At 38.3% G+C, this 72,089-nt stretch overlaps 1 protein-coding gene, 1 long non-coding RNA gene and 1 other non-coding gene across 3 annotated transcripts; 2 read left to right on the top strand and 1 right to left on the bottom strand.

Annotated features, from left to right (window-relative positions):
* Positions 1–13,118: 13,118 nt before the first annotated feature.
* LOC140815201 (small nucleolar RNA R71) lies at positions 13,119–13,225 on the top strand. Its single transcript, XR_012114295.1, has one exon. It is a non-coding gene; the product is annotated as a small nucleolar RNA R71 (small nucleolar RNA).
* A 14,796-nt stretch (positions 13,226–28,021) lies between these two features.
* LOC140829475 (uncharacterized) lies at positions 28,022–35,905 on the top strand. Its single transcript, XR_012117470.1, has 2 exons — positions 28,022–32,593; positions 32,655–35,905. It is a non-coding gene; the product is annotated as an uncharacterized lncRNA (long non-coding RNA).
* On the bottom strand, positions 35,529–37,779 carry LOC140829466 (non-specific lipid transfer protein GPI-anchored 11-like). The gene is made up of 3 exons (XM_073192731.1): positions 37,411–37,779; positions 37,231–37,257; positions 35,529–35,908 (listed from the first exon to the last, which is right to left on the bottom strand). Exons 1-3 carry the CDS (start codon positions 37,748–37,750, stop codon positions 35,715–35,717), a joined length of 561 nt encoding a protein of 186 aa, XP_073048832.1. The 5' UTR covers positions 37,751–37,779; the 3' UTR covers positions 35,529–35,714.
* Positions 37,780–72,089: the final 34,310 nt, after the last annotated feature.

Below are 72,089 nucleotides of genomic sequence, written 5' to 3'. Positions count from 1 at the left end.
ACTACTGGCAAATCTGCTAATGCCGGGCTCGATTTCTGTACATCTACAGCATACACAAGGAACCCATCTGCTCCTCTCTGCAACAATCTATTCATAGTCAAAGCCGAAATCAAGGGAATCCGAGATCTGGAACCCTTACCGTAGAACTTCCACTCTTGCGCCATTTCGGGTCTGAATCTGACAATCTTGTGGAAACAATCCACGGTGGCTCTGTACTTAATTAACATGTCAATCCCAACAATACAATCAAAATCATCTAACCCAAGTACTATGCAATCCAGATCAATTTCATGACCCTCGAACTGTAAGATGCAATGTCTAACCGTAGTCACAGCTATCAAACCACTTCCCAACGGAGAAGTAATAGACACCACATCCAACAAAGATTCAACAGGTAGAGAATGCAACAATGCAAATCGTTCTGAGATGAATGTATGCGATGCACCCGTATCTATCAGTATATAAGCAGGATAACCGCAAAGGGAACAGTTACCTGCTATGACATCATCTGGGGCATCCTGTGCTTGCTCCTCTGTCAATGCAAACACCTGAGCCTGCTGTCGAGGAGGTTGGCTCACGGTCTGGCTACCTCTGGCTCTGGGCTGCATCTGTGTCTGTGGTGGGTGGAAGGAATGGACCGATGATGCTTGTCTTTCCAGCTGAAGTACTGGACCAGATGCTCTTCCACTTTGCATTTGCTGTAGACCTTTCTGTGGACAGACTTTGGCAAAGTGACCTGGTTGCCTACAAAACCACTCTGTCTGGATCCACTGGAGCTCGACGAACTGCTCCCAGGTCTTTTGAACTGCTTCCCCTTCGCTTTCAAATGATCTTTTCGCCCGCTGCTGCTACTACCGCCGCCATCAAATCTAGAGGAAGGTTGTACTGGAGGTAGTGGCGGTCTCGGACTCAGGGCAATATACGGAACACTCCGTTGCCTAAGCAATCCTGCTTCTGCTCCTTTGGCACGATTCAATGCCTCAGCGAAATTGTTGGGTCTTCCAATATTTAACAACGTAAAGATATCGGGATTTAAGCCGTTTATAAACTGATCCGCTACGGCCTCATCACTACCTGAAACATGAGGTGCAAAACGAAGCAAGGAAGAAAATTTAGCGACGTACTCTTCAATATTCAATTGCCCTTGCCTCAAGTTTGCAAACTCAGCGCCTTTATCTTTACGGTAGGATATAGGAAAGAACCGCTGATAAAACTCTGTCTTGAACAATTTCCAGGTAACCTCCGTGCCACGCTTTTCCAATGCTTTTTTGATGTTCAACCATCAATTCTTAGCCACGTCTTGCAATTGATGGCCAATGAGTTTCACTCTTTTCTCATCACTGTATTCTAGAGACTCGAATAACATCTCGATATCCTCCAACCAGCTTTCACATTCTATGGCGTTTTCTGTACCCCTTAAGGTAGGTGGTCTGAAGGACTGGAATCGTTTTAACAGAGTCTCCATAGGTGTAGCCGTAACGTCCATTGGATCCCCGGATGTGCTACCCTGCTCTGGTGCGGTGGGTCGCAATGGCACTGCTGCTCTTCGAGGAGGCATGTATCTGATAGTCAACAAGTTAGTGTACAAGCTATACAAACTGTCTCAGTCCTCCTCTGATCATTTACCTCTGATCCAGAATCGGCTCTGATTCAGTCTTTACTAATACATGCTGTAATACAAGTCAGATAACCATACAACATGTAATAATGAAAGCAATAAGTCATGCTAACACCTCATAAAGCAAGGAAGAAGACTCGATCTACCCCGCTCATTCTATCTTATCTCACTCTAAAGTATCTATGGCTCTGATACCACCTGTTGTGGGGACCCGGGCTCTATTCTTTTCTTTCGGATTAAATGGATCTTATAAAAAAAAATGTGGGTCAAATTTTCGCTTTTCAACATTAATTCTAATGTATGTGAACAAGAATAAGTTTTTTATTTATTTTACAAACAGACAAACATGTCTTATTCTAATACATCAATCCAACTAGTGTTTAATACAATACCAAATACAAATAGTCCAAGTCTACTAAAAATCACTAGTCCTCTGTTGCGCCCGAAGTCACCACGCTATCACGATCTCATCTCTGTCTCGACCGAGATCCTTGCCCCATCTGTTGTTATGCACATATACAGACATAACAACAGCCGGAAACTCCGGTGAGAACAAATCCCAGTATAAACATGTATACATGCATATAATCAATCTAAAATATGAAACATGTCATTATGAATGACAATCATATAAACATGCAATGCGAATCAAACCATGTCTGGACTCGACTCGACTAGAACTCTAGGGATCCTGGTGTGAATAAGACGATCTATCACCTACCCTCCCAATCGGGGTGACGGTACGTCTTATTCCTAGACTTCGGCCTAATCTGTATACGCATCTACAATAGGAGATTGATCTTCCCCTACGCTGTGATACACCGAACATCTAGAAGTTTGACTGTTCTGTCAAGACTCCCTATCTTAAATGCAATGATTAACAGTCTGTAAACAATGCATAATCAATTCAAAGATTTGAATACAAATTCTATAAACAAATCACAATCATAATTCAAAATAAACAATAAATCTAGTATGTGATTTTGGTTGGGAAACTCAAATGTGATCTCATTTGAGTTGTATCTCCCCAAACAAAACATGCATTATACCTTTCTTGTTAAACCTTTCTCGATGTTGAAGTCTCGAAGACGAATCTTACCGGTGTCAATCTGAAATGGCAATGTAGAGGAGTACCATGTCACAATACTACTCAATTCAAGTCCTATACCATTCATATTCAATCTCGGTGTACATTAATGGCCTAACGACGTAGTTTCTCGATACTAATCAATCTAAATCGCATCATATATCAATAATCAATAACCTCAATTCATATTCATCATAATCTATACATCCTAAGCTCATATCCCTTCTGAATTCTCTATCTTTCTCATTCAAGACATGATGAAAATCATAACAAATGCAAACGATACCATTTCTTCAATTCGTTTGCAAATATACAATGCTTACTATGTCAAGAACACAATATAACCATCATATTACAATTTCCCCAATCCATAAAATCTGAATCATGGTGGAATTGAAGGAAACTTACATTGCTTTGAAGCTCTTACTGCAAGGATCAATAATCTAAGCTCGGATTTGAAATCAAGTAGCTAAATCTTGCACAATCTAGTTTTTAAGCCATGAAAACTTGAAGCTTTTCCACGGATTCTCGGTTCTCTCTTGCTGAAATGAAGAAATGGCCGAATCATGCACCAATTATATATATATATAAGCCATGTGTCACAACAAGAAGAGATGGTGGATTTCTCGCATGCAGCTCCGCGGGTGCGCTCATGTTTCGGCAACCCTAGCATTTTCACAAAATGTCGACCGCGGGTGCGGTCTCTGCAAGACCGCGGGTGCGGTCTTCCTACACCGCGGGTGCGGTGATGCTACGAATAAAATGTGCCAACTTTCTGTCCATGCACCGCGGGTGCGGTATGGCTTCGGCTTTTCTTGCTAAAACCCATAATTGCATGACCGCGGGTGCACTCCTGTTTTGAGCGCGTTTGCAGTCTTGCAAAACCCTAATTCTCATGTCTTTTCTCCTTTCTGTGCCCGTCATGCATCCCCATATCTTCCGAGTATCATTTTAATGAAAACTAGTAATCTCGAGCCTTACAAGAGGTGTGCCAATCCATCAGAAGGTAAATAAAATAAGTTTCCAAAGGAGTCTCAAGTGATGGTCAGCAACTGACCATTGACAGTAGAAACTATGTTTCCATCAGAGTTGACCATACCGGTGGAGTAGAATTCTTAAAACTCTTTGGAGTAGATTTCTTGGGATGATTTTCCCAAGAATGTCCTTAATCCAGCAGTTTACAGTTTTTGAAAAACTTTCTTGACATCAGTGATCGAGCAAAACTTGCACAGTGAATAGTCCCAAAATTTATTTAATAAATGAAAGCTTGATTTAAATATCACAAGTGCACGATAGTCAAGTTATAATAAACGTAAGTTAATACGAGTATCGTTCTACAAGGACTGCGTTACACTATTTTTATTTTCAAGTAAAATTTCTTTAGCAACGATAAAATGATTTGATGATTAAACTAATGTAAATTAAACAACTAAAATAATTAAACTGCAAAGAAAACGTATTCAAGAAAGCAATGATTAATTTGGATTAAATCAATTGAGAAATGAATTTGTTGGGAATTAGCAGTTCACCTACCACTCGTGTTTAAATAATTACACTCGACTTTTACTCGTGCATTCGACGGAATTCCCTAGACTAATTAATATACTCTGTCGAGCTATATTAATACTAATCATAAACATGCAGTACTCAAGTGTCCTCAATTATTTAACAGTTCAAGATTGCATTACATTCTATGGAATCCACTAGCTTTCATCCGGGTGAACTATCACTATCGAAACGTACCCAATTCCGTATATCTACTAAAATTGTAAATCCGTGGTTTATACTATTTGATCCTATTGTTAATTGTTCTATCGAAATCATCAACAACATGAAATAATCAAAGGAAGTTAGCTAGGCTTTGATTGAAACAAGAAAGAACACTAGCAAAACAAATCACTAATAAAAACGTCGAGAAATAATGTTAAACACCGAGTACGGGGTAGGATCCCCTCAAATCCCAACAAATCTAGAGTTTAGCTACTGAAATTAATGATAAAAACCAACAATCAATGTAAGAAATAAAATACTGAATAATGAAAATACTAAAGATGACGATGGATGACGGCCACGACGCGTGGAAATCTCGAGGTCTTCAAAATCTCCTTTTTCTAGCCTCTCCTCCAAGAAAAGTGATGAAAAATATGATAAAGTCCCAAAAATAATAGCTGATCTCGTGTATTAGGTTTAGGTGTAGGATAGAGTCCACAAAAAGTTGGAAACAAATCTTCCTGAATCTCGCTTCTCGCTAGGGCAGTATATTTTGGCCGCCCTTGCGAGAGGTCCTCGCATAAACTTCCTCGAGCATGTCCCTGGTTTCGCTGGGGCGGTCAAAGCGAGACACTGGCGCATAAAATCCTCGGCCAGACCAAAATGCTCACTGGGGCGGTCACTTTTGACCGCCCTAGCGAATCCTCTTCGATATTTTGACAAATTTTCTCCCACTTTTTGGTTCAATTCCTAAAAAATAACCACAAAATACACGAGATCAATCACATGCTAAATAATGCTAAAAAATGCAAAATTAAACTAAAACAAACTAATATGATGCATGAATGCGACTCAAAACCAACACTAAAAACACGTAAAAACGAGTCCTATCAACCCCCTCATACTTAACCTTTTGCTCGTCCTTGAGCAAAATAGGTTAAAGCACGAGATTCTAAACAAACACAACAAATACAAAATACTCAAACAAGAAATAACCAACACAAGTAAATGTCAATGGTGAGTTAACAACTTTTATGCTCATGCCTCAGTGAACTTTCCCACATACAAATCATAATCAAGTCAAATCACAAACGAATACTCATTCTCATCTACACATAAATCTTGACACTAATTTGAACGTGTGTGTGTCATGATGGGTATAGTCATTCGTACTTCAAATAGATCAATCATCAAATCATGCGAGTCACTCAATTAACACTTCAATACAAGTCTCACTAGCATGCACCCCCGTGTCCATTTATCACTAACCATAAATTGAACTTTATTCAATTCTTAAGTGCAGATAAGGGTGTCGAAAAGAAGGAAAATAAGCTCAAGTGACTAAAAGTTGGGAGTACACCGATCATTTTCATTGTGAAATCGTCAAGACTTTTCGTCTGACTTTCCTCGTCTCCTTAGATCTCCAACTTTTAGCCTAGGAATAGAATTTCATTCCTTTTATTTCGGCTCCCCCTCACCTTACATCTCCCCTTTTTTTTTTCTTTTTTTGAAGATGCACATTTTTCACACATGTACTCCCTATGCTAAGAATATATAACTTTGGATTACAGCTGGTTAGGGGTATGATATTTTAATTCAGAGCATTGAAAAGGGGGTATATGTAAAGTTCAAGGCAAATCAAATGTTCTCATTCAAGGTCCCAATTAGTGACTTATTTTCACGGGTTTACATGCTAAATCAACTCATAAATGATGGCTTTCAAGTTAACCACACAAAACCTTCAAATTTCACCATTATTCCTACAAAATTCTAGTCCCCACACATATGTGCTCAAAAAGTTCAAACTTTGTACCAAAATTCATGCTTTAACAATCAAGAGTACCATTCATGAAGTGACCCAATCAATACTTTTGTATACTATCAATTCAACATCATCATTGGCTCATAAACTATGTCTTCTCACCATAAACGACACCAAACATGCAATACTATAACGGACTAAAAACAACCAACTCAAAACAAGCAATACTAACAACAACAAATAAACTCCCATAACTGAAACTTGACACCACCAAAGTAATATAAACTCCACCAAACAAAAGAAATGCAAAGAACTTAAAACCAATTAACTAAGCAAACATAACAATCTACCCCCTCATACTAGAGTTGTGCAATGCCCTCATTGCACAAAACGAAACAAACACTAAAAACATAAAAACTAATGAATGTAAATGCAAAGACAGAATATGCAAAATAAAAAGAAAGGGGAAACGGTAAACTCCCCTAATCAGAAATCATCCTCCTCCTCATTCTCTGGCGGTGGAACTCCCTCTTCAGCTGCTGGGGGCATAGGATAATTGTACTGAAAATGGAAGGGTGGCGGGTATGCGGGTGTAGGTGGCCGTCCGGAAGTGTCGATGCCCAAATGAGTTGAGATCCCCTGCACCATGTATTCGATGTTCTGAATGTGAGCCTGATTAACGGCATGGTACTGAGTCTGATAATTGGCCCAAGCGCCCAATTCGTCGACGCGATCTCGCATGGCACGGCGGCTTGGCTGCGGAGGTGGTGGTGCATGTCCTAAGGCCGGAGGTGGTTGAGCTGCTCTCCCATAATCGAAAAATACCTCCTCGGGCAGCTCAGCCTTTCTTTTCTCCCTCTTGGATTTATAAAGAGCCTCATCAATAGCTCTCATCAGCGGTAACCACTCATCATCTGCGAGTATCACCCCTGCTCGGGCACACAGCTCAGTCACTATCGTCGGGAAGTAAAAAGCCAAATTGCTGCTATTAATACACATGTTAAGCTGTCCGAAAATGAGCTTGCCCACATCAATCACCAGGCCAGTACAGATGGCATAAAGAACAACCGCCCGCTCACACTGCACATCACTCGTATGACCGACCGACATCAATCTCTTAGACAAGAATGCATACCACAATGCCTCCTCCACTTTCAAAAATTTTTAAAGAAAGATCGTATAAGTCCCCGGTTGTTTCCACGTGGTGCCCGGATAACAGAGTGTGCGAATGATCAAATCATAATCCGTTTTAAGCACCCACGCCTGAAACACCGAATCGTCCACCGACGGTAAACCCAACATTTCATTGATCGTCTTGGAATCATACAGGACTAGATGTCCCCTCACAAATGCCTTATACTCATTCCCCTCCGGAGCATTGGCATAAAATTCACGCACAACCGGAACCACAGTTGCATTCGGTTGTGCTACAAAGACATTCCACCCTCTTCTTTCTACTTGGGACTCCGAAAAATGATCGATAATAGACGAGCTAAATCCACGCTCAGAGATTGGTTTCCTATGTAGTCTAGCATGTTCAAATCTCTCCCTAGCTTTTTCATTCACAAACATAGATGGAGTGGACCGAGAACTAGAAGCACCATGAGTTACCTTAGATCTTTTGGGTGCCATGTCGAGACTGGAGTGCACAAAGTATCAAAACGCCGGAAAATTCTTGAGGGACGCCGGAGATGCTCACCGGAATCTGTGGAAGATGACCGGAGTTTCTTGAAAGACCACCGGAGAAGAAAATATTGTAGCCTAAATGCTTCCTGGTGGAGTGTATAGACCAAGATTGAGTCTTTGCCCTGAAAAATCACCAAATAATAAGTCTTGAGCACAAAAGATGGAAGAAGGCGCCGAAAATTGGAGGTGGAGGGGTAGGGTTCGAAGTGGAGAAGAAAAGAGAAGAGGAAAAATTTTTTAATCTACGTGACTCGCTAGGGCGGTATATTTTGACCTCCCTAGCGAGAGGTCCTCGACTTAAAACCTTTTAAAAAAACGTATCGCTCGCGGGGGCGGTCAATTATGACCGCCCTAGCGAGAAGTTTTCGGCGACTATGTTATTGAACAATGCGAGTGCCCGCTGGGGCGGTCAGTTTTGACCGCCCTAGCGAGACATTCTCGTCTAAAAATGAATGCAATGCCATGCAACTACCTAAATGCAAATGATGCGATTAATAAATAAAGAAAATATAATTAAGATCAATATAAGGAGTAGAAGTAGTTCTCAATTTATAGTCTAGAGCTCGACTTTTCACCCATGTCCTCAATGACGGTCATGGAGCCGAGTGACTCCAATTTGTGGCTCAATTGTGCCACCGATATAGTGCTTCAATCTTTGAGCGTTCACAGTAAATGTCCCTTCCTTGCCATCATGCAACACCACTGCACCCGATGGGAACACCTTGGCTATAGTGAATGGTCCTGACCACCTTGACTTTAGCTTGCCCGGAAAGAGTCATAAGCGAGAATTGTATAACAACGCCGCTTCACCTACTTTGAATTCCCTTCTTACAATGTGTTTATCATGAGCTCGTTTGGTGCGTTCCTTGTAAGATAGTGCAAGATCATAAGCTTTTCCTCGAAACTCATCTAACTGATTCAACTGCAGCAATCGTTTTTCACCTGCAAGAGCAAAATCAAAGTTTAGTGCTTTGGTCGCCCAATATGCTCTATGCTCTAATTCTACTGGTAGATGACATGCTTTACCAAAAAGCAACCTATATGGTGTAGTGCCTATAGGTGTTTTAAAAGCAGTACGATAAGCCCACAAAGCATCATCTAACCGAATGGACCAGTCTTTCTATTCACATTAACCGTCTTCTCTAGAATCCTCTTAATTTCTCAATTGGATACTTCAACTTGTACACTACTTTGGGGATGGTATGGAGTGGAAACCTTGTGGGTGACACCATATTTGCCCAACAGTTTATCAAAAATTTTGTTGCAAAAATGGGTGCCACCATCACTTATGATTGCACGTGGTGCACCAAATCGATTAAAAATATGTTTCTTCAAAAATTTTAACACCACTTGTGCATCATTAGTGGCACAAGCCTCTGCCTCCACCCATTTAGATACATACTCCACTGCCACCAAAATAAATTTCTTTGCAAAAGACGCAGGAAAAGGACCCATAAAATCAATCCCCCACACATCAAATATTTCACACTCAACAATGTTATTTAAAGGCATCTCATGACGGTTGGAAATATTACCTATGCGTTGGCATCTATCACAATTGAGAACATACAAACGAGCATCCTTAAAAAGAGTTGGCCAATAGAAGCCACATTCAAGTACCTTAGATGCCGTCCGTATGGGTCCAAAGTGACCACCTACCTCACAGTCATGACAATGGTTCAAAATTTGATTGGTTTCCTCCTCCGCCACACATCTTCTTATCATGGAATCTGCACAAATCTTAAACAAAAACGGTTCCTCCCAAAAATAATATTTCACGTCTGAAAAGAATTTCTTTTTTTGGTGAAACAATAAATTAGGTGGAGGTGTGCCAGTGACAAGAAAATTTGCAAAATCGGCATACCAAGGGTACGCATTTACCTCAAGCAATAGTTCATCAGGAAACCAGTCATCTATATCATCGTCAATGCCCTTAATTCTAACATGCTCAAGCCTAGACAGATGATCAGCAACTACATTTTCCACACCCTTTTTATCTCGAATCTCGAGATCAAATTCTTTCAATAATAAAATCCACCTAATTAACCTAGGTTTCGCATCTTTCTTAGCAAGCAATTATTTTAGGGCAGAATGATCTGTATACACAGTTACTTTAGACAGAACAAGGTATGAATAAAATTTGTCGAAAGCAAATACTATAGCAAGTAATTCCTTTTCAGTAGTAGCGTAATTCAATTGAGCATCATTTAAAGTCTTACTTGCATAATAGATGGTATGAAATACCTTGTTCTTCCTTTGACCTAGCACCGCACCAACAACTGTATCACTAGCATCGCACATCACCTCAAACGGTAACTCCCAATCAGGGACAGTCAGAATAGGTGCTGTCACCAAGCTTTCCTTGAGTATCTCGAATGCATGCAGACAAGTAGAATCAAAATTAAATTCAACATCTTTCATCAACAAAGAGGATAAAGGTTTAGAAATTTTAGAAAAATCTTTAATAAAACGCCTATAAAAACCAGCATGCCCTAGGAAACTTCTAACTCCTTTTATTGATGAAGGTGGTGGTAGTTTTTTGATTACTTCCACCTTGGCCTTGTCGACCTCAATTCCATTCTCTGATACCTTGTGTCCTAACACAATCCCCTCTTGAACCATAAAATGACACTTCTCCCAATTTAACACCAAATTGCTCTCTTCACATCTAATTAACACCAAGTTCAAATTCTCTAAACATTCATTAAATGAGGAGCCAAAAATAGAGAAATCATCCATAAAAATTTCAAGGAAATTTTCAATCATGTCATGAAAGATAGCGGTCATGCATCTTTGAAATGTTGCAGGTGCATTGCATAAACCAAAGGGCATACGCCTAAACGCAAAAGTACCATAAGGGCAAGTGAAAGTAGTTTTCTCTTGGTCCTCAGGTGCAATTGTGATTTGATTGTATCCCGAATATCCATCTAAAAAGCAATAAAATTCATGACCTGCTAATCGTTCAATCATTTGATCGATAAATGGCAAGGGAAAGTGATCTTTACGGGTTGCATCATTCAATTTCCTATAATCTATGCACACACGCCAACCCGTAACAGTTCTAGTGGGAATCAACTCATTTTTTTCATTAGTAATAACAGTAATCCCACCCTTTTTAGGCACACATTGTACAGGACTTACCCACGCACTATCAGAGATAGGATAGATAATACCTGCATCCAGAAGTTTAATTGTTTCAGCTTTTACTACCTCTTGCATCTTTGGATTGAGTCTCCTTTGTGGTTGTGCTAGAGGTGAGTATTTATCTTCCATCAGAATTTTGTGCATGCAGATCGAAGGACTTATCCCTTTTATGTCTGAAACCTTCCAAGCGAATGCTCCTTTATGCTCCTTAAGGACTCCCAAGAGCTTACTCTCCATATCATCTGTCAAAGAAGAGGAAATAATAACAGGCAATTTATTATTTTCTCCTAAATATACGTACTTGAGATGTGGAGGTAGTGGTTTGAGCTCCAAAGTAGGTGGCTCCTCTAGGCTTGACTTTTGAGGCATTAAATCTTTTCTGTCTCCCAATTCCTCTAGTCTAATCCTCACTTTCTTTCTCCAAGGTGGAATGGCATTCAAGTGAGCTACCATCTCCATCTTTTCCTCGTCTAGCTCGTCCTCTTGCTTTTCAGTAATGAGAGTGGCCTCCAATGGTTCTTTCAATCCATCCTGCATAAAATCACAAACGAGAGAATCCAAGACATCAATACGAAAACAACTATCATTGTGCATTGTGTGCTTGAGAGTATTGAAGACATCAAAAATAATTTCTTCTTCTCCAACTCTCAGTCTCAATTTCCCCTCTTCAACATCAATCAGTGCTTTCCCTGTAGCCAGAAACGGTCTCCCTAGGATTAAAGGCATCTCTAAATCTTCCTCCATGTCAAGTACCACAAAATCTGCAGGAAAAATAAACTTATCCAATTTCACCAAAACATCTTCGATAATCCCACGTGGATACTTGACAGATCTGTCAGCCAGCTGCAACGATATCCTAGTTGGCTTGGGTTCACCTAATCCCAGTCTCCTAAACACAGAAAAAGGCATCAGATTAATACTCGCACCAAGATCACATAGAGCTTTATGAAAATTAATGTCACCAATAATGCAAGGTATAGAGAAACTCATTGGATCTTTTTGCTTAGGAGGCATCTTGTTTTGAACTAAAGCGGAGCAATTTTCAGTCAAATTCACCGTCATATGATCTTCTAGCTTCCGCTTATTTGCTAATATATCTTTCAAGAATTTTGCATAACTTGGCATATTCAATAAAGCATCAGCAAAATGAATGTCAATATGCAATTTTTTAAATAACTCAAGAAATTTACCAAATTGTGCATCTAATTTAGCTTTCTTCATTGCTGCAGGAAAAGGTGGAGGGATAAAAATTTTATTCTATGCAATAGGTGTAGATGTAGAGTTAGAAGACTTACCTCCTCGATTTTCCACCTCATCCTCACCGTGCTTGGTCTTTTACTCATTAGACTCGAGTGCTTTTCCACTACGCAATTCCACAGCCTTCACATGTTCTCTTGGGTTAGATTCCGTGTTGCTTGGCAAAGCTCCTTGCTCCCTATTAGCAATCAACTTAGCTAATTGTCCAATTTGATTCTCTAACCCCTTTATGAACGCATCTTGGTTCTGAAATCTCGTCTCTGTTGCAGAAATAAATTTAGTCATCATTTGCTCTAAATTGGACTTCTCCTCCCGAGGCGGTTCTGGCTTGAATCCTTGGTGCATCCCATATGGTGGACCTCTTTGTTGGCGATTTTGGTCAAAATCCCCATGAAACGTTTGGGTGATTCCTCCATCCCGGATTATTTGTGTTCGAATAAGGGTCATTTCTAGGACGGTTCTGGAATCCCACTTGTTTTACCGGTGCTCCCTCAGGCAAATAGAATGGATTGCCATCTTGGCAATCCTGCACGTCATGCTCACCCCCACACTTATCACAGAAAATTTCTTGCAGACGCATAGCCGACCCACTCATGCTCATCCCATCAATCTTTCTATTCAAAGCCTCTAACTGTGCTGAAACCGCCGACAAATCATTAACTTGATTAACTCCAGCACCTCGTCTCTGCCTATCAGACTGAGGATGATAGCTACTAGCAGCCATCTCCTCCAATAACTCATATCCTTCCTCAGCCGTTTTTCTCAGTAAGTTACCACAGGTAGCAGTATCTATCATAGTACAGTTAGGAGTAAGCAGACCGTAGTAGAAAGTTTGAACAACTAACCCAAGAGGCAGCTCATGGTGTGGACATCTCCTCAACAAGTCCTTGTAGCGCTCCCATGCCTCGTAAAGTGACTCTTGCTCATATTGAGCAAAAGTAGTAATGTCGGGTCTAAGCTTCATAGTTTTCGACGGAGGAAAGTACTTGATCAGGAATGCATTTGCCATATCCTCCCCTGTAGTAATAGACCCTACAGGCAAACAGTTTAACCACGACTTAGCTTTATCTCTCAGTGAAAATGGAAATAAACGCAAATGAACAGCATCATCAGACACGCCATTAAACTTAAAAATATCACAAATTTCAAGAAATTCAGCTATATGAGAATTAGGGTCGTCAAGTGCACTTCCCCCAAATTGGACAGTGTTCTGAATCATCTGAATGATAGCTGGCTTGATCTCAAACTGATTAGCTCGGTTGACTGGTCTTACGATGCTTGGACGTGCTCCATCAAGAGACGGCTGTGCATAATCCATCATCGGTATACGCCTTGGCTCCTCTCTGTGTTGATCGTCTTCCATTCTTTCCTTCGCTCTTTGCTGCTGTAGTCGACGTCTAGCTGTGCGTTCAATCTCGGGGTCAAAAGGCTCAAGCTTAAACTCGAGTGATCTTCGCATGCACCACAAGAAAAATCTGCAACACAATGAGAGTATCAAATAACAGTAAAATAAATAATAATAAAGAATTTAAATGAAAAATAAAAAATTGTGAATCAACAGTTCCCGGCAACGGCGCCAAAAACTTGATCGAGCAAAATTTGCACAGTGAATAGTCCCAAAATTTATTATATAAATGAAAGCTCGATTTAAATATCGCAAGTGCACGATAGTCAAGTTATAATAAACGTAAGTGAATACGAGTATCGTTCCACAAGGACTGCGTTACACTATTTTTATTTTCAAGTAAAATTTCTTTAGCAACGATAAAATGAGTTGATGATTAAACTAATGTAAATTAAACAACTAAAATAATTAAACTGCAAAGAAAACGTATTCAAGAAAGCAATGATTAATTTGGATTAAATCAATTGAGAAATGAATTTGTTGGGAATTAGCAGTTCACCTACCACTCGTGTTTAAATAATTACACTCGACTTTTACTCGTGCATTCGACGGAATTCCCTAGACTAATTAATATACTCTGTCGAGCTCTATTAATACTAATCATAAACATGCAGTACTCAAGTGTCCTCAATTATTTAACAGTTCAAGATTGCATTACATTCTATGGAATCCACTAGCTTTCATCCGGGTGAACTATCACTATCGACACGTACCCATTTCCTTATATCTACTAAAATTTTATATCTGTGGTTTATACTATTTGATCCTATTGTTAATTGTTCTATCGAAATCATCAACAACATGAAATAATAAAAGGAAGTTAGCTAGGCTTCGATTGAAACAAGAAAGAACACTAGCATAAACAAATCACTAATAAAAACGTCGAGAAATAATGTTAAACACCGAGTACGGGGTAGGATCCCCTCAAATCCCAACAAATCTAGAGTTTAGCTACTGAAATTAATGATAAAAACCAACAATCAATGTAAGAAATAAAATACTGAATAATGAAAATACTAAAGATGACGATGGATGACGGCCACGACGCGTGGAAATCTCGAGGTCTTCGAAATCTCCTTTTTCTAGCCTCTCCTCCAAGAAAAGTGATGAAAAATATGATAAAGTCCCAAAAAATATCGTTGATCTCGTGTATTAGGTTTAGGTGTAGGATAGAGTCCATAAAAAGTTGGAAACAAATCTTCCTGAATCTCGCTTCTCGCTAGGGCGGTATATTTTGGCCGCCCTAGCGAGAGGTCCTCGCATAAACTTTCTCGAGCATGTCCCTGGTTTCGCTGGGGCGGTCACTTTTGACCGCCCTAGCGAGACACTGGCGCATAAAATCCTCGGCCAGACCAAAATGCTCACTGGGGCGGTCACTTTTGACCGCCCTAGCGAATCCTCTTCGATATTTTGACAAATTTTCTCCCACTTTTTGATTCAATTTCTAAAAAATACCCACAAAATACACGAGATCAATCACATGCTAAATAATGCTAAAAAATGCAAAATTAAACTAAAACAAACTAATATGATGCATAAATGCGACTCAAAACCAACACTAAAAACACGTAAAAACGAGTCCTATCAATCAGCATCACCGAAGGATAGAATTGATCCGAAATTGATAGCCATTGCATTTAGCATATAAGCGGGAGTTTGAGTTGCCATTTAGAACAGAGTGAATTCATGAAAAGAAATTGAAGGATGAAATTTGTCCTTGCTCTCAAAAGTTTGTGGATAAACGTAAGGTAAAACTGAAATGGAGCAGGGAATGGTACATCTGTACGTGACTATTCAAATTCTGGACACGTGTCAGTCCATAGAAATTTTGAATTACAACGTGTGTACGTGTGCTGTAAGCGTGTGTAATTTAACGGTTCAAAAAGTGTCCACGTTTCTACTAATCATTTGCTGAAGGATAGCATTTAATGCTTGAAGAACAGTCACGTCGCTTGATATGGAATATAATATGATTAATTAGTTAACTTATATGAGAAGATTAGTGAAATATTCAACTAAACGATCAGTTGTAACACTGTGTCCTTTCAGTTGAGAATTTACTAACAATTGTCTTCTCAGTTAACCTCTTAAAACCATTATTCCCCCTTAATTGGTGCATAAAAATAATTAAAGCGAATAAATAAATATCAGAGATATTATTTTTTGCTGAAACTTTGACGACCCTTCAGCTTCCTTGATAGTCTGCTATAAATAGAAATAACATTGTTAGTTTCAGTCATATTGGTGAAAGAAAGAGAAAATATTCAAGACAAAAAAAATGACAGATGCGAGTTGCTCGAGTGTTTCGCCATTTTTTTCTGGAAGCTAGGAAGGCTGCTATCGAAGATAAAGTCTTCTACACTAGTCTTCCTTACTGGGAAAAGTTACAGGAGCTTGTGTTCCTATATAATTCTGGAGAGGCTACCACTCCCAGACTGGTGGCACAGTTGACAGAAGTGCGGAAGCTCTTGAATATAGCTGTGTGGGTGGACGTCTTTAAAGAGGGTCACATCTATCAGCTGATGCTTCAAAAGGAACTGGAGATTCTTAATCGCATAGCTTCTTCTCACAGCTTTTGTAAGACGTCTTCCTCAGCTCTATCAGTTTGGTTGAGAATGTGGATAGACGATGTAGAGGAAAAATATGAAAATGTGATCGAAGCGAATATTTATTGTTGAATGAAATATTTATTTTGATGTAAATTTATTTTTATTTCATCAGTTGAGAGTCATATGAATAAAAACCTAACTGAAGAATCAGTAAATGACAGTAAAGCTGAAAGATGAATTAAGAATCAAGACAACAATAACAACTGATTAGGATAAATCAATTAATCCAAGTATATTGCGAAAATGAGAAAACTTAGTATCAGCCAGTGGTTTGGTGAAGATATCAGCTGCTTGCTGCTCGGTTGAGGCATATTCCAGACTGATGTCCTTCTTCAGGGCATGATCTCTGATGAAGTGATGTCTGACATCTATGTTCTTGGTTCTGGAGTGAAGAACTGGATTATAGGTGATAGCAATTGTACTTGTATTATCACAAAATATTGGCGATTCTTTAGCATCAATTCCATAATCTCTCAGTTGTTGCTGAATCCAGAGCAATTGAGCACAGCAGCTTCCAGCAACAAGATATTCTGCTTCAGTTGTGGAAGTTGTTATGGATGTTTGCTTCTTGCTGAACCATGAGATCAGTCTGTCCACTAGAAACTGACTTGATCCACTAGTACTTTTACGATCAATCTTAAATCCTGCATAATCTGCATCTGAATATCCAACTAAATTGAAAGATGAATCTTTAGAATACCATAACCCAACGTTTTGTGTGCCCTTAAGATATTTCAAAATATGCTTGGCAGCTGCAAAGTGTGATTGCATAGGATTTGCTTGAAATCTAGCACACATGCATACAGCAAATACAATATCAGGACGACTAGCAGTTAGGTACAATAATGAACCTATTAAACCTCTATAAAGTGTCGTCTCAACTGATATTCTCCCTTGATCAGTGTCCAGTTTTACTGATCAGCTCATGGGAGTACTTACAGCTGAACATGATTCCATTCCAAACTTCTTCAGTAGTTTCTCCGTGTATTTAGTTTGACTAATGAAGGTACCCGACTCCAGTTGCTTCACTTGTAATCCAAGAAAGAATTTCAGTTCACCCATCATGCTCATTTCGAACTTAGCCTGCATTAACTTAGCAAACTTCTCGCATAATTTGGGGTTAGTTGACCCAAAAATAATTTCATCAACATAAATTTGAACGAGTAGAATATGATCATTCTTGGAAAATTTGAACAATGTCTTATCAACTGATCCAACAGAAAAATCGTGATCAGTTTGAAATTTTGAAAGAGTTTCATACCAAGCTCTTGGAGCTTGTTTAAGACCATATAAGGATTTGTTCAAATGGTAGACATGATCAGGAAGATGATGATTGACAAAACCTGGAGGTTGTTCAACATAGACTTCTTCCTGCAACTGACCATTCAGAAATGCACTCTTTACATCCATTTGATAGACTTTGAAGTTTTTGAATGAAGCATAGGCAAGGAATATCCTGATTGCATCCAGTCTTGCAACTGGTGCATATGTTTCATCGTAATCAATTCCTTCTTCTTGACTATATCCTTGTGCTACTAGCCTTGCTTTGTTGCGCACAACTGAACCATCTTCGTTCAGTTTGTTCCTGTACACCCATTTTGTACCTATAACAGTTTTTGAAATTGGTCTTGGAACTAAGTTCCAGACATTGTTATGGATAAACCGATTTAGCTCCTCTTGCATTGCATTTATGCAGTTTGAATCAGCAAGAGCTTCATCAGTCTTCTTGGATTCTAGTTGTGATAGAAAGCTGAATGAATGAATAGATTGAGCATCTGATTTCTTGTTCTCACTAGGATCAGATGGTTTACCTATTACCAACTCTGGAGGATGTGATTTCTTCCATCTGAGTTCAGAATTTATTGCTTCTGAATCAGCAACTGCTTCTGTTGGCAACTGAACGTTTTCAGTTTCAGTTGGAGCAGTTTCAGTTGGTAACTGAATGTCATTTGGTTGCTCTATTAACTGATCATTAGGAACAGCTTCTGGTTCTTCTGGTTGATCTAATACTTCTAGTTCAGGTGTTTGGAGGTTGCTTTGATTGATATGGATGTCTTCTTCATCATCATCATCCAAGCTTATATCTGTAAATCTATCAGCTAGCTCAACTTGATCAGTTGGCTTATTAGTTAGTACAGTTTCATCAAAAACAACATGGATGGATTCCTCAACATTTAAAGTATTTTTGTTGAAGACTCTATAAGCTTTACTCACTGAAGAGTAACCAAGAAATATTCCTTCTGCAGATTTAGCATCAAAGACTTTTAAATGAGTTTTACGATTGACAAGTATAAAACATCTGCAGCCGAATATTTTGAAGTAGGAAACCACACTTTTTCTTCCATGCCAGATCCCATACGGTGTTTTCATATGATTCTTATTAATCATTGATCTGTTTTGAGTGTAACACAGTGTTCACCGCCTCTGCCCAAAACCTTTGAGAGAAACTAGAATCAGCAAACATTGTTCTAGCAGCCTCTTTGAGGGTCCGATTTCTCCTTTCAGCTACACCATTTTGTTGAGGAGTTCTAGCTGCTGAAAGCTCATGCTTGATTCCAGTATTCTCTAAATAATTTGAAAGAATTTGATTGATAAATTCAGTTCCTCGATCGGATCTGATTCTGTCAATTCCAACTGATTTTTCATTTAATAGTCTTTTGAAAAGCTTAATCAGTTGAGCAGCTGTTTGGTCTTTGGATTTGAGAAATATAACCCAAGTGAATCTTGAAAAATCATCTACAACCACCAAGGTGTATTTCATTTCCCCTAAACACATGACTAGCATTGGACCAAATATATCCATATGTAACAGCTCTAAGCATCGGGAAGAAGATTTACGACCCTTGTTCTTAAAAGAGGATTTGATTTGTTTACCAAACTGACATGCTGAGCAAATTTTGTCTTTGATAAAATCCATTTTGGGCAATCCAGTAACAAGATCGTGGTTACTCAAATATGCAATAGACTTGAAGTTCAGGTGGTTTAATCTCTTATGCCACAACCAGGTTTTAGAGGATTTTGAAGCAATAAAACATACTGGTGCATAAGGTTGATCATTCCAGCTGACTTTATAATTGTTTCCACACCTTTTGCCAGTTAGGATGATCTCTTCAGTTGAGCTTTTGACTGAACAATAATGTTTGTCAAACTGAACTTAGAATCCATTATCGCATAATTGACTGATGCTGATCAGATTATACTTGAGATTCTCAACTAATAATACGTCATTAATGGTGAAGTTGCCATGGATAATCTCACCATTACCCACAGTTTTACCTTTAGAATTATCTCCAAAATTGATGTTTGGTCCAGTGTACTTAACCAGTTGAGATAATAAATTTGAATCTCCTGTCATGTGGCGTGAACATCCACTATCCAAGTACCATATAGATTCAATGTTTGTACCCGTTACCTGCAATCACACACAAGATAAGATTCTGGTACCCTTTTTCTATTTGGGTCCAAAGTTGATTAGTCCTTTAGGAATCCAGACTTGGATCAGTCTAACTGACCGTCCAGTTGCTGTATTCCAGATGATATTTCTCGGTCTGTGTGTGCTTGGTGTATGGTGTTCAGGAGATACAACATGTGATTTGCCCTTTTTCAACTGATTGTTCAGCCAGTATCTCTTCTAAACTGGCTTCCTGTTGTAGTAATTTGAGTAGCCATTTGAGTAATTTTTGCTGAAAATTTTTGGTGGCCGACTTCGTGAGTCAGTCGCAACTTTTGGACTATAACCAATACCACATCTTTTGCCCTTGTTCATACTTTTAGTTGGCTGTTCAATCAGTTTACTTGGCTCAGCTTGTTCTTGTACCATAATTGATTTGACAAAGTGAATGTATTTCCCTTTATCCATATTCAATTTTGGTCGAGTATCCTTGGGAGACATTTCATCTTGGTTACTGAACCCTAAACCAGTTTTATCAATAACTGATTTTTGTGAGTTCTGTATATTAGTCAATGCAACAGATGATTTGTTCCAAGCCTGAATAAGCTCAGTTTGCTTTGAATTTTCAAGCATCAACTTTTGAATCATTAACTGATCCTTGCTTCTTTCAGTATTGAGTTCAGCAATCTCTTTTTTCAGACTCAACATGTCAACTGATTCATCAGTTGTAGTCTTATTGTCTATAGGATCAGTTTGCTTTGCTCTGGCCTTTTCAAATGATAAGGCAAGCTTTTGATACTCACTAACCATATCATGCAATGTTGAAATAAGTTCTTCTCTCGTAAAATCAGTTGAACTAAAGTCAAATACCTGTTGAGTGCTGGACTCCAGTTCTGTATCAGCAGCCATCAGACATTTCATTTCTTCTTCATTGTCACTAGAACTGCATGAAGTTTCTGGTTCTGACTCCTCGCTGTCAGTGTCTGCCCACTTTGATTTGCTTTCTTCAGCCAAGAGCACTTCATGCTTCTTCCTGGAGAACTTCTTATCATCTTTGGATCTCTTTTTGTGCTCATATGGTTTCTTTCTTCTTTCAGTTGAGCCATGACTGTCTTTCTTTGGTTTGGTACAGTAGCAATGAAGTGACCTGGTTTGCCACAGTTGTAGCAAGCGTTTGATTCTTCCTTGGAATTGCTTCTTTGATATCTATTTTGAAAGTTTCCTTGATTTTTCCTCATAAATCTTCCAAACTCTTTGATGAACATCCCACTCCTTGGGAAGACATCTTATTATCTTCAATGCAACTTCTTTGTTTGAGTACACTTTTCAAGTGCATTTAGTTCATTGATGATGCAGCTGGTTCTTTCATCATAATCATGCATCGTTTCACCAACTCTCATTTTGATATTGTCAAACTTATGAACATCAACATAAAGTTTGTTTTCTTTGGTTTGTTCGTTCCCTTCGCAGAGCTGGAATCAGCTTCTCCCAAATCTCTTTGGTTGTCTTGCACATTTTGATTTTGCTGAAGGTTACTTTATCCAGCGTCTTGTATAGTATATCCTTTGCGACATTATCCAAGTTGGCTTTTCTTTTATCCTCTGTGGTCCATTCTTCTCTAGGCTTTTCTATACGATGAGATGCCCCATCAGTAATGGCAACAGCTGTGTTTGCTTTCAAAATCTTCATGGGTCTGTCAGTTATAACGTACCACATATCATCGTCTTGTGCAGCTAGGTGAGCCTACATCCTGATCTTCCAATCATCGAAGTCTTCTGTAGAGAACATAGGAATCTTGTTGAATGAAGACATAATGAACAATTTGAGTATAGATATTCTGAGACGAGATATAACCGCTCTGATACCACTTGAAAGGATCGGTTAAACTACTAAAGAGTGTTTAGAAGGGGGGTTGAATAAACACTACTCGAATTTAAGTATTCTTCGACAATATGAGTTCAGTTATGTTACAAACTGAAACTAAATATCCCGTCGGTCAATGACAATCATTTAAACTGAACAAAACAGTTGCGGAAAATGAACTGACTGAAAGATAGAGTATCTAACTGAAAATAATGACTGAAGTAAAGATAACACAATATGTTTCTGGATGTTCGGAGACTTGAATAACTCCTAAGTCACCCCTTCTATCACGAAGATAGGATATCCACTAAAAGACTTTGATCAAATACAAGATACTGCACTGACCCACTTCAGTTTGGACTTATTACTTTGCCACAACTGAAACTCTTAGTAAATAACACTTTTACAGATGGTAACTGATGTTAGCAAAACTTAGAAAATGTATCAAAGATTACAAAGTGCTATTTAAGCTCGAGAATGTAGCCTTGAATGCTACTAATAAAACTAGTAAGCGAGAGCTTTTGGCTTCTGAGTATGAGTAGATATTTTAGCAGCGTAACAACAAGTAGAATGAGATAGCTAAGATCAGTTATTGTTTCTTCGGCTACTATCTTCGATTATTTATAGGCTTCTCTCTCAACGGTAACATTAAAGGATATTTGAATATTCTAACCGTTGATTGCCACGTCGATATACTCTGACAGTCGTACACTGCTTTTCTGAAATGCGGCGTTCCACTACCAGTTGCAGGTAGTTGTACTATTTGTCGGTTGTCGCTTTCAACTGATGACGTGTACAGTTGAGAGATCAGATGGTAAAGAATCAGTTGGCGAGAATGAACTTCAGTTGTATCGATCATTTAACTGAATTCAGCTGATGACGTGTTCAGTTGGCGATCAGTTCAGTTACTTAGTTCAGTTGGTTAATCTTTTGTCAAAACACCGGAATTAAGTTTCCAACACCACGGAACTTGTTTTATCACAAAAGATTATGGATTCAGCGCTTGAATTATATAATCTCTAAGATGTTGCTGAATCCAAAGTCATTGTGCACGGCAACTCCTAGCGGCTATATATTCAACTTCAGTCATTGGTGTGGCAATGGAAGTTTGCTTCTTCCTGAACCAAGTTATTAATCTGTCTCCCAAGAATTGACTTGAATCGATGGTACTCTTCTAATCTATTTTTCAACTTACATCATCTGCTCTGAATATCCAACAAGGTTAAAATTAGAGTCTTTAGGTTACTAAAGACCACACATTGAGTGCATTTAAGATATTTAAGTATGTGTTTGGCTGCAGTATAATGAGATAGCACAAATTTAGCTGGAAAGTGAGCACACAGACAAAATTGCAAACATGATAATTCTTGTTAATTCTCATTTACATCGGCATCGAAGGGCAAGAAATTAGAAGTGCCCAAGAGACAAGTTGCTTTTTGACAAATTCATGCGCAAATTCATCTTAATAAATTTTTTTCATCAAACTTAATTTGTATACATGCATTTCTTTAATATTTTGAAGGGATTATTACTATGTCTTCGGGAATACACTCAAACTAATCTTATAAAAAATTATTTATAAAAGTCATCATTCGTACGATGATGAAAGAATTAAAACAATAATGTAGTCATGCATGACTGAAGATAAATTGAAAGATAATGATAACAAATCTATTTTTTTATCTCCAAATATCATAAAATTTAAGTCAAAAAGTAGAATATAAAAATATGTTGAATCTCATCGTTCATACCAAATGATATCTAAATAGAACACGAGATTTTCTTAATCTCTTCTTCCAAAATGATTGAATCTACTAAATTGTCTTGGTTTTAAATTGAACTGTAAAACTTTCATCATGTAGGGAGTTACAATGAAGGGATTGCGCTTATGAATATAATATAGTACAAAAAAAACTCTCGAAATAAAACAATCAATAAGAACACAAAGATTTATGTAATTCACTCAATATAGCTATGTACACGGAGCTACTGCAAATCTTTTTAACATGAAAAAAATATTACAAGTAATTGCAACAAAAAACTCAAACTGTCAAATCCCGAACCCCGAGTATTACTGAGAAAACAATTTCTTCAACTCACACCAAAAAACAATCAACACTCAATAATTTTCTTCTCTATATGTACGTGTGAAATAAATGCACACATATTTTCATGGAGGAAATTGTGCTACCTTGTTTCAGGTAGGAATTTGAGCTACTTCAATTGTCAACTTTTGGCACAAACTTTCTCCATACCTAACATTTACCTCACTTGAAGACTTGATTGCAATCATGTATTGACATCATCAATGAAGTAGCTCATATCTCTCATTTTATACATGTAGTCCAATTGAAGTTTAATATAACTTCAGTTTGTCAATTGTCACAATATTTATGAGCATATCGGCTGGATTGTTACTTCCGAGAATTTTCTCAAGCATCAAGACTCCATCTTCGAGTATTGATCTCATGAAATGGTACCAAACCTGTATATGCTTCATCCTAGCATGATAAACATGAGTGTTTTGCTAAATGAATAACACTCTAGCTGTCAGTGTAACATGTTATTCTCATGCTTCTGACTCAATTCCTCTAAATAAGATTTCAACCATATCATCGACTTGCTAACTTGCTATCGTACCACCTAATGTGATCACATACCCAGTGATACTTTTATTGCCATCCAGGTCACCACCATGTCAGCATCAACAAAAACTTATAAGCCAAAATTTGACCTCCTGAAGTATAAAAATAAACTAGTAGTACCTTTCAAATATCTGAGAATCAATTTAGCTGTTTCTCAATGTTGTTTCCAGAATTTTTCATAAACCTGCTTTCCAAATATACAACTTCCACATAGCTTGTGTTCAACAGTATTTAATTATGGTAGCTTCTCGTTTGATACAAGCATCTTCATTCCTTTCTCACTTATATGCTCAAGTCTATAATGTCATAGACTTGAATTATATCCAACATCCACAACTGCTAAAGTATCTTTGCAACTGGAAGTCATATATAGTGTTTCAGTTTTCTTTCCATGAGCAATTATCAGGCTCCTTTGTTTACTTACTTTCAAGAACAATCACCCAAAGTCACATTATGGCTTTCTTCATCGAGTTGTCCCACTAATATCAGATTTCATGTCAATTTTGATGCATGCCTAACTTTATTAATTTTCCAGATCGACGACAACTCCAGCACTTCAAATTCTTTTCAAGTTGCTTTTGTCTTTTCCATTTTTTGACTTTGACCTACTGCGCCATTGGTTAGAATTCTTTTCGTCGCTGCTGTCCTTTCCTCTTTTCTCAAGATTTATAGCAGATTTCGAAGATGTTTTTTCACCCAAATCCATCATGTGAACTTCTTCAGCAAGAATTTGATTTATAATATTATTGAACTGTATCTTTCTTTTTCCAACAGAGTTGCTAACCATTGCATGCATTGGTCCTCAAACATTTGATAAAAACGCCAAAATAGTAAGTGCACGAATCTCATTATTAAAATTAATTTCAACTGATGTTATTTGAGAAACAATAGTGTTGAACTCATTGAGGTGTTTAGCCACCAAATCACCTTCTCTCATTTTCAAGTTGAACAACTTTTTCATGAGATGTACTTTGTTGTTTGTTGATGGCTTCTCGTACTTTTCAAATAAAATTGACATTATCTCTTCTGTAGTATGTGCCCCCGCCACATTACGTGTCACGTTCTTCATTAGGGTCAATCTATTACACCTAACACATGTCGGTCAAGAAGCACCCAGTCATCATCCTCCATCTTTTCTGACTTCTTTTTTGATAAAGGTTTATGCAACTTCTTGTTATACAGATAATCTCTAATCGCCAAAACGAAAAAATTTGTTCCATCGAACTTTTTGATTCTCGGTCTCGATCTATCATTTCCGGTCATCGCTTATCTAGACTTTATAAAAAAAATCTAAAAAATCTTTTCTAATCTGGAATATCAGACAAATCTACAACCACATAACATACTCAGAATTGTAAGAAGTTTTACAGCAAGGTTTTGATACCAGTTATAGGGAATTACGCTGAAGGAATGATGATCATGACGATGATATAGTACCAAAAAGACTCGTTGAATAAAAAAATTAACAAGAACACTATGATTTAGATTCATCCAATATAGGTTACGTCATTGGAGCTACTGCAAATCTTTTTAATATGAAAAATATTATAAGTGTTTACAACAAAATACTCAAACTCTCACAATCTCGACACTGAGTATTGATGATAGAACAATATCTCAAACTTACACAAAAAGAAAAAAAAACATTCAACACTAAATATTTTTCTTCTCTAGATGTATTTGGTCTCCGTACGTGTGAAATAAATGCACACCTATTTTTATGGAAGAAGTTGTTTCACATAGGAATTTGAGCTACCTCAATTGTCAATTTTTGGCACAAACTTTCAAATTGACCTTGACCCACCCTCCATACCTAACCCGTCAATCTCCAGATTTACAAAACTCGATAATTACTCAAAAAGGAAGCATCATTTCTTAAATATATGAGAAATTAGAGCTTATAAAACAACAATTTTAAATATGATGAAAATACAAAAAACATAATATCCATTTTCACATCGGATTGTACAAAGACAGAACGACGTTGTCCAACTCACAAAAAAATTAACGCTCAAAAAATAAAAAAAGCCTTCCCCAGATGTGTAATCTTCTCCATGTCCAAAGAAAACTCAACGGGATTCGAATCCAATGAACCAAGGCCTTTTTTTTTTACCTATGATATTTGAACAAAGACCTCAAAAGCTTTCAAATACAAATTTACAAGTGACAATAAACTCTTTTATGTTTTGGAGTAAAAGTTATATTTGCATGAAGTTCATTTACATAGGCTGAATAATTTTCATTTGAAGGGGCGAATATATATACTTAGTATAGGTTGAACGGTGTTAATGTCAACATGCAACCAATATTTTGTAACCTTTCTGTTGTGATTCTGGGCGATTTTTTTTTTGTTTCTCGAGAAACGACAGAGTGCTTACCATATTGTGGACGAGGCGGATATTTCGAGCGAGGTTTCTTCGTGTCGTGATGCTTAACTTGCCTTTGAAAGTGCCCCCTAAGCAGAGTCTGTTGAATGAGTTCAAGTTCACCTTCAAAGAGACTTTCTTCCATGATGACCCCCTGAGATCTTACAAGGACCAAACAAAAGCAAGAAAAATTTTACTCTGGATTCAAGCGATATTCCCGATTTTAGACTGGGGAAGAAGGTACGACCTTTCTATGTTTACAGGCGACCTCATTGCAGGACTTACCATTGAAAGTCTCTGCATAACTCAGGTAGCACCTCAAAACGCACCAAGTCGCTATCCGACTAAAATCCACAGTATAGATTCCTAACATTTCTTATCTTTACCATGTAGGACATTGTATATGCAAAACTTGCAACTTGGATCCACAGTATGAGCTGTGTAAATTGTTTCACTATATTCTCATAGCACTCTCCACTCAAAATTCCCACAAATTCTCTTAATGGATAGGGACAGGCAACTGAACTAATATGCTGAGAAATATTTATTCGAGAATTCATCTGAACAAAAAAATACATTGAACACAAGGACACAATATGAAAACGGCAAGAACATAGGTCGTTCAGAGTGTCGACATATTTTGGAGAGTTTTTAATTTTCAGAAAAAAAATATAATTTTTAGTAATTTTTATATATGTTTGGAAATAATAATTTTGATTTTAAAACTTGAAAAAGTTAATACGTTTTGATTTATTAGCGAATCTATTATTCTTTGTTATGGCTTTGGGAAGGTCAGATGTTCAGTCTACACTAATATTCAGAATGGAAAACCCTTGCAGTTGATTTCTTCACAGGATCGTTCTCACGTTCGGCTGAAACTACATGGCTGGATGTAAAACGGCTTTATCAAATATTGTCATGTCGTGTGTCGTATGCCTGACTCTAGTTGTGATCACCACATGATTAAAGTACACCCGAAACGCCATTCTGGCTTCCATCAAAATATCAGCAGTTTTAGGATTGGTAGATTGTGAATCCATGATTCTCATATGGAAGATTGATAAATTTGATTTCGTGTCTTGTATGGGAACATCTATGGGGGTCGTTTTCTACTCTGTCGAGATAGGTCTTCTAGTAGCTGTTGGTGCAAAAAGCAAATACACGACAGATTTTTTATATCGTTCTTCTTTGAGTACATTCTGTGATGGGGACTTTCTGAATGTTTGTCGATATAACAGGTTTTTATCTCTTTGGCCAAGATTTTTCTCCAAGTGACTAGGCCAAGAACTGCTGTACTAGGTAAAATCCCAAGAACTACGGTTTACAGAAATATACAGCAATAACCAGAAGCAACAAAAGTTCCGGGTGTTCTGATTGTGAGAGTTGATTCTGCCATCTATTTTTCCAACTCCAATTCAATAAGGGAAAGGTATAGATCCTCGCTGCCCTCTTACAGCTCATTTTGAATCTGACAAGAACATATATTTAAGTAAATATCACGCATCAGGCAATTGAGTGAAAAAAAATGTGCACCCCTCTTCATACCTTAATCCACAATTCAATAAGAAATACCACTTGTCATTATTTATTTTGCAGGATATTGTGATAGCTCACGGATGAAGAGGAACAGTTTAAAGAAAAGAACCAACAGAAAGTTCAATATCTGATAGTCGAAATGTCACGTAATAAACAACCTTTTCTAGTGGTTCTTGAAAATTTTTCCAACTACTAAATCCAAATATCATACAAATTAACCTGAGGCAAACACTTCTTTCTAAACTTTCAGCTCTAACTGATATAGATACCGGTGGCATTCATGCCATGGAAGATCTGTACAAAAGTCTACAAAAGAAAGACGTACAAGTAAGTCAATGATGATATCCAGGCGACTGGGTCATTTAAAACGTAACATCTAATTCATGTGGTCTAGTTTATTAATGTTTGCCTTGTTCTAGCAAATCCCAGACAGTCTGCTCTTGACAAGCTTCATGCATCAGGCTTAGCCAATACAGTTGAAGATGACAACGTTTTTCTCACAGTTGGAGATGCTATCATGGCTTTGGCTCCTAAGATGGAACCGGAGATCAAACGGAGGCAGAAAGTCAGGGTGATGGAAATGTCGTTTTTAAAAAAGATCGCCTTTGTGAACCAACTATAGAAAGGCAATTGTTGGGATCGGTTAGGGCGTTGATCGTTGAACTACAATAACTCGGTTCTTGAAATATTGAACACCGATGAATTAAATCGAGTTTGGTGTTCAAATCAAGCGGAAGATACTCGAAATAATCCTTCGTAGGGGTGGGCGTTTGTGGTCGGTTATTAATCATAAATTTAAGTTCGGGTCGGTTATTAATCATAAATTTAAGTTCGGGTTCGGGTCCGAAACACAATTTTCGGCTTAGTCTCGGGTAGTAATTTACTACCCGAAAAAAACTAGGGTACCCGAAATAATATATATATATATATATATATATATATATATATATAATGTTTTATATTTTAAATTAATTAAGGATTAAAAAACTAAATCTCTAATTCTAGTAATCTATTGTCTATTTGTCTTCCCTCCAACGCTTCGCCTCAGCCGCCTCTTCTCAAAAATTGAGTGTACAATTGATTAAGTCGGACAAAGACCTCATCGGCCATCGCTACCTTTGATCCAGGAACAACGTTGATATCTCGAGAACCCGAGTTCTAGCCATCATTTCTGCCCATGGGAAGGAGTAAGCCGTAAGGTTCTAAATTCTTGCATTCCCCGATTCCGAACTCTCATGGAGACCGTAAGGTTCTTGGCATCTTGCAATCGCTAGTAATCTATTGTCTTCCCTCCCGTAGCTATCCTTCCCCTTCCTTATAGTTTTGCTGGAATTTTAACAAGTATTGCCATATTGGTTTTATGCAAATTGTGCAGAAGATAACGTGTACATGTCACAGCATTTGATTAATTATTTTTAAGAGGTTGTTTATGTGAATATTTATGTTATAATTTTAAGAGGTTGTACATGACACAGCAAATTGTGCCTAAGTTTCATGGATACTGAGTTATAATGTGTACGATATTTTTTCCTCCTTTGCCGTCACCATTAAGCTGATACTTTGTGGCTTTATGACTTCATTACGAATAAATGCATGGACTGATAGCAATTGAACAAGGTGATTATATACAGTAGCAATTGAACATAGAGTAGCAATTGAACAAGGTGATTATATTTTTTCCTCCTTTGCCGTCATCCTTTGCTGTATGTTTCGAGTATGAGTTCAAGTGAACATACATTTCAGGAAATTGAACATACAGTAGCAAATTCATATGAAAGATTCTGAATAGACCTTTTCTGTTTTCATTTGGATTTCTGAAATTTATGGCTATCTTATTGAATATTTTGGATTTCAGAAATTTACTGTGTAAATGGAGAGTGTAATTGATCATCTAATGGAAGAAGCTGGTAATGCTGATGAGAACAAGAACAATGATGTTGATTTTGTGGAAGATTTAGATCATGATAGTGATAAAGATGAAGTGAAATCCGAGTCTAAAAAGAGAGCTAGGAAAGATATTACTTCTAGATCACAATATTGGGAACACTTTGAAAAATTCTATTGTGAAAGTGACGAGGTTTGTGCAAATATTGTTGTAGAGAGATTAAGGCAGATCCAAAAATACATGGGACTCGACCTTTATAGAATCACATCGCTTCTTGTAAAAAAAAAATACCTCATGAAGTTGCAACTAATCAAGCTCGGATTTCTTTTCAACAATCAAAAGATGATCCAAAAGAAGCGCAAATTGGTACTTGGAAATTTGATTAGAACAGATTAAGAGAGGCACTAACTTATTGGTTGATTGTCGATGAACTTCATTTTAAAACAGTTGAAAACAAAAGTTTTACACACTTTATGTCAACAAAATTGCATGTTGAATGTTGAAGTTTAGAATTCCATCTCGAAGGACAACAACCAAGGATGTTTATAATTTGTACATGAATGAAAAAGTGCAGTTGATGTCTTTTATGAGACAAAATGGTCCAAGAATTTCTATAACTACAGACACATGGACGTCAATACAAAAGGTGAATTATATGTGTCTAACTACTCATTTCATTGATGATGAATGGACTTTGCAAAAGAGAATTTTGAATTTTTATTCGATTTCTGGACATAAGAGTGATGATGTAGGTAAAGCCGTTGAAAAATGTTTACTTGATTGGAGAATTGATAAAATATTTACCATCACAGTTGATAATGCCTCATCAAATAATGGTTGCAATAACATATTTGCAAAAAAGATTTGACAATTGGAAAACAAATATCTTAGGGGGGGAAATATTTACACATGCGATGTATTGCACATATTATCAACCTTATTGTGCATGATGGTCTGAAAGGGAAAGACGAACATTTAGCTATCTCTCGAATAAGAGGAGCAGTGAGGTATGTCCGAAACTCGCCAGCAAGGTATAAAAAATTTTATGAATGTGTTGAGATCGAAAAGATAGATACAAAAAAATTGTTAAGTCTTGAGGTACCTACAAGATGGAACTCAACATATCTAATGTTAGAGTCAGTGATATCTTTGAAAAGAGCATTTGATTCATATGTCGATATAGATCTTGCCTACGTGAATGATCTCTAGAAACCACTGTATGATGGGATTCCATCTGAATATGATTTTGGGAAAGGGTTAGTTTGTTGGTCAAGTGTTTTGGACACTTTTACAAGCTAACTTTGGCAATTTCTGGCTCTCTATATGTCACTTCGAACACCATATTTCATGAAATAAGTGATGTTGACATGCTTCTAAAACAGTGGTTAGTAAGCGATGATTTTGAATTAAGTGAAATGTCAAGAAAAATGAAAAATAAGTTTGAGGGGTTCCATTGAAAAAATGAACATGATGTTGTATTATGCAGTGATTCTTGATCCTCGTCACAAATTAGAGTTTGTTGAGTTTTCATTTGGTACAATGTATGAAGATATCACAAAGAGTGCGATGATGAAGGAAAAAGTGGAGAGTGGAATGCAAGATAGAATTTTTGACATAAATTTCGAGTACCCGACTATATCCGAAAATTTTGGGTACCCGAACCATCGGGTAGCACCAATTACATATCGGGTTCGGATAATAAATGTGCTACCCGAAAATTTCGGGTACCCGACCCGAACTACCCAAACCCGTGAAACCCGACCCGACGCCCACCCTTAATCCTTCGTAGAAACCGATTAAATATTTTGTAAACCATTTAAAATATATGCAAGTTGAATGAGTAAAAATATTTTTTGTCGAAGCATTTTATCAAACACTTGGTATGCAATAGTTTGATATTAGAAAAACACATAAAATGCTTCAACAATGCATCTTTAAAACTATAAAATGATAAATAAAAGCAATAAACAAATAGACACGAAGTTGTTTATGGATGTTCGGAGACTTCAAATGCTCCTACAGCACCTAACAATCGGCATATTGTTTAATGTCTCATAGGCAAAGACTACAAACACATTGTTTTACGTCTTTGTGTGAAGACTCACTCAACTAATATTTGAAGTTCAACTCTCTCGTATATGTGTGAGTGATTGTGTGTGAGAAATTTATCCTTCATAGTGTACATCTCAAATGTATTCACTCACTCAACTAATATTTGAAGTTCAACTCTCTTGTATATGTGTGAGTGATTGTGTGTGAGGAATTTATCCTTTATAGTATACATCTCAAATGTATCCTCACACAAGGGCTTGTGTTCTCTACTAGCTGATTTCTTCATGCTCACTGCCCATGCTTTGAATCATCTTCAAAAGCTCTTGTTTGATCTTCAAGATGTTGTATTTATAAGCCCCAACAATGATATATACGTTAGACACAAGAATATGACCGTTTGGAAAGTTTTTGTATTGTTTTTGAAATTGCAACGGTCAAATTCGTCTTGCTAGACATTTCCTGAGTGGTCAACTCTGGTCAACGGGTTCAGCTGGTCTGTTTCAGTTCAGCTGGTCTGTTTTAGTTGGTCAGCAGCTGGTCTGGTTCGGTTCGGTTGGTCAACAGCTGGTCTAATTCAGTTCAGTTGGTCAGCAGCTGGTCTAATTCAGTTCAGTTGGTCAGCAGCTGGTCTGTTTCAGTTCAGTTTAGTTAGTCAGCTGCTGGTTCGGTTCAGTTCAGTTGGTCAGCAGCAGCTGGTTCGGTTCAGTTCAGTTCCGCTGGTGTGCTGAATTCAGCCTAGCTAATTTCATTTTGTACAGAACCAGTAGTTTCATCGTCATTTATCAGCATCTTATGCTTCGATTCATCATTGTCTTATCTTTCCAACACATACTAAATCGTTTCATTCCAATTATCGATCTGAGAGATATGACCAAAATACCACAACTGCTTATACCCAACCGATTGCCGTTTTCGTGCAATCAGTTCGGTAATTCAGCGATCAGTTAGACCTCGATAACATCCGAATTCGCCTTACTAGCGTTAAATACGACGTTCAAAATTGAGTTTTCAGATCAGTTAAGTTGGTGGTTGTCATTTTAATAATCCAGTTGAGAGATATCATCAAAATACTGAAGCTTGCCAGAAATTCAGTTTGTGCAGAATTAAGTTTCAATTTGCTTCTTGTGTTAATAAGTTTACACTTGAGTAAATACGTTAGAAACATAATAACAAGTTTTGTTAATATCAAAATCAAGATTGCGAACATGAAAAGTCCCAACAATCTCCCCTTTTTGATGGTCACAAAACTTGGATAAATAATCGATTCAACTAACATCCTCATTTTTGTGTGAATAAAAAAAAATCATATTTTCAAAACATTTTAAGCACAAAATTTTCTCCACCTCAATAATAAAAAATAATCTCCCCATTAAAATTATAATGAGTTCTCCCCCTACATTTTTTTAAAATTTGAAATTTATAAAAGAAGAAGGATAATTAACCAGTTTTCTCCATGGCATATTTTCTGCCGCAACACATGGCTCTTTCTTCAATGAATAAACTGCTTTTTCTCGAGCATAAATAGGCTGCAAATTTTATACCGATGTAATCCTCAACGAGTATAGTTTGCAATGCAAAAAGCAGTTGGTCATTTGGACACTCGAGCATGGAGATATGTCATTTTTGCTACGGTCGCTGCAAGCTGAACGAAAATTCAGTTTTGCATATATATGTTTAAAAAATCTGAAATTTTCGAATTTTATAACATCGAAATCAGTTTCAATGTTCTTTCAAGAACAAACCGCTCTGATACCACTTGTTAGAATCGATTAGGGGGTAACTCGTTGAACTACAATAGCTCGGTTCTTGAAATATTGAACATCGATGAATTAAATCGAGTTTGGTGTTCAAACCAAGCAGAGGATACTCGAAATAATCATTCGTAGAAACCGATTAGAAATTTTGTAAACCATTTAAAATATATGTAAGTTGAATGAGTAAAAATATTTTTGTTGAAGCATTTTATCAAATACTTGGTATGTAATATTTTGGTATTGGAAGAACACATAAATTGCTTCAACAATGTATCTTTAAAACTATGAAATGATAAGTAAATGCAATAAACAAATAGACACGAATTTGTTTATGGATGTTCGGAGACTTCAAATGCACCTACATCACCCATCACCTTGGGAAGGATTCACTAGAAGACTTGATTTATACAACTCTTTGTACAAACCTACTCTGGAAGGACAGCAGCCAACTAGAACTCCTATCACTCAAGATTGCAGGCAGCACCTCACAATCAACATATTGTTTAATGTCTCATATGCAAAGACTACAAACACATTGTTTTACGTCTTTGTGTGAACACTCACTCAACTAATATTTGAAGTTCAACTCTCTTGTATCTGTGTCAATGATTGTGTCTGAGGATTTTATCTTTTATCGTGTACATCTCAAATGTATCCTTACACAAGGGTTGTGCTCTCAACTAGCTGATTTATTCATGCTAACTGCCCATGATTTGAATCCTCTTCAAAAGCTCTTGTTTGATCTTCAAGATGTATTTATAAACCCCAACAATGAAATATACGTTAGACACAAGAATATAATCGTTTGGAAAGTTCTTGTACTGTTTTTGAAATTGCAACAGTCAAATTCGCCTTGCTGGACATTTTCCCGAGTGGTCAACTCTGGTCAACTGGTTCAGTTCAACTGGTCCGGTTCAGTTCAACTGGTTCGATTCAGTTTCAGCTGGTCTGGTTCAGTTCAACTGATTCACTTCAGTTGGTCGCTGTTAAACCAGTTCATTTCAGTTGGTGTGCTGAAATAGGCTGATTTCAGTTTGTACAGAACCAGTAACTTCATATTCATTTATAAACATCTTATTCTTCGATTCAGACTTTGACTTCTGAAGATGATTTGTAGATCATTGTCTTATCTTTCCAAGACATACTGAACCACTTCATTCCAATAATCGAGCTCAAAGATATGACCAAAATCCCACAACTGCTCATACCAAACCGATTGTTGTTTTCGTGCAATCAGTTCGGTAATTCATCGATCAGTTAGACCTTGATAACATCCGAATTTGTCCAACTAACGTAAAATACAACTTGTTCCAAATTGAGTTTTCTGATCAATCAAGTTGGCGGATTGTCATTTGAATCATCCAGTTGAGAGATATCATCAAAATACCGAAGCATGCCAGAAATTCAGTTCGTGCAGAATTCAGTTTCAGTTTGCTTCTTGTGATAAAAACTTCACACTTGAGTAAATACGTTAGAAACACAATAACAAGTTTTGTTAACATCAAAATCAAGATTGCGAATATTAAATGTTCCAACAACAATGAAAATGGGAAATTACGTTTTTCAATAGGATAAACCAGACTTACAGTGCATGCAGTGAAATCAATCCTTTTGTCATATGTGACGCCGTGTCGCCGCATGCTTATTACTTGTCCCTACTTATCACTTAGCAAACATAATTTAAGTGACAGGCATTGAGCATTCAGTTAATGCTATTGTATAAATTTAAGTGAAATAATTCCATATAAAATAAACAAATGTAAGGTAAAAACACCTTACAAGTCAATAATAACCATCATATATCCACCATACTATTAAGAAGTAGCTCCAGTGAAGTATTGAGTTTCGATGTATCTAAAAAGTTAAGTAACCATATGGAGTAACTAAAGCTGAAAAATAACAAGTATAATCAATAACCAAAAAGGGATCACCGCATGCTCAGATTCAAGCAAATAATGCTACAGCAGCAGCTACAGTTGTGGAAAGAACAAATATCCAAACGGAGACAGATGATACAAGGGAAGAAGAACCCGATTTTCCAGGTGCTGGTGGGGATACCACTTCATTAACACCAATGATGGTGGTTGGATTTGGGGTCTCCGCACCTGAACTGGGAGGTTCTGAGAATGGAGAAGGAGCTGTAGCAGAACATCAAAACGTGTGTGAGCTTCATTACCAGAAAAAAACATAGGGAAACAAAAAGATGAGATGTCATGACAATATTTCATATGCATATAAACAACCACCTGTAGAATACATTTGCATCATATAAGTATCAATTTTAGGTTATTCACTAAATCATTTGACCAACTGAACACATTGTCTATCCAAGTATACAGAACTCAAAGTAAATTATTTCAGCTTGCAATATTATTGAATATCAGTGGAAAATGGTCAATTCCACAGCTCCATAACTGAAGTTATAACTTATTAAGCCCTGTTCTACTTCGCACAAAAAGTCTGGTCCTCAAGTAAAATGGATTCTCTACATCAAAATGGATAACTTTTAAATTAATCGAAAAGCAGCACGTTGCTACTTTGTGTTATATTTTAATTGTACAAGCACATTTGCGTGTAAGAATATCTCCCAAGGTGGAACATAAGATGGAAAAGACAAAATTAATAAACCAAAAACACGGTGAAGTCACCGAAATACTGCTTGCAGTCCTTTACAGTAAGAGTGAAACTTTTCAGCTTGCTAATCACATCACAAGAACAAACAACAATTGGATCACATACAAACCAAAATGCACAAATAGATTTGTTGGTAAACATCACGGTTTCAGTTAATAAATCGAAAACAGATTGAACTTCATACAATACAGAATATAAAATCTATAACAAAAACATTGTAAAGCTCCAGCATCTGCTATAAAATCTAAAGTGACTGAACCTGAAACCAAAATTTTCTTTATGTAACTTGGAAAAAAAATCCTTTCCAACCAAATCAACCAGGAAAAGAAAACAACAGGAAAAAAAAATCACTTCCATTTTGTACATAAACAATGGCAGAATTTCAAGAAAAGCAAACACTGGTACCAACTATCAACTCCTTGGATTTTCAATCAAAATAGGAAGAAAATATGGTGCGAAAAAGTTAAATAAAAACAACAACACTAAAACAATTGTGACATCTACATAATCACACGACCACAATCCGAGAAATATAAATAATAGAAGCATACAACAGAAACAAAAGGAAGATAAAAACATGTGCATTATATATATTCCAAAATCATTTCTTATGCCATATTTTAAACCAATAATTACGGAGATGAATCGCGGTTTTGGCAATATAAGATCCGGGGGACTAATATAGTATTGAAATTTGATCGAAAGTACAGTACAGAGCGACCCCACATTATTATTAACTAATTTATTGTACTATACGAAGGAAAAAAACAATTTCTAAATGGAGCACAAGGATGCAATTGTTGAAAAAGATCGGATCTTTCAGTACCTGGAGCTTCACCAGAGCCACCACTTGCTGTTGAAGGTCCCAAAAAACAAATGAAAAATGTGAAGATCGCATCAAACAACTAATAAGAAAGTATGAAAAACTTAAAATTTACACGAAATTGCAACATGGGTCTGCCTACATCAAATTCAATACCCAATCAAAAATGATGATGAAACTTACAGCTGCAGTTAGCAACAGAAGAAGAAGAGACGCGGCAGACAACGGGAAGAGTCATGGCCTTAGAGACGTTCAGCTTCACCCCCAACTGCGCACTATTCTTAAACGCCTCGCACAGGCATTCGGCGTTAGTAGTGACCACAATTTTAAGCCCAGAACAACAATCTCCCTTCGGATACGTCGCCGTGCTTCCCTCCACCACGAAGGACAGACAGTCCGCGAGGTTTAGCACCAGATTGGTGCAATCTGCGGCGGAGACTTCCCCCGAATGCGCGGTGGTGCTCACGGAGGCGAGGAATGCCGAAACGATGCAGAACCCCCAAAGTCTCAAACTCGCGGCCATGGGGATTAGAGTAAAGATGGATTTATGTATGGAAAAATGCGCACGTGATCGGAAATTTATATCATATATTGTACTAATCAATAAAAAAAAAAAACAATACCTGTTATAAGAATTATTATTAATTTTATAAAGAGTAAACTCTTGTGAGATGGTTTCACGAATCTTTATCTATAAGACGGTTTCACGAACTTTTATCTGTGAGAGAGGTCTACCCTACCGATATTCACAATAAAAAATAATATTTTTATCATAAAAAATAATATTTTTCATTGAATGACCCAAATAAGAGACTCGTCTCACAATATACTACCCGTAAGTCTTTTATAAAATGAGTTTTTATTCAATCTATTTTCATTAAAAAATATTTTTTTTAATATAGATATGAATTAGTTCGACTTGTGTGATAAATATAGATCCAATAAATCGTCTCACGTATAGGATCTTCACTGACAAAGTTAAATGTGAGTCCTTATGTGTACCGTCGCACGATACTAATCTGTGAGACGGTCAATCCTTACCCCATATTCACATAAAAAGTAATACTCTAGCATAAAAATATATACTTTTTCTGGTAACCCAAATATAAATCCTTCTAACATATCGACACGTGAAACCGTCTCACGTATAGGATTTCATGACAAGTTAATACTCGGTCCGAAACCGTTTACAAAAATGGAATTGACTTTTATGATCCTCCAAACATGGTCTAAGAAAGGAGCCTAGAAGCTGGGGAAATTGATGTGGTCGCTCAACTTACCAGTCAAAAATCTGGATATTTTTTGGCAAGTATCCATGATAATTATACCATCCTTGTGAGATCTTGCTAGACATCGTTGTTAGAGTAGATGCTCACGAGTTCAACTTGTGGCTTGAATATTATAGACTCTCGTGTAAAAAAAATCTTTATTTTAATAATATTTTATGATTTTGTCCAACTATGACATTTACTTTATTTATATACTTTATTCAAGTTGCATAGATAAAGTCCTTTTATATTAAAAAGGTGTCATGAGATCTGTCTCTCAACGTAAGATCATGAAACTCATTAGGAAGCGTATCGTATATTCTAAACAAATTTTTAGTCGAATCAGCTACCTAAAATAAAGGTAAATGTCGCTTGAGCTTGAGACTAATTATGTGATATAACTATCATGTTTCATTGGTAATGACATGAAAATGTTCATTAATACAGATGAGTATTCATTTGATAATGCACTAAACAACCCTCCCTCAAACTATCCAAATGGTTATCACTTATCGAGTGGAATAGTCTGTAGCTATGGTTGTATAACATTTGTAGCGTCTATTAATTTAAAAGCTACTAAAATATTTTTTTTTACAAGATCAATTTTTCGAAATTCTTAAAACTATGCATACGTGCAATACTACTGAAAAATACGCCATGTAAAAATAATTGTAATCAAATAACAAATAAAATACTGCAGTTTAAAATTTTCCGACTTGGCCATCATAAAAGTACATAGAAATAAATCAAGTAAAAATCCTGATAATTAACACCATGTCAAAACCAAGTGTAATAAAATGTTCATGTCCACGCTAAACTCATAAAACGTGATGTGCGGAAAATATGGTCCTCGGGTCATGTGCGCACATCCAGCCTTCCCTACTCAGAATTCGACACTTCCAGCCTCCTCATCAACATGTTCACCTGCATCATTCATACCTCGTGAGTCTAAAGACTCAACACGCCTGCACCTCTATAACAAATACATATACATAATATGCAAAAATGAAAAATACAGTAATCAACATAAATTTCATGAACTTAAAAAGTCGTACGCATAATCATAACCTGTCAAAGCATAATCATTTACATAACATATAACATCATATCAACATAAACGTGTTCGTTTTCTTAATTTGAATTCCGTTCATCAGCTTTGACTTTTGTATCATCGTATTAGGCGATGGATCCATCTACGTATAACCACGGTGCCCAGCGGCAGGTATATCAACGACAATATTACCCATCCACTGAGCCTTGACATTACATATCATTGTATTAACATGTCATCGTATTAGTCACAACCAACTCTCATCTTTCAAAACATGTCATCATATTCATCACTTATAAAAACAGGCATATACATAAATTTTTCCTTAAAATCAAGCATGCAACGTAGTTTCATAATTTCATAAAAATCATGTTCGTGATACGCAAACATTTAAAAACATGATAAATTTGTGCTCAGAGCGCTGCTAGGACTAAAAACTCGACTCGCGTGCAAAAAGGCCATTTTGCCCCTGGAAATCCAAGATGACCATTTTACCCCTGGACCACACAATTTCGACCCGAAGCTTACCAAACTCCACTAAGACCCACGAAACAAGACCTAAGAGCTGCTGGAATATCATCGCACAAACAATTCAAAACCCTAGTCGCACCAACTCGTCGTCTTGTCAACCCTAGACCTAACCCTCGAGGACCAGCAACCAGCCCTCCCTAGACCACGTTAGGACCCTACTGGACCGAACCATCTCAAGGACTCAGCCCATGCATGCTGCGTCACGCCAACAGCCGCGAGCCACCATGGAAACCCCTACCCGCGACCCTACTCGAGTAACTCACACTCGATCGACTTCTCCTCTAACTCCAGCCATGTTCGAGCCACCCTAAACCATGGATCAGCCCCACCAGGGTCTGGTCCAGGGCTAGGGTCGACCCTTGCACAGCCGATGCCTTCAAACCATCCGATCTAGCCACACCCGATTCAATCAATCAAGACGCATCCCTCGGCCTATGCAAAAATCATGAGCCCTACTCGACTCCAGCCCTTAGACAGCATATAACTCGACATGAGCAGTCCTTAGCAACCCCTTGACAGCCCCTTGCACAAAGTTCATAAAACGTGAGTTATATGCAACCATTTATGAAATCATGACAATCGATGCATGAAGAAGCACTACACATGAAAGACCCATGCACTCAACACAACCGACACACACATAGCAGCATAAATACGATGTGAATGATGAGAAAGGGGTCATATGGCATGCATTATCGATTAAATGAACAAAAGCTTGATGATACGCGCGTGGGATGTGAAACGGAGAGGCAGGGGGAAGCTTTGTTGAAGAAGCACACAATGGCTGAAGTGTTGCTGCAAAATCACGAGAAAATGCTGCTGTTGGGAGGGTAGAGGTGGATACTAGGTGGGAAGTAGGTTTAGGGTTTGTATAATGTAGTGTTTAAATAATATACAAAGCACTAATGGGCCCTAAATTGAATTTTAAAAGGATTAAAAGGGTTTTGAACTCATTAAGCATTTAAGCAAATCCAACAGGCCCAAAAACATTCCCGAGAAATATTTTGTTTAGATATTTTTTTGAAAATATTGTGTGAACCATCAAAAGTCCTCAGAATCATTAAAATTTATGTACCGGCTAAAAAAATAACCCGGTGGGTAAAAATACCCAACCAAGACCCATTTTCAAAAAATCATATTTTAAAACACCTTATATTAAATACTTATTCAATAAAAATATTTTTCCTGAATATCCTCGATCTTCGTTCCTCGTTCGAGAGTGAAATGCAACTTAAAATCTTAATGCATGAAACTTTAAAATAATAATGAAATAAACTCTAACCATGCAACATTCACGCATTAAATGCATAAAAATCTTTAAACACATATTTTAAATAAAACTCTAGATTGCATGCATTCAGGTTACATATATAGTTTAAATTTTCTGGACCTTACACCATTAGTCCTGTGACCCGGGATGACGTAGAAGCTCTACGTACTAGCATGCACTTTGATATATTTATTGACTCCATTGAGGGTCATCAGATGACGAAATTGGGTGTACTTTTGAAACACATAGAAGCAAGTGCATTGTTATTCGAAGATTCACCATTTGCCTATGTGTGAAGATATCCTATATGATCTGATGAGTTAATAATGCAAGGACTCTCTGCCAAAGCAAGAAATGTGTTTTAGGGAAATGTGTTTTCGTAGTTGCACATACGTGTCACTATTATTACTTAAGGATACATCACATTTTTATCGAATTCATATGCAATTGTCGATATACCAATTGTTGTAGATTCGATCAGGATATATGATTTGAAGGGAACGTACTATACGTTAACCATAACTTAAGGTTCTTGTTGGCAATACCAGTGATACCTAGGAGATCATGTGACGATGCTACTAGAGGATCTTACCATAATCCAATGGGAGCAATCAGACATGAGATTTGACACTTGTGATCAAGGTGTTAATGAAAAGAATATGGCTAATTATGGTAAACTCGAATAAGAATAAATGTTATTCTGAATCTCATGAAGTTATGAACTCACGACTAGATGTATCCCTAAACCATCGAGAGTCATACAAGTATCAAATTCTGTGTTCCCGTTGAGATAGTCAAGTTCAATGAGTTGAATTTAGTGACTGTAGTTTGATAGAGATCAAACAGATTGCTTATAAAAGAGTTTATAAGTTAATTTCATGAATTGGAAGATGTGGAAGTTAACGTAACTACTAACTAAATGAGGATAGTGGAATTACATGTTTTGGTGAAAGAGTTCATAAAACTGGCAACTGTAATAAATAGATCAGTAGAAATTTTGATTTTTGAAATTTTTTATTTTCATTGTATGACAAAGATTTGTACCAGCGGTACATCGACACTGTATGAAACAACACAATTTTACGTACAGATTTTGTTAGACAAAATTTTGTCCACCAAAATTTCTCATCCCCCCTCTACTCAAAATTTCAGCCTCTTTGTTTTTTACAAGAAAAATTCGTGGTCACTTCCACAGCCACATCGCTGCAGGATCACATGAATTCAAACGATCTAGTCTCGACGTAAAATTGTTTAAGATCTTTAGTGTGATTGAGACAAGGAATCAATTATTCGATCATGGACCTGGTTATAAACTATACGACGCCCAAGAAATGTCTTGAACATCGAAACTAACATTTTTAAACTTTTGTTGTGCCTTAGGTGCTAGAAAACAGTATTCCAACAGTGGTATCAAAGTCAATGTTTCTCAATCGTATGATTTTTATTGTTTAATCGTGTTGAGTATTTTATTTCTAACTACGTTTGAAATTCTTTAAAATCATAGCCTCAGAAAATATTTTTTAAAACAATAAAAAAAATTAATTTTTTCGTGGCTAGTTGGAGCTGTTCCAGGTAGCACGCGCAAGCATCCACTTCCAGTTTCGGGTAACGCCATAATTTTTTTTAAAAGGTGTGGGTAGGGTTGTGCGCAGCCCTGCACGAAGTGTTCGAGCAGCAGGCAACCGGTTTACTGGAACAATTTGTGCACTACAGTACAGATGATGGGGGCATGGGTAGGGTGCCCAAGATGGTCTCGGGTAGCCCTACCCCAATATGGACTCTTTATTGCGTCCTGATGCAAATTTCTAATTTTTTCAAAATTTTGGGTCTAAATTTATATTTTGTAAAAACTAATCAAATTAACCATCGAAAATAAATTTTGATTAGATAGTGGGTTTTTTCTCATGAATTAAATCATTAGAATTAGATTTTAATTACTTATGATAGAAAAATTGTTTTATTAGAAATTTAATTAATTGAAATTAAATAAAAGAGTTTGTTTAACTTATTAATTATGGCGGTTAGTGATAATTTACAAGATACATTATTTGTTATTAATATGTGATATTATAGATTTAATATAATATTTGATATTATATGATAAAAATATGATCGAGAGTCATGACAAATTTGCTAGGTGTATGTTAGATATTTTACATGTCATGTTTTAATTATTCAATAATTATTTAAATGAGCCTGATTTATGGCTCATTCCTACCTCTACATTTGTATCTCATGTGCCATGACAATTGAGTCTTGCGTACTCACTAAGGAATTTGGATTTTCCATTTTTATGACAGAGTGCTCAAAATATCAAAATAGTGGGAAGAAATTAATAAAAACAAAAGTCCATATTTTATGTTATATAAATTATTTTAAAATAGTTAGAAACTTTTATTCTGTTTCCATTTTTAGTATATTTACGATGTCGTCGCGAAATCCTCTATCTGCTATACTGGGTCAAAACAAGCTTACCAGACCTAACTATCATGACTGGCTGAAGAATTTAAAAATTGTTTTAAATTATGAGAAAATGAGATATGTGCTCACAAAAGCTCTATCGAATGCCCCTGATTAGGAATTGGCTATGCTTGAGAAATTGAGGGACTATGATCTACAAGCTAAGAGCTATATTTTGGCTTCTATGTCAAACAAATTTCAAAAGTGGTTTGACGAATTTGTAAATGCTGGTGGCATTTACGATCATCTAAAAGAGTTTTATAGTGAACAAACACATCAATTAAGGCATGATATTGGCAAGGAACTCACAACATAACGTCTGCGATAAGGGGTTTGAGACCATGAGCATGGTGTGAGGATGATCGGGCTCATCGAGAAGCTAGTGAGTCTGGACCTTGTTATTCCAAACGAATTATACGGACATTCTTCTATCACTAGTGAAAAACTTCAATATGAACAAGTTAGAGGCTAGCCTTGAAGAGTTGGTTAACATGCATACTAGCTATTAAAAAACCATTAAAAAGGCAAAACATATTTTCCTAGTGGACTCCACGTCTGGGACAAACAAGTACCCCAAGGGAAGGGGAAGAACGTTTTGCTCCTTCAAAAAAAATAAACCAAGTAAGAAGCTAGCTAAAAAACTTATAAAAGGTCCACAAAGCCCGATAAGGTAGAAGTTGTTTACTTTCAATTGCAAGAAGTCTAGATATTGGAAGCGCAATTGTAAAGAATATCTAGCACATAAGAGTTTATGCAAGGATATGTTTTATATTGAAGTAAATGTTTCATTCAATTCCACTTCTTAGGTATTAGATACTATATGTGGATCTCATATATGCAATGATTTGCAGGCGCTAACAAGAAATAGAAGGTTAAGAAATGGTGAGACCTTCCTGAGGATGGACAATGAAGCAAGATTTGTTGCAAATGTCATATGAGACGTTTAATTAATATTAAACAATAATTTAAGTTGTTTTTTAAATATATTTTATATGTTGCAGATTTAGTTAAAAACATTATTTCATTTCTACAGTTGATAAAGATGGATTTTCTTATTTATTTATTAAATGTGTTTGCAATATTTACAAGAATGAATGTTTAATTGGAACAGACGAATTACAAAGCGAACTCTATAACTTAAAAGTAAAAGATAATCCAACAAACTTGTACAAGTAAACAAGATATCAACAACAAACAACAGAAAACAAGATTGTCTAAATCAAGCACACTTGTGACACACTAGGCTATAACATATTTTCCAAAGAAGGATGCATAAGCTAGTGGGAGAGGGTATATTTGACATGTGAGAGCATGCGAGTCCTATCTGAAGAGAAAGATTACCAAAGCCTATTTCCTATGGAAATTGGAACGCACACATGATTTATTGGATTTGATCTATACAGATGTACGTGGCCCTCGAAGTGTTAGCACGAGATATGATCAATCCTACTTCATTATCTTTACTGATGACTTTTCGAGGTATGAGTATGTGTATTTAATAAAATACAACTCTGAAGCCTTTGAAAGATTCAAAGATTTTAGAGTTGAAGTTGAGAAACAATTAGGAAAGAATATTAAAACACTTCGATCTGACCGAGGTGGAGAATACTTAAGTACTTAGTTTCAAGACTACCTTAAGGAGAATGGATTCTCTCACAGTGGACACCCCCTGCCACACCCCAGTTAAATGGTGTGTCAGAACATCATAATTGAACATTAATGGACATGGTTCGATCTACGATGATATTCACTGAATTGCCTCCATCCTTTTGAGGATTTGTGCTTAAGACTGCGACAATGTTGTTGAACCAAGTCCATAAAAAAGAAATAGATAAAAATCCATATGATATATGGATGGGTAAACCACCCTAAATATTATTATTTCTTTAGTAGATCCACCTAATGAAATTGTTACCATAAGAAGAAAATGGATTTACAAAAGGAAACTTTGGGAAGATGGGAAGATAATGACCTTGAAAGCAAGAGGTAGAAAAAAAGATATACTCAAAGACAAGGTATTGATTATGAGGAAACATTTTCTCTACTTACAATGTTCAAGTTCATTTGAATATTGTTAGCCATAGCAGCATGGTATGACCATGAAATATGGCAGAAGGATGTGAAGACACGTGTTCCTTAATGGTGACATTAAGGAAGAGATTTATGTGATCATAAAGCATGAAAACTTCGTATTCCCATCTATGGAATCAAACAAGAATCAAGGAGCTGGAACCTCGGATTTGAAAAAACACTATCAAAGAGATTAATTTTTTCAAGATTCCTGAGGAAACATTGTGTATACAATAAGGTTATTGGGAGTTCAAAAAAATTCCTAGTACTTTATATTGATGACATACTACTTATTGGAAATAATGTAGGAATGTTGTAGCCAATTAAAATATTGTTAGCTAGTAAATTCTCCATGAAAGATATGTGTGAATCATTCTATGTATCAGGAATACAGATCTAGATCGAAAAGGATGCTTGGGCTTACTCATCTACTTATATCGATATTATAATGAGGAGATTCTGAGAGGATATCTCCCAATATGTTTTGGTGTGAGTCTATCCAAGTCTATGTGCCCTAAGACAGATGATGAGATACAAACCATGAGTTGCATTTCATGTGCGGGCAGTATGTGATATCCTTGTCCCATATTTTAAAAATTAAAGATTTAAAATGAGTTTATAGTGGGCTTACAATAGACTTCTATAGCAACTTGAGTTAATCATTTTCGTAAAAGCGAGGACATATACGAAGTAGTTGTTATAGGAGCTCATCGTGAAATCACGCAGGTGCGAGCCCGGGCTCGAGGCATGATAGAATGGTATCAGAGTCGGTCACCAGCATGGAACACCACGAAATAAATGTTATGCGGGGAAAAGTTCTACATGCATGGGAATCATCTCTTGAACATGTGAGGCAAAGTGCTACATGACGGGAGCTACCTCTTGAACCTGTAGGAGCCACATCTAGATTTTCGCCACTGGTGGATCGAGAGGTCAGGGCGAGACGATGACGTTGCATTCTGAAGGAGGGGTGATTGTGATAGAACTTTTTCTACATCTTAAAAATTAAATATTTAACATGAGTTTATAATAAGCCTACAATGGACTTCTATAGCAACTTGGGTTAATCATTTTCGTAAAAGCGTGGACGAATACGATGTAGTTGCTATAGGGGCCCATTGTGCAGTCACGCAGGCGCGGGCCCAGGCTTGAGGCGTGGCATTATCGCCTATGCAATGAGGTTGCATGGAAAATGAGCAGGCTCCTAGCATGCTTCTAGGTGGAAGGAACATGGATGAACCGATCTTACACCAGAAGGAGATGGATTCCAAAACTATTCAGTTATGGAACTGTGCACTTAAGGAGGGCTTAAAAGATTTGATATGTACTACAAATATCAAGAAGGTGCATCTTCTTTTCGGTAGTTCATCACATAAGAACTTAAAAGTTAATCGTGTTTAACTTATGGCAATTCTGGGATGAGTAACCCCCTGGGAAGTTTCCTAGGGTGCATGTGAGTGAGGACATAAGCATGCTGGAAAGATTCGTCTTGGTACAGTGAGGAAATTTATCAAATCTGGGGTGTTACACAGAATAATGGATGGTATATATCTACTCGACCTGATATATTACATATGCACTGAGTGTTGCAAGTAGAATCTCGGTTCATTGCATTGAAATGTTGTGAAGGACATTCTTAAGTACCTGAGAAGAATTAAAAATTTATTTGTTGGAATTATAATTTCGGAGTTTGACAAATTGACCGTGAAAAGATTGAAGAACTGATCAAGACAATTGAAGATAACTGAATTGAAGATATTTAACTAATAGTTGCCCGAACTAAAGATTAATGTACAAATTATTAAAGGCAACTGAACTATTCAAAGCTAACTGAAGCTGTGTAGTCAACTGGATGATAAGTATTAACAGTTAAAACTAATCAGTTACACAACAATCAGTTAATCCTATCGGCTATGAAAAGTCAATTGATAAATCAGCTTGACACATCATCAGTTATGAGCTAAGCCAACAACCGACAGTTTGTACAAAAGCAGTCTGCAACTTATAGTAGGAATGCCGCATTTATGAAAAGCTACACTGTACGATTGTCAGAAGAATGTTGATGTGTCTAACAGATATAAAGATTCAAACGCATTCATTGTTACCGTTGGAGAACAAAGCCTATAAATAGCCAAGAAGATCAGCTGAGAGAAATAGAGAAGCATACACATTCATTCTTGAGTTACACAGTCAGTTACGAAGTTACCAAGTTAGCAAAAACTTTGCGTATATTCATTCTAAGTTAACCTTCGAGTTAAAGCTCTAAAAAGCTCACGTTTATCATACATATCCATAGCTTTCAGGCTATCTTTTGAGCTTAAGCACAAATATTCATTGTTCTAATATTGATCTTTTAGAGATCAGTTGAGTACTGATAAAATTTTATTGATACTAAGAGTTTCGGTTTGGGCAGTGTTAAGTTCAATCTAAAGTGGGTTTGTACAAAGTGTTGTATACATTTTGTGCTACAACCCTTCCTATCTGATAAAAAAGGATCCCATGATCCTGAACCGATCTTACATGGGATTTGAAGATCAAAGCCTTTTAGTAAACATCTTATCTTCGAGATAGAAGGGGTGGCGTAAGAGCGTTTGAAGTCTCCGAACATCCACAAATCTTGCGTTCTTTATTCTCAGTTTTATTCTATATGTCATTCAGTTTATTTCCGCACTTTCATTAGTTAACTGATTGACATTGATAACAAGATTCGCAAATTCAGTTTATCACTAAACTGGTTCATCCTTTGTAAAGTTGTGAAAATTTTCAAGTGTTTATTCAACCTCTAAAAACTTTATCACACCCAACGGATCCTAACAAGTGGTATCAGAGCAGTTGAATCTTGTTCCTGAATATTTTCCATCTATAAATCTTATTACCATGTCTTTCTTAAACAAAATTCCAAATGTTTTCCAGAGAAGAATTCGACGATTGGAAGATAAGAATGCAGGCTCATTTATCTGCACAAGACGATGATATGTGATACGTTATAACTGACGGACCAATGAAAATATTGAAAGCAAATACTGATGTTGCCATAAATGATGGTGTACCTCATCGAATCGACAAACCACGTGAAGAGTGGACATCAGAAGATAAAAGGAGAGCCAATCTTGATAATGTGGCTAAAGGCATTCTGTACAAGACGTTGGATAAAATTACTTTCAGTAAGATAAAGATGTGCATAAATGCAAAAGAAATCTAGGAGAAGTTGATTCAGCTATGCGAGGGCAATCAACAAAGAAAAGAAAATAAACTCTCAGTTGCTGTTCAGAAGTTTGACTACATTAAAATGAAGACTGGAAAGTCCATGAATGAGTATGATTAAAGAGTCAACGGCATTATAAATGAACTGAATGCACTTGGAAAAGTGTATTCAAACAAAGATGTTGCGCTGAAGGTGGTTAGAGGTCATCCCAAAGAATGGGATATCAATGCCATGACTGTGAGAGAGTCAAATGACCTGAATAAGGTTGAATTACATGATTTTTTTGCTGATCTCAAAGCCTATGAGTTTGAACTGCAAACAAGAGAAGGAGAGCCTTCTACACCAACTGCTCTTAGTGCTGTCAAACTGGAACAAACTGGTTCAGTTGAGAAAACAACATATCAGCTTAGTAATGACGCCATGTCATTATTTGTGAAAAATTTGTTAAATTCATGAGAAAAAACCAAGGTTCATTCCAGAGGCAATATCGGAAAAACAACTCTAAGGTAAAACCAAATTCTCGCTATAATTGTGGCAAGCCAGGACACTTTAGTGCTGACTGTCCTAAATCGCAGAAGGATAGTAGACATTCAACTGAAAAAGGGAAGAGATCAGTTGAATACAAAAGATGAGATATGAATGATAAGAGATCATTCAAGAGGAAGAATGAAGTCCTGCTAGCTGAAGAAAGCAAATCATAATGGACAGAGACTGACAGTCAAAGGTTAGAGGCTGAGAGCTCGAGTAGTTCTAGCGATGATGAAGAAGAAGTTAAATGCTTAATGGCAGATGATGCAGAACTGGAGTCAACAAGTGAACAGATATTTGACTTCAGCTCTACTGATTTTACACGTGAAGAACTCATTTCCACTCTACATTACATGATAAATGAGTATCACAAACTTATTCTCTCATTTGAAAAATCCAAAGCTGAGCAAACTGATCCCAAAGACAATAAAAATGAAACTGATGAGTTAGTTGAATTTTTGAGTCTGAAAAGGGAGATTTCGAAGCAAAAAGATGAAATGACCGAGAACCAATTCTTGATTCAGCAGTTAAAAACTGAAATTTCAAAACAAACTGATCTGATTCAAGCATAGAACAATTCATCAAACACTCTGACTGAAATCAGAGTTTACAAAAATCGGTTGCTAAAAAAAATGGTTTGGGCTTCAATAGCATTGATGAAACTTCGGCAAGTGATATCATCCCAAAGCTGAATGAGCACAAAGGAAAATACATTCACTTTGTGAAATCAACAGTGATACAAGAAATCTTTGAACCAAGTAAACCTATTGATAAGCCGATTGAACATAAGAACAAAGCTAAACAGTTTGGAATTGGATATAGCCCTTAGAGTCTAACTGATTCACGAAGCCGGTTATCTAAACGGTTCAGCTACAAAAGTCAGCACTCTAAGAATGACTATTACAATTACTACAACTGTAAGCCAGTTCAAAAGGAATATCAGGTGAACAATCAGTTGAAAAAGGTTGACAATCATACTAGTTTCATCCACAAACTATACATCTAACACACACAAGTCGGGAGAAAATAATTTGGAACACAGCTACTAGAAAGTCAGTTAGATTGATCCAAGTCTGGGTTCCTAAATGACTAATCAGTTTAGGACCCAAATAGATGTGGGTACCAAGGTTATTTATTGTGTGTGATTGCAGGTTACACGTACAACAACAAAATTAATTTGGGACTTGGATAGTCGATGCTCGAGACACATGACGTGGGATGCTGAATTGTTATCCCAACTGATCAAATATTTTGATCCAAACATCAGTTTTGGACAAAACTCTAAAAGTATAACTGTGGGTAAGAGTAAGCTTATCCATGATAACATTATTATTAATGATGTCTTACTGATTGATAATTTGAAGTATAACTTGATTAGCATCAGTCAGTTATGCGACAATAATTTCTCATTTCAGTTCAACAAATACATGTGCACAGTTAAGAGCTCAACTGATGAAATAATAATGAATGGAAATAGATGTGGTAACACTTATAAAGTGAGTTGGAAAAATCAAACTAATGCACCAATACGTTTTGTAGCTTAAAAATCTTCTAAAAACTGGTTGTGACATAAAATGTTGAACCACTTAAATTTTAAGTCCATTTCTCATCTGAGATGTATGTTTATACAGATGAGTGATCATTTGATGATCCACTAAACAACTCTCCCTCGGTCTTCCCAATTGGTTATCACTTATCCAGTGGAATAGTCTGCGGTTATGATTGTATACCATTAGTCCTTTGATCCGGGACAATATAGAGGCTTTACGTACTAGCATTCACTTTGATCCGTTTACCGACTCCATTGAGGCTCATAAGGTGGCGAGATTGGGTGTAATTTCGAAATACATAAGAGAAAATGCATTGTAGTCACAGACTCACCATTTGCCTATGAGTGGAGATATCCAATGTAATATATGAGTTAATAGTGCAAGGTGTCTCTGGCCAGAGCAAAAAATGTGTTTTGTTAGTTGCACATATGATGTCACCATTATTATTCAAAGATACATCACGTCACTAACAAATTCATATATAAATTTCGATATATTAATGGTTGCAGATTCGATTGAGATATATGAGTTTGAAGGGACCATATTGTACGCTAAATATATCTTAAAGTTCTTGCAGGTACTATCAATGATGCTTAGGGGATAATGAGGCGATGCTACTAGAGTCTCTTACCATGATCCAATGGATTCAATCATCCATGAGATCTAAAATTCTTAATCAAGGTGTTGATGAAAAGAATGAGGCTAATTTGGGGAAGCTAAATAAGAATAAATATTATTTTGAATACATGAATTTGTAAAGTCACGGCTAGCTATATCCCTGAACCATTAAAAGTCACACAAATATCAGATTTTGTGTTCCCATTGAAATCTCAAGTTCAAGGAGTTGAATTTGGTGAGGAGAGTTGGTTTAACTGCTAATTAAGTTATGAGAGCTGTGAAACTGTCTATTTTGATGAAGGCGTTAACAAAACTGGCTACTACCAAAAATGGATTAGTAGAAATTTTGATTTTTGAAATTTTCAATTTTAATTATATGAACATGATTTGTATCATCGGTACGATCAGGTTATGATTAATTCACAATTATTTATTTAGTAAATTTAGAATCCATTAATTAAATAATAATTTAAGTAGTGGTGACTATTATATGTATATGATTTTACATATAAAATCTACTATCATACGTTATCAAGATTTGACTTTGCATGATATATAAAATATGAGAATTTTAATTATTAATGAAAATAGAAATCCTAATTGGATTAGGATTATGAATCAAAGGGATTTCTGATAGGATGAGGAGTCAAAGCTTATAAATATTTCATTGAAGGTTATATGAAACAAAATAAGTTTTACACACATATTTTAATAGACATAATTGTGTCCACTAAATTTTTTCTCTTCTATCCTCCATTCAAAATTTTGGCCACCTTGTTTTTCACAAAAAAAAAATTCACGTCCACATTGTCGTAAGATCACTGGAATTCAAGCGATCTAGTCTCAACACAAAATTGTGTAAAATCTGTAGAATGACCTGAACAAAGAATCAAGTCTTCGATCCTGGACCTTATTAGACAATCAAATAGGAGATCGATATGTAGTGAATTACAAGAAGTGCTACATCTATTTAAAACTCTAAATAGTGGGCTGACGTTAATACGGAAAAGTTATAAACATATTTAATCATTCTATGAATGCTATAAATCATACGACGCCCAAAGAATGTTTCGAACTCGAAACTAAAATGTAAATTCCGTTCTGCCTTGGGTGAAAGAAAATGGTACTTCAACCGCCAGCTTTGTGAACATGGAAGGATATAACCACTCATTTATTATTCCGGTGCTCAGTCATAGCATACCTGTTTGCACAATATTTGGTGTTGCGGGCGTGCCAGTTGCGAGGTTGCACCGATTTGTGTGAAAATGATAAAAATCTAACTTCTAAAAACAAGCGACGTGAATTCTAAATTCGACCGTCAGTTATAGTCTCCTAAAACAAATGCAATGCCAAAATAAAGAAAACTATTGTGAATCGATGCAAATAAACCCCTGACATGATTTTGAATTTACAAAACTGTAGGAATTCATCAAAACTTGAAAATATAATAACTTGTGCTGAAATCTAAAATGAGAAGACGCTAGAAATATACTGAAAAGCTTGAAAAAAAAAACTATTGCTTGAAGATTGTAAATTTAGCAGAGAGCTTTTTTGCAGATTTTTGTCTGTGTAGAGTTGTGTATGTGTGTGTTTGCCGATCCCTTTTTCTTCCCAGCGCCTGTGCAGTTTCTTTCCACTCCCCCATGAGCCCATGATCTTTCCCACTCATGCCATGATTTCTACCTATCCTCCCACGTTCTTCTTCCTCTTCCGCGCTCAGTGACCAGTTTGAACCGATGGAAATTTGTCCGCCAAGTTTGATGGGCTTGCATAATTAAATTGGGCTTCACTAATTGAATTGGGCTTGTGATTAAATTATTTTTAGCCCAAAAAATTGCCCCCCGCAAGCATTGGCCCGTGGGCCAAAATGCTTGTATGCAAGTCCATTCCGTTTTGTTTATTTGAGGCGGCCCGCCAGCATTTATCTTTAAGTGGGCTAGCAACTTTGGGCCGAGCCCATTTTCCTTTGGATGTCTTCACAGCCCATTCCTTCTCAAATTCAAATCCCCAATCTTGGCCATTTCTTTTCTTCCCGCTTCGGCGATTTGCTATTCGCTCCCTGCTGCTCTGAAATTCCTCCCGCTCGTTCTCGTCGCCAACGCCCTTCAATTTTCTCTGCCGCCGCTCAGTTCGCTTGCTCTCATCGTTGTTGTGGAAGACGCCGCTTCGTTCGATTGTTACACTGAGGCGTTTCTCATTCGCGTTCTTCGCCAAATCGCCTTCCGCTGTCAGCAAAGAACTGCGCTGTTATTTAGAATCAATTAGTCTCGCCTCCGCTGTCGTCTCCCCTACACTGTGGTTGCCGAATATTTTACGATGGCGTACGAGTCATCTCCGATGTGCCCTTCTGAACCAAGCGTTGCGGGCGTGTTCTCTGTCTCGGCCGCCACCTCCATCGTGCATCGCGTTCACCGGCCCTGCTGTGGTTGCCGATGGTGTAACAGTGGCTCGAGGCAATCTTCCGGCGCCTCTCCGCAATTCCAGCGCCGCAGGTTCATCTTCTTCGCAAGCCAATGCCTCCGTTACCGCTGCTGCCACATTGCCCGTGGCGTTCGCCGGCTCTAGTCTTGGCTCCAATCCATTTGCCGTCGTCTCTGGGTTATCTACAAGTGTACCTTCGCGTTTTGGCCATACTTCTTCCGCAAGAGCGAGTGCTCTCCTTGGCTCGGATCAGAACTCAACGATGGCCATGGGTATTTCCTCATTCACTTTCTTGAATCATTACTCAGTGTTTCTTGATTCCTTGAATATTGCTTGTCGTGATGATTGACTTGCCATTCTTTTTACTGCTTTGTATGATTTTGCATCCGAGAAAACAAATGATGGACAATCGGTTTATCTGTGCAATTGAGTTAACTCTTTCGACGCCGGGTTTCTGAGGGGAATTATGGATTTGATATTGTTAGGCCATTCATTAGCCGTTGCTTTGTAGGTGCGGTAAAGTGGCCATTACTTGGCCCTGTGCTATACATCATTAGCCATTGATTTTTCTGAACATTTCTTGCGTTTATGCAGTGGTATTTGACCCCAAGCATTCTACTGATTCTGATTCTATCTTGGCTGCTATTCTCATGTGTCTTCTTTTGCTGGTTCATTCTTTTCTTGTATATTGGCATATGTATTCTTAGAAGGTAGCATGGATTGGCCATGAGTTGGCCTCAGTCTTCCGGTGTATTTGACACCTAAGCCTTGGTGTCATTTGAGGCTTTTTGCACACAGGTACTTCTCAACTCTAATGTGCCCTTACGTGCTCTTACGTGTTGCATCCACTCAAGACGACTCCCTTATCCCTATCATTATGCATTGCACTTCAGTCGGGCCCCTTTCCCACATACACGTATATGCATTTGCACTTCAGTCGGACCCCTTTTCCCGCATACACGTATATGCATTTGCACTTCAGTCAGACCCCTTTTCCCGCATACACTTTTACTTAATGTTCTTGCATGCGGTGACTCCGCTTTTGATTTGTTGACTCTTGATTTTGTGTTGTGGTTGTTGGGTGATGGATGTGGAATGAGGGTGGGTTTGTATGTGAGGTTGTGTATTGGAGGTTGGGAAGGAGTTTCTGTTCGTTCTTAATCCATTTAACCCAACTCATTTCAATAGCTTCAATCAAAACCATAGGTTGGCTTAAAACTCCCCGCTCGCGATTATTTCCTCCCCTGATCTCTTATCAAAACAAAATGAATTCAATATGATAAAAGTGGCCTCCTGGCCAACTTGAATTGATCATCTTTATTTTAAACCATAACGAATATTTACACTAGTGGCCCTAAGGCCTACTTCAAACAAAATCCCACAACATGAAGCTAAAAACATGCAAAAATGGCTGATTAGCCTATTTTTCTTCCAAAGTCAACTTCTAGTTCTTCTTGGGGTTTGCATATTGCCTTTGTTCTCTTCAGTTCTTCCATTATTACTCATCGTCCGCCCGGTGAGCTCAACTCCCCGCTCGCTGTGTTCCTTTCCCGTCATATTCTAAGTGGCCTCAAGGCCTACTTCATGAATCTGTCACTGCACATGCAGACAACCAATTTATAATGGCGGTATGGTCTATTTCACCATGATTTTTGGTACCATAAAAATATTGGAAATAAGTGGCCATAAGGCCGACTCCCTAGTGAAACAAATGGCCTTCAAAATGATGAATGAAAGTGGCTTACTGTCCCACTCTCTCTTATCAATTTTATTGTTGAATCATAAACAGATATTTATTTCAGTGGCCCTAAGGCCTACATCACGTGATATCTTGAAATAAGGAATTTAATATATACAAAAGTGGCCATGAAGGCCAACTCCCCACTGAAGAATGCCAACTCCCCACTGAATATTAGCCTTCGTGTTTGCTTCACTCGCAAGCTTTTCCTACTTCTTCTCTCATACTTGGAAAATACGGCTTGAGATACTTGCCGTTTATGCATCTTTTGTGTGGATGGCCATCTATGCTTGATAGCCAATATGCATTTCCCTCTAACACTTTATGTACCTTGAATGGTCCCTCCCAATTGGGAGACCATTTGCCCAGCTCCATATCCTTTGTTCCCAGTGGTAGTATGGTCTTCCACACTATCTCTCCTTATGGAAACTTTTCTTGTTAACTCTTTTGTTGTAGATCCTCGCCACTTTCTGTTTCTGTAACAGCAAAGCATTGTACGCTTGGATTCTCAACTCATCTAGTTCTTCTAGCTCCATGATCATTGCTTCATTATAATGCTCAAGGGAAAGTTTATTTTGCTTTGCCACTCGCATTGATGGCACCATAATCTCCAATGGGAGCACTGCATCATGGCCAAAGGTAAGGGAAAACGGACTCACTCCAGTGGCAGTCCTCTTGGATGTTCTGTATGCCCACAAAGTTTCTGATAATAGCCTTGGCCAATCCCTAGGATTCTCTTCCATCATCTTTTGTAGAATCTTTATCAACACTTTATTTGACGCTTCGGCTTGCCCGTTTGACTGTGGGTAATGAGGGGATGAGTTTATCAATTTAATTCCATAGTCTTCCGCAAACTCCCTCATATCTGAGCCAGTGAACATAGTTCCCTGATCCGTGGTCAATGACTCTGGAATTCCAAATCTATGAATAATATTCTCTTTCACAAAGTTAATGACATCCCCTTGCTCCGCTTTCTTCAAAGGCACTGCTTCTACCCATTTAGTGAAAAAATCTGTAGCCACAAGGATGAACGAGTGGCCTTTAGATGATGAAGGGTAGATTTTCCCTATTAAGTCCATGGCCCAGCCTTTGAATGGCCATGGTTTGACAACGCTGTGAAGTTCATCCGCCGGAATTCTTTGGATGTTCCCGTGTCTCTGACATGGCTGGCATCCCCTATCATATTTGATGCAATCTTTCAGGATGGATGGCCAATAGTAGCCATACCTCCTTATCAACCATCTCATCTTTATTCCAGATTGATGGGCTCCACACACTCCCTCATGGACTTGCTTCATGATCTCCAAAGCCTCTGGGAAGCCTATGCATCTGAGGAGCAGACCATCTAACCCTTTCCTGTACAAATCACCCTCCACTAAAACGTAATTAAGAGCTCTCATTTTTAAACCATGTGGAATATCTTTCCCGGTTGATTCTAGCACCATTTTCATGTCATCCCTCCAGTCCCCAGCTAAGTTTACATCCAAGTTGAGCGTGTCTACCTGAATCCCTCTTTGCTGAATTGAAGGGTGGTTTTTCTTCTGAATCAACACTAGTCTGTGAGTGAGTTCTGGAGACATCTTCAATCCCGAAGCAACCTTTGCCAACTCGTCTGCCTCCCAATTTTCTTGTCTTGGGACGTGGACTAATGACACTTCCTCGAAATCATCTAGAAGTTGGGATGCAGCGGTATAGTAAGGTGCCAAGGACAAACTTGTGCATTTGAACTCCCCTGACAGCTGTTTGAGTACCAGCTGAGAATCCCCTGATATCAATAATTCTCTTGCCCCTAGATCTTTCAAAATTTCCAATCCAATGACCAGTGCTTCGTATTCTGCTTGATTGTTGGTGCATGGGAAATCCAAATTAAAGGATAGAGCGGTTTTCACACCTCTTGGGGAGGTGATCACAATACCAGCTCCAGCTGCTGTTTCTGTGCTTGATCCATCGAAATTCAACTCCCAGGGTTGGACTCCAACTCCACAAACTGGAAACCCAACCTGTTCTCCAATAAACTCATCAAGTGAAGGGTGATCAGCTAAAAAATCGGCGATAGCTTGGCCTTTTACTGATTTTTGGGGATAATATGTCAATGTAAACTCGGCCAATACTAAAGACCATTTGCCAATTCTCCCAGAGAGGATGGGTCTATTAAGCATGTATTTAATCAAATCGGTTTTAGCCACCACAAACACTCTTGATTGAATCAAATAATGTCTTAACTTAGTACATGCATAATACAGTGTTAAGCATAGCTTTTCAATCACAGAGTATTTCACCTCTACTGGAGTAAGGAATCTACTCAAATAATAGATGGCTTGTTCATTTCCTTCATGATTATTTTGAACTAGTAGACACCCAATTGATTCATGAGCAGCATAGATGTATAATTTAAGGGGCATTCCATACCTGGGAGGCATAAGCACAGGTGGATTAGATAAATATCTCTTGATCACATCAAAAGCCCTCTGATGCGACTCTTCCCATTTGAACTCCCCTCTGTCTTTGAGCTTCAACAGCTGTGAAAACTCCTTTGTCTTCCCTGCAAGGTTAGAAATAAAACGCCTCAAGTAATTCACTTGCCCAAGGAAGCGTTGCAACTCTTTCTTGTTTCTAGGTGGATTTGCTTCCATAATAGCTTTGGCTTTGTTCTTATCCACTTCAACTCCCCTCTGATGTACAAGAAATCCCAGAAAGTTTCCTGCTTTCACACCAAAGGCACATTTCAATGGATTTAACTTCAACTCATGTTGCCTCATTCTTTGGAAGCTTTTCCTCAAGTGTTCAATGTGATCAGCAGCTTGTTTGGACTTCACAACGATATCATCTATATATACTTCAATGTGATGCCCTATCATGTCATGAAAGATCGAGTTCATAGCTCTTTGGTACGTGGCCCCTGCGTTCTTTAGCCCGAATGGCATAACAAGCCATTCAAACGTACCAATAGCTCCTGGGAATCTGAATGCAGTTTTGTGAGTGTCACTTTCTGCTATTTTGATCTGGTTGTAGCCAGAGAACCCATCCATGAAAGATAACATCTCATGTCTAGCCACTGAATCAATCAACATATCAGGTATCGGCATTACATACACATCCTTGGGAGTTGCACAGTTCAAGTCTCGGAAGTCGATGCATATTCTGACCTTGCCATTCTTTTTCATTACTGGCACAATGTTTGAAAGCCATTCGGTATATCGGATTGGCTTTATAAACTTGGCCTTTAACAATTTCTCCACTTCCTCTTTTACTTTCAGTTCATCTTCTTTTGACATGCGACGAGATGGCTGTTGAAATGGTTTGAAACCTTCTTTGAGTCCAACCCTGGCATGTCATCATAACTCCATGCAAAACAATCTTTGTATTCCTTCAACATGCTGATCAAGTCTTGCTTCAACTTTTCTTCCAGTAGCTTACTCACATATACCACTTTTGGATGCTCAAGCTCCCCCAAGTTAATCTCTTCCAATGGGTCTTGAACTTCATGTTGGCCATCTTCCATTTGAGATGGCGCCATCAACAACTCCTCGACTTGTAGCTCATCATCTTCGTATTCTTCTTCTTGGACAACTTCGGTTCCATAAGTGTCCCATGCTTCCTCTTCCTTTAGTTTTTCCAGTACTTGCTGCACATGTGCCTTCCATATAGAGGTTGCAGCTACCTCTTTTTCTTTTTGGTTCGAATCAATCATCAATCTCCTCAATCAGTGGCTGAATTATCGGCCTAGACGGCACGATAACAGTAGGTTTGAGGATTCTTTCCAACACCGAGCTTGGAGTTGGTGTTTGCATGTACAGTGGATTTTCTTTCTTGCTATTGCTACGGATTTTGATGGGCCCAAAATCCCCATTGTAATATCTGGCTTCTACTGCACTTGCACTTGTTTGGAACGGCTGTCCATCCGCTTCCACGACCTCCACGTCATCCCCTTTCCAAAATAATAGTAATTGGTGCATTGAGGATGGTATGCACTGGTTTGCATGGATCCAATCTCTGCCTAACAACGCTTGGAAGTTGGCGGAGGAGTTTACCACGAAAAATGCACATAACGATGACATACTCCCCACAGTAACATCAGTGGGGAATACCCCAATGGTCTTGTTGCTTTCCCCTGTAAATGCAGCAACCGAAACTTCCGAAGGAATCAAGTTTTCTTCATTTTTGCCCAAACTTTTCAACATTCTTACCGGAAGAACATTCACAGCTGAACCATTGTCAATTAACACCTTGGACACTGGCTTTCCATTCAAGTGGGCTTTGATGTACAACGGCCTTATGTGCTTGGTCATGGCCGGTGTAGGCTTTTCAAGTATCACTTGTTTGGGCTTATTCGGGTGATCCTCATTGATAATCACTCTTGAACTCCCTTCAGGGAGTTTATTTGCATGCTCTTTCTTTTGCACTGATCCTTGGGGCATCAACTCCCCATTCTCTTCTTCCATCATTTTAAACCTCTCGGGTAGTATCACCACTCCTGTGGCACAATCCACAGTGATGTGAAATTCTCCAATACAAAAATTGATTGTTTTTCTTGCTTGATCATCTTCTTCGCTTAACAAATTATCATCATCTTCAACAAACTTATCCTCAGGAGCTGATCTTCCAAACTTGGACTTACTCCCCACTGGCTCCCTGGAAACTGGAACATCAATTGTGGATTCATTTTTCAACTTAGCGGACTCCTCTCTTCTTGCCACCGCTCTTTCTCTCAAAAGTCGTCTCTTTTGTGTCCTAGTCGGTGGCCTAGGGAACTTTTTGTGTTGGGCCACCCTCCAAGACTCACTGAACTCCCCTCTGGCTGGAAGAACGTATCTCGGCTTTACTCCACTGTTCTCAATCATTTTTCCTTTTGTGATTTCGTATGAACGCCGTTCTCTGCCTTGATCAGCTGATAATTTTCTAGTTTCCACCTTTCGTGACTCAAATGCATATGCATTTCTCCTGTCTGAATACCTTTGACGATGATTGCAATATGACTCCCCTCTAAACCATTGTTTCTCCACCACTGGTCTTTCAAGGAAATGTTGATTCCTCGGCCTAAAGGCCGCGGATTCACCAACATTTCTGGGGAAACGTGGTTGAATTGTGCGCATTCGATCGGCACTATGCCTTCCAGGTGCTTCAAACATTTGACCCTTTGGAATCCAGTATTTCTTGATTACCCGGTCTTTCACTGCAAATGATCGGCTTCTTTTCTCATTGAGAAGATCCCTCAAATCTGTCACATTCACATTAACCAAAGCTACCGGGGGAAAAGGATCATCATCCACCGCCATAGACTCTTGTTTGTTGGGGAATTTCACAACTCCCTTGTTAATTCTATCTTGCAAAATGTTCTTGAACGCCCAACAAGATTTGGTGGCATGATTATAGGAGTTGTGGTATTTACAATACTCTCGTCCCTTCAGCTCTTCTGTAGGTGGCATCTTGTGATCAGGCGGGAATGTGATGAACTTTTCTTTCACCAAGAAGTCGAAAACTTCTTCGGTCTTTGATACATCGAATGTATACTGCATGTCTTTGGGGAGTTGGGAGTTGTTCTTCTCTGTTGGCTTCTTTTTTAGCAGCGGAACTGTGCAAGACCCGGTCGATTGCATCTCTGCCAATGCCACCTCTTCCACCTCCTGATAATAAGACCCCATAGTAGTTTTCTTCTTGTACGACTCTTCCCGCAAGAGTTCTTCGTATTCAGCCACTTTGGCGGCTAGCTCGAAGAAATCCCTGAACTCCATTCCCTGGAATTTCTTCCTTAGTTCAAAATCCAGCCCTTTTTGTGCCATTTTCACGAACTCTGTCTCCGGTAAGAACACCTTGCATCTATTCTTCATCTTTTTGAACCTGTCGATAAAATATTCCACAGACTCTCCTTTCTTTTGAGTGACTCTCGATAAGTCGGTAATGCACACTTCTGGTTCTGTTCTGTAGAATTGAATGTGGAATTGTCTTTCCATTTCTTGCCAACTCATCACGGAATTTCTGGGGAGTGAGGCATACCAAGCGAATGCGGTTCCAGTGATGGAATTTGGGAAGAGCCGCAACTTTAGATTGTTGAAGTTCTCCAAGTTGGCTAACTCCCCGCATTGAATGGTGAATCTGGCTATGTGTTCCATGCTGGACTGGCCATCTTCCCCGGAGAACAAACTGAAATCATGAACTCTATAACCCCTTGGATATGGGTTATTAATGTCTATGTAGTCTGGATAGGGTTTGTGGAACTCTGGGCGGCCAATTTGTTTCAAGGCCGGCCCATACAGCTCTTGAACAGCTTCTTTCACCATTTCTGGATCAATCCCGTGCATGTTCCGAGCGGGGAGTTGGTGATGGTAGTAATTTGCCCCCCGAGCCTGGAACCCTGCATTTAAACCAAAATTACCTCCTGGGAAGCCCACATCTACTCCTTGATAATCCATGTGTGACATATCTTCATACGCTCTCGGTTGGTATAGAGGATTGGTCACGCTGTACACTTGAGTACTTGGTTGTTTCGAGCTCCCCACTCCATGAGCACGTGGATATGGCTGAGCCCTCCTTCCTAGGCTTTCTTCTCTCTTGTGAGGTGGTGTATACCTTTTTTCTGGTTGATTTGGGAGAGTAAACTCCGGGCGCCGAGGATCGCCAGCCCTTGAGTTTCCAACTCCCTGGTCGAACTCATGGACTTAGTTACTTCCCTGACCAGTCTCTTTGACAGTGATATTTTGCTCCCCTCGGGTAGACTGGTTCGGTTTACTCAGTAGAGTCTTTAAACAGTCAGACATGGCTTTAGATAATGCCACTGAGATCTCTTCAATCTTTATGGCAGTCAATTCTTCCACAACTCTGTCTGAAACTTGATCATATGTAATAGGAATCTGCTGTAGATCTACTTCTTCAGCCTGTGGTTCAACAGTATGTTGCTCTGGCTGTGGAACCTGAGTTCCCTCTTGATTAGCCAGAGACTCCCCACTGTCCTGATTGACGTTTTCTTTCTTTCTTGGCGGCATAGTGAAGGTCCTACCGGGCGTGCCAAAAATATGTTTGCACAATATTTGGTGTTGCGGGCGTGCCAGGTGCGAGGTTGCACCGATTTGTGTGAAAATGATAAAAATCTAACTTCTAAAAACAAGCGACGTGAATTCTAAATTCGACCGTCAGTTATAGTTTCCTAAAACAAATGCAATGCCAAAATAAAGAAAACTATTGTGAATCGATGCAAATAAACCCCTGACATGATTTTGAATTTACAAAACTGTAGGAATTCATCAAAACTTGAAAATATAATAACTTGTGCTGAAATCTAAAATGAGAAGACGCTAGAAATATACTGAAAAGCTTGAAAAAAAAAACTATTGCTTGAAGATTGTAAATTTAGCAGAGAGCTTTTTTGCAGATTTTTGTCTGTGTAGAGTTGTGTGTGTGTGTGTTTGCCGATCCCTTTTTCTTCCCAGCGCCTGTGCAGTTTCTTTCCACTCCCCCACGAGCCCATGATCTTTCCCACTCATGCCACGATTTCTACCTATCCTCCCACGTTCTTCTTCCTCTTCCGCGCTCAGTGACCAGTTTGAACCGATGGAAATTTGTCCGCCAAGTTTGATGGGCTTGCATAATTAAATTGGGCTTCACTAATTGAATTTGGCTTGTAATTAAATTATTTTTAGCTCAAACAATACCTTTGGAAAAACACGAAGTTTCATCAAGTGATGAAAACAAAATATGGAGTCCAGACTCTAGAACTATGTGAATGGATGCGTAAATCATTGTGAAGAGCTGAATGCGAAGGGTGCATATTGCAAATGTGGGCGACGTGGAAAGAACGAGAAATGAAATTCCACGAAGGGCCAGAATACCGTATATTCAATCATGTGTCAGACCACCTGGAATATTTGGATGTTATAGAAGCACTGCACCTTGACAATTCTAACCACCTTACAAGAAGTTGGAGAATAGATGTTATAATAGTGGACGCGGATTACATGGAACAGGTGGAATCATCAGAAGCAGTGACGGAGTTGAGGTTATAGCATTTGGACAGAACACTCCATATCTCTCACGGTACTGGAAGGAGAAATCCTTGCAATTCAGGAAGGACTGAAGATAGTAAAGGAAAGAAGTTATATTCCATACAAATTGCATTAGATACTCTCTTGGCGGTGCAAACAAGCATCAACCCAACCCAAGTGAAGACCTAAGCAACACCGAAACTCGAGCTTTTGAATTCTTGAAGCTGATGGATGAGATTGGAAACACGAAACTCTACCAAGTTCTACACACGACGAATATGGTTGCGCAGACATTGCAAAATTTTCTTTAATCTCCAAATCTTTTCATTTGGGAAGGTGAGACTTTTTCAACTTGGTTAAAATATCTTATACTTGAGGATTTAAAATAATAAATTTGAGGATATCCATCAAAAAATAAAAATATGATAGTTTTCTTTTTAGTAACCATTCTAATAATTTTTTATTTTATTTTATCAAAGATTTGAAGAAATTAATTATTACTTATTTGGACTAAAAATAATTAATTATGGAAGCCCAATTAAATTATATAGACCCATCAAGTGTAGCGGATTAATTTTTATTGATTCAAAAACTGGTCACAAAGTGCTGAAAATGGAGAAGATCGTGGGAGGAGAGGTTGAGATCGTGGCGTGAAGAGCGGGGAACATGGCCCATGGGAGAGTGGAGAGAAACTGCACAACACTTGGAAGAAAAAGACATCGGCAAGCACAAAAACAACTCTACTACACACAACTCAACTCTACAGACAAATCTGCAAAAGCTCTCTGCTAAAATTCCAATATTCAAGCAATAATTTTTCAAGATTTCCAGCATATTTCTAGAAATTTACCTCTTCTCGTTATAGATTTCATCAACTCTATTTGTTATATTTTTATGTCTTGTAAATTCCTAAGGTTTATTGAAAATATAAACAATGTCAGGGGTTTATTCCTCAAATTCCAATAGTTTTCTTCATTTTGGCGTTATAGTTGTTTTAGGAGATTAGAACCGACGGTCAGATTTAGAATTCACTTTCATTTGTTCTTAGAAGTTAGATTTTTATCTTTCACACAAATCGGTGCATTCACGCACCTGACACACCCGCAACACCAAATATTGTGCAAAAATATTTTTGGCACGCCTAGTGGGACCGCACTATGCCGCCAAGAAGAAAAGAAAACGTCAGTCAGGAGAGCGGGGAGTCTCTGGCTAATCAAGAGGGAACTCAGGTTCCACAGCCAGAGCAACCTACTGTTGAACCACATGCTGAAGAAGTAGATCTGCTGCAGCTTCCTACTACATACGATCAAGTTTCAAACAGGGTGATGGAGGAATTGACTGCTATAAAGATTGAAGAAATCTCAGTGGCATTATCTAAAGCCATGCCTGACTGTTTAAAGACTCTACTGAGCAAACCAAACCAGTCTACCCGAGGGGAGCAAAATACCACAGTCAAAGAGACTGGTCAGGGAAGTAACCAAGTCCATGAATTCGACTAGGGAGTTGGAAACTCAAGGGCTGGCGATCCTCGCCGCCCGGAGTTTACTCTCCCAAATCAGCCAGAAAGAAGGTATACACCACCTCACAAGAGAGAAGAAAGCCTAGGAGGGAGGGCTCAGCCATATCCACGTGCTCATGGAGTGGGGAGCTTGAAACAACCAGTTACTCAAGTGTACAGCGTGACCAATCCTCTATCCAACCGGGAGCGTATGAAGATATGTCACACATGGATTATCAAGGAGTAAATGGGGGCTTCTCCGGAGGTAATTGTGGTTTAAATGCAGGGTTTAAAGCTCGAGGGGCAAATTACTACCATCACCAACTTCCCGCTCGGAACATGCACGGGATTGATCCAGAAATGGTGAGAGAGGCTGTTCAAGAGCTATATGGGCCGGCCTTGAAACAGATTGGCCGCCCAGAGTTCCACAAACCCTATCTAGACTACATAGACGTGAATAACCCATACCCATGGGGTTATAGAGTTCATGATTTCAGTTTATTCTCCCGGGAGGATGGCCAGTCCAGCATGGAACACATAGCCAGATTCACCATCCAGTGCGGGGAATTAGCCAATTTGGAGAACTTCAACAATCTAAAGTTACGGCTATTCCCGAATTCCATCACTGGAACTGCATTTGCTTGGTATGCATCACTCCCCAGAAATTCAGTGATGAGTTGGCAAGAAATGGAAAGACAATTTCACATTCAATTCTATAGAACATAGCCAGAAGTCTGCATTGCCGACTTATCCAGAGGCACTCAAAAGAAAGGAGAGTCTGTGGAATATTTCATAGACAGGTTCAAGAAGATAAAGAATAGGTGCAAGGTATTCCTACCTGAGACCGAGTTCGTGAAGATGGCACAAAAGGGGCTGAATTTTGAATTAAGGAAGAAATTCCAAGGTATGGAGTTCAGGGATTTCTTTGAGCTAGCCGCCAAAGTAGCTGAATACGAAGAACTCTTGCGGGAAGAGTCATAAAAAAGAAAACTGCTAAGGGTCTTATTATCAGGAGGTGGAAGACGTGGCATTGACAGAGATTCGATCAGCTAGTTCTTGCACAGTTCCCCTGCTAAAAAAGAAGCCAGCAGAACCTGAAAAGAAGAACAGCTCCCAACTCCCCAAAGTCATGCAGTATACATTTGATGTGTCAAAGACCGAGAAAGTTTTCGATTTCTTGGTAAAAGAAAAATTCATCACATTCCCACTTGATCACAGGATGCCACCTACAGAAGAGCTGAAGGGACGAGAGTATTGTAAGTACCACAACTCCTACAATCACGCTACGAAGTCTTGTTGGGCGTTTAAGAACATCTTGCAGGATAGAATTAACAAGGGAGTTGTGAAATTCCCTAACAAACAAGAGTCTATGGCGGTGGATGATGATCCTTTTACCCCAGTAGCTTTGGTTAATGTGAATGTGACAGATTTGAGGGATCTTCTTAATGAGAAAAGAAGCCGATCATTTGCAGTGAAAAACCGAGTAATCAAGAAATACTGGATTCCAAATGGTCAATTGTTTGAAGCTCATGGAAGACATAGTTCCGATCAAATACGAACAGTTCAACAACGTTTCCCCAGAAATGTTGGTGAATCTGCGGCCTATCGGCCGAGGAACCAACAGTTCCTTGAAAGACCAGTGCTTGAGAGTCAAAGGTTCAGAGGGGAATCATCTCGTGATCAGCAACAGAGATACTTAGACAGGAGGAACATACGTAGAGTTGAGTCACGAAAGGTGGAAACCAGGAAAATATCAGCCGATCAGTGCATTGAGTGGCGTGCATATGAAATCTCAAAAGGAAAAATGAGTGAGAGCCGGAGAGCAAAGCCGAGATACGTCCTTCCAGCCAGAGGGGAGTTCGGTGATTCTTGGAGAGTGGCCCAACACAAAAAGTTCCCTAGGCCACCGACTAGAAAACAAAAGAGACGACTCTTGAGGGAAAGAGCTATTGCAAGAAGAGAGGAGTCCGCTAAGTGGAGAAATGAACCCACAATTTATGTTCCAGTCTCCAGGGAGCCAGTGAGGAGTAAATCTAAGTTTGGAAGATTAGCTACTGAGGATAAGTTTGTGGAAGATGATGATGATTTGTTAAGCGAAGAGGATGATCAAGCAATAAAAACAATTAATTTTTGCATTGGAGAATTTCACATTACCATGGATTGTGCCACAGGAGTGGTGATACTACCCGAGAGATTTAAAATGATGGAAGAAGAGGATGGGAAGTTGATGCCCCAAGAATCAGTGCAAAAGAAAGAGCATGCAAATAAACTCCCTGAAGGGAGTTCAAGATTGATTATCAAAGAGGGCCACCCAAATAAGCCTCAGCAGGTGATACTTTAAAAGCCTACACCGGCCATGACCAAGCACATAAGGCTGTTGTACATCAAAGCTCACGTGAATGGGAAGCCAGTGTTTAGAGTGTTGATTGACAATGGTTCAGCTGTGAATGTTCTTTCAATAAGAATGTTGAAAAGTCTGGGCAAAAATGAAGAAAACTTGATTCCTTCGGAAGTTTCGGTTGCTGCATTTACAGGGGAAAGCAACAAGACCATTGGGGTATTCCCCGCTGATGCTACTGTGGGCAGTATGTCATCTTTATGTGCATTTTTCGTGATAAACTCCTCCGCCAACTTCCGAGCGTTGTTAGGCAGAGATTGGATCCATGCAAACCAGTGCATACCATCCTCAATGCACCAGCTGTTGTTATTTTGGAAAGGGGATGACGTGGAGGTCATAGAAGCGGATGGACAGCCCTTTCAAACAAGTGCAAGTGCAGTGGAGGCCAGATATTACAACGGGGATTTTGGGCCCATCAAAATCCGTAGCAATAGCAAGAAAGAAAATCCACTGTACATGAAAACACCAACTCCAAGCTCGGTGTTGGAAAGAATCCTCAAACCTACTCTTATCGTGCCGTCTAGGTCGATAATTCAGCCGCTGATTGAGGAGATTGATGATTGATTTGAACCAAAAAGGAAAGGAGGTAGCTGCAACCTCTATATGGAAGGCACATGTGCAGCAAGTACTGGACAAACTAAAGGAAGAGGAAGCATGGGACACTTATGGAACTGAAGTTGTCCAAGAGGAAGAATACAAAGATGATGAGCTCCAAGTCGATGAGTTGTTGATGGCGCCATCTCAAATGGAAGATGGCCAACATGAAGTTCAAGACCCATTGGAAGAGATTAACTTGGGGGAGCTTGAGAATCCCAAAGTGGTATATGTGAGTAAGCTACTGGAAGAGCAGTTGAAGCAAGACTTCATCAGCGTGTGGAAGGAATACAAAGATTGTTTTGCATGGAATTATGATGACATGCAAGGGTTGGACCAAAAATTGGTCGAACACCGACTTCCACTCAAGGAAGGTTTCAAACCATTTCAACAGCCATCTCGTTGCATGTCAAAAGAAGTTGAATTGAAAGTGAAAGAGGAAGTTGAGAAATTATTAAAGGCCAAGTTAGTAAAACCAATCAGATATACCGAATGGCTTTCGAACATTGTGCCAGTCATGAAAAGAATGGCAAGGTCAGAATATGCATCGAATTCCGAGACTTGAACTATGCAACTCCTAAAGATGTGTATGTAATGCATATACCTGATATGTTGATTGATTCAGTGGCTAGGCATGAATTGTTATCCTTCATTGACGGGTTCTCGGGCTACAACCAGATCAAAATCTCAGAGACTGACACTCACAAAACAGCATTCAGATGCCCGGGAGCTGTTGGTACGTTTGAATGGCTTGTTATGCCATTCGGGATAAAGAACGTGGGAGCCACTTATCAAAGAGCTATGAACTCGATCTTTCATGACATGATAGGGCATCATATTGAAGTATATATAGACGATATTGTTGTGAAATCTAAACAAGCTGCTAATCACATTGAACACTTGAGGAAAAGCTTCCAACGAATGAGGCAACATGAGTTAAAGTTAAATCCATTGAAATGTGCCTTTGGTGTGAATGCGGGAAACTTTTTGGGATTTCTTGTACATCAGAGGGGAGTTGAAGTGGATAAAAACAAATCCAAAGCTATTATGGAAGCAAATCCGCCTAGAAACAAGAAAGAGTTGCAACGCTTCCTTGGGCAAGTGAATTACTTGAGGCGTTTTATTTCTAATCTTGCAGCAAAGACAAAGGAGTTTTCGCAGCTGTTGAAGCTCAAAGACAGCGGGGAGATCAAATGGGAAGAGTCGCATCAGAAAGCTTTTGATGTGATCAAGAGATATTTATCTAACCCACCCGTTCTTATGCCTCCCAGGTATGGAATGCCCCTTAAATTATACATCTCTGCTGCTCATGAATCAATTGGATGTCTACTAGTTCAAAATAATCATGAAGGAAATGAACAAGCCATCTATTATTTGAGTAGATTCCTTACTCCAGTAGAAGTGAAATACTCTGTGATTGAAAAGCTATGCTTAACACTGTATTATGCATGTACTAAGTTAAGACATTATTTGATTCAATCAAGAGTGTTTGTGGTGGCTAAAACCGATTTGATTAAATATATGCTTAATAGACCCATTCTCTCTAGGCGGATTGATAAATGGTCTTTGGCATTGGATGAGTTTACATTGACCTATTACCCCCAAAAGTCAATAAAAGGCCAAGCTATCGCCGATTTTTTAGCTGATCATCCTTCACTTGTTGAGTTTATTAGAGAACAGGTTGGATTTCCAGTTTGTGGAGTGGGAGTTCAACCCTGGGAGTTGAATTTCGATGGATCAAGTACCGAAACAGCGGCTGGAGCTGGTATTGTGATCACCTCCCCAAGATGTGTGAAAACCGCTCTGTCCTTTAATTTGGATTTCCCATGCACCAACAATCAAGCGGAATACAAAGCACTGGTCATTGGATTGGAAATTCTGAAAGAATTGGGGGCAAGAAAATTGTTAATATCAGGGGATTCTCAGCTGGTACTCAAACAGTTGTCAGGGGAGTTTAAATGCACAAGTTTGTCCTTGGCTCCGTACTATACCGCGACATCCCAACTTCTAGATGATTTTGAAGAAGTGTCATTGGTACACGTCCCAAGACAAGAAAATTGGGAGGCAGACGAGTTGGCACAGGTCGCTTCGGGATTGAAGATGTCTCCAGAACTTACACACAGGCTAGTGTTGATTCAGAAGAAAAACCACCCTTCAATTCAGCAGAGAGGAATTCAAGTAGACACGCTCAACTTGGATATATATTTAGCTGGTGACTGGAGGGATGACATGAAAACGGTGCTAGAATCAACCGGGAGAGATATTCCATATGGTTTAAAAATTAGAGCTCTTAATTACGTTTTAGTAGAGGGTGATTTGTACAGGAAATGGTTAGATGGTTTGCTCCTCAGATGCATAGGCTTCCCAGAGGCTTTGGAGATCATGAAGCAAGTTCATGAAGGGGTGTGTGGAGCGCAACAATCTGGAATAAAGATGAGATGGTTGATAAGGAGGTATGGCTACTATTGGCCATCCATCCTGAAAGATTGCATAAAATATGCTAAGGGATGCCAGCCATGTCAGATACATGGGAACATCCAAAGAATTCCGGTGGATGAGCTTCACAGCGTTGTCAAACCATGGCCATTTAAAGGCTGGGCCATGGAATTAATAGGGAAAATCTACCCCTCATCATCTAAAGGCCACTCGTTCATCCTTGTGGCTACAGATTTTTTCACCAAATGGGTAGAAGCAGTGCCTTTGAAGAAATCGGAGCAAAGGGATGTCATTAACTTTGTGAAAGAGAATATTATTCATAGATTTGGAATTCCAGAGTCATTGACCACGGATCAGGGAACTATGTTCACAGGCTCAGATATGAGAGAGTTTGCAGAAGACTATGGAATTAGATTGATAAACTCATCCCCTCATTACCCACAGTCCAACGGGCAAGCCGAAGCGTCAAATAAAGTGTTCATAAAGATTCTACAAAAGATGATGGAAGAGAATCCCAGGGATTGGCCAATGCTATTATCAGATACTTTGTGGGCATACAGAACATCCAAGAAAACTGCCACTGGAGTGAGCCCTTTCTCCCTTACCTTTGGCCATGATGCAGTGCTCCCATTGGAGATTATGGTGCCATCAATGTGAGTGGCAAAGCAAAATGAACTTTCACTTGAGCATTATAATGAAGCAATGATCATGGAGTTAGAAGAACTAGATGAGCTGAGAATCCAAGCGTACAATGCTTTGCTGTTACAGAAACAGAAAGTGGCGAGAAACTACAACAAAAAGTTAACAAGAAAAGTTTCCATGAAGGAGAAATAGTGTGGAAGGCCATACTACCACTAGGAACAAATGATAGGGAGCTGGGCAAATGGTCTCCCAACTGGGAGGGACCATTCAAGGTACATAAGGTGTTAGACGGAAATGCATATTGGCTATCAAGCTTAGATGGTCATCCACACAAAAGATGCATAAACGACAAGTATCTCAAGCCGTATTTTCCAAGTATGAGGGAATAAGTAGGAAAAGCTAGCGAGTGAAGCAAACACGAATGCTAATATTCAGTGGGGAGTTGGCCTTCTTCAGTGGGGAGTTGGCCTTCGGGGCCACTTTTATATATATTAAGTTCCTTATTTCAAGATGTCATGTGATGTAGGCCTTAGGGCCACTGAAATAAATATATGTTGTGTATGATTCAACAATAAAATTGATAGGAAAGAGTGGGACAGTAAGCCACT

The sequence above is a fragment of the Primulina eburnea genome, chromosome 1 (genome assembly GCF_022965805.1).
Source record: "Primulina eburnea isolate SZY01 chromosome 1, ASM2296580v1, whole genome shotgun sequence".
NCBI lineage: Eukaryota > Viridiplantae > Streptophyta > Magnoliopsida > Lamiales > Gesneriaceae > Primulina > Primulina eburnea.
The sequence above is the reverse complement of the archived record's forward strand: the minus strand, read 5'-3'. Positions and strand labels throughout refer to the sequence as shown.

What these genes read in the sequence shown, in the direction of transcription:
- LOC140829466 (XM_073192731.1), bottom strand. Translation starts at nt 37,750, where the DNA reads ATGGCCGCGAGTTTGAGACTTTGGGGGTTCTGCATCGTTTCGGCATTC. An exon ending in TTCTGTTGCTAACTGCAGCT is followed by an intron (nt 37,258 to 37,410) that starts GTAAGTTTCATC and finishes GACCTTCAACAG; the next exon opens with CAAGTGGTGGCTCTGGTGAA. An exon ending in TGGCTCTGGTGAAGCTCCAG is followed by an intron (nt 35,909 to 37,230) that starts GTACTGAAAGAT and finishes GTTCTGCTACAG; the next exon opens with CTCCTTCTCCATTCTCAGAA.